The sequence below is a fragment of the Alexandromys fortis genome, unplaced genomic scaffold (assembly GCF_014885135.2).
Source record: "Alexandromys fortis isolate MF-2015 unplaced genomic scaffold, M_Fortis_MF-2015_v1.1 scaffold_51, whole genome shotgun sequence".
NCBI lineage: Eukaryota > Metazoa > Chordata > Mammalia > Rodentia > Cricetidae > Alexandromys > Alexandromys fortis.
In genome coordinates this window covers 9,937,939-10,010,027 of record NW_026067925.1, presented here as the reverse complement: position 1 = coordinate 10,010,027, position 72,089 = coordinate 9,937,939, and positions in this window count along the sequence as shown.

The following is a 72,089-nucleotide window of genomic DNA, read 5'->3' as shown; positions in this document are numbered from 1 at the left end:
TAGGGATGGCACCACCCACAGGGGGCGGGGCCCACCTGCATTAATTATCAGTCCAGAAAATGTCCCACATACGTGTCCACAGGTCAACCCATGGCGATTCCTCGACTGAGGTTCTCTTTTCCTATGTCTGTCAAGTTGTCCACAAAATTAACCAGGACAGGGAAGAACCACAGGATTCAAAAAGCTGTTCATAGGCTCAGAGGGGAGCACGTGAGACTTGAGGGAAGCAGGTAAGGTCACAGAGGCAGCAGTAACGCGAGATTCCATGGACGTTTCTTTATTAAGGGATGGAATGGAGATAACATGCGAATACAGAATAAAGCGGCGCTGCTGCCTCTTCGTCTACCAGGAAAGATGGAAAAAGCTCTAGACCAGGTCAGGAAGCCTCCCACATCCAAGAGAGGGCACAATCCCTGTCCTCAGTTATTATCCGGTCACACACCCAAAGTAGATCATGCCCATCGTCCAGTTACCCAATACTACTGGCTGAATGGACCGAATCTCCACAACACAAAAGTGTAGTGGTATAAAGCCAGCAGCAAGGGCAGGAACAGAGCCTACTGAACAACCAAAATGCATGGTTGGAGGAGCCGGAGGAAGCCAGGCTGGGAGGTTGCAGGTCTGTGAGTGAGCCTGTCAGGGTAGGACATAGGGTTCCAGCCATGGCCACCTTGTCTCTAAGGGGTTAGACAGGAAAGGACAGAAGATTGCTAATCCACGGCCCCAATACACCTTCTAGCTCTCTGCCTCTCCACCCCCGTGGTTATGCTTTCCAGACAGCTCTGAGGGTGGCCTGCTTGTCTCAGGAAGACATAAGGATGCCCGTGTCCTCTTTCTGCGTATGTTTCAGGGATGCACATTTAATACTGACTGACTCTGGGGCTGGGAGATGGACCAGTCAGTAAAGTGCACATTTTTGTAACCAATCTCTGGAACCCATATTTAATAATAATAATAATAATAATAATAATAACAATAATAATAATAATAATAATAATAATAATAATATAGAAAAAGAGCCAGGCACAGTGGCACACACTTGCAATCCCAGTACTGGGTAGGGGAGACAGATTCCTGGGGCTCCCTGATACCCAGCATGGTGAGTCCTAAGCATACCCTGACCCTGTCTACAATGGCAGTCCCACCTCATTCCCTCCACAATTGTCTCAAGTGTTGATTTAGAAGTAGGGTGAAGTCACCTGGCCAAAGACTCATATCGTCTCTTTCCCTTTGCTATATTAGGAGCAAAGAGTAGGAGTCTGTCATGTCACATGTGGTAAAGTGCCACACACACACACACCACACACACACATATACACACTCATAGACACACACAGACACACACAGACACACACATATGCATACACATACACACACACATAGGCACACACATACACACACACATAGGCACACACAGACACACACACATGCACACAGAGACACACCTCACATTCTCATATTATCTTAGGTCTCATGAAGCACGCAGTCTCCCTTACCGGAAGCCTCTGAACGCCTGTAATTCACCATTATCTCCGCGTGGCCAGGTGTCTCTGCAGGAGCAGAAGATTCATTTTCCTGTGGGAAACAATGAATGGGGTTGAGATTCTGATTTATATGGGAGCTGCTGTAGGCTGCCAACTCTGCGTTTTTCTCTCTGATCCAGGACGGTATCTAAACAAAACCAGCCAGGAGCACACAAAGAGAAAAGCACAAACCAAGTAGCAACTTTGGCCCAAGAGAGAAAAACCTTATCTATCCAAATGTGCTCTTGAGATCAAAGAGGAAGGCTGGAGGTCATGCAGGCTTTTCATCTGGGTTCTTTAAAAGGACCCAGGAGATCTACAGTTGGGGGATGTCTGCAGAACACAGGGAGGCGGGAGAACTAGCAGGCGGTTGCTGGGGTGCTGTTTGCAGAGAGGAGTGAGTGGCAGGCTCCTGGAGAAGTGCTGCTTCCGGGGCTGGGGCGGGCAGGGGTGAAGCTTGGGCAGGAAGAGTCTTGGATGTCTGCACTGTCCTAAGAAGGGTTCATTGAGGGTGAGAGGGGACTCGAGAATCCAAGGTGCTCTTCAAAAGAGTCAGCGCATCCTTCAGGAATGAGGCTGAGCTCCTGCCTCCACCTTGCTGGTGACTGATTCGCTCTCTGGAGGCCTGGCTCTGAGACAATAGATAATGGGGGCGGGTGCTACTAGAGGTACTGCTGTTTGGTTCTCTGCAGTGAAGATCTGAGAGGGGCACATAGCCTTGGTGGCCCCGGTCCTTAGAAAGCCACAGCTGGCAATTCTGCTAATGGTCCTCATGCAATGCATTCTACTCAAACCATCAGCAGTGACTCCAGGATGGTCCTGAAGGTCAAGGACAAAAATGCAGTGGGATTGAGCCGGGCCCGGGCTCGCTGTTGGTCTGAAGCCATGAATGGTTTTGATCCCATCACCCCTGACATTAAAAGTGTGTGCAGGGGGTGGGGTGGGGGTGGATTTTCACATCTGATAATTCTCTACGCTCAGACACTAACAAGGTGTCTTATGTTTTAATTTCCTTCTGACACTAATGACCTAGAGTCTGGGCATACCCAACAGATAGGTTTCATTTTACAACACTGCCCCAACTCTACACACCAGCCATGGAGGCTCAGACCGCACATACATCTGACTTGCTGGCCACAGAATTAGAGTCAGGCTACGAATCCTGCAATCCTGTTCTCAAGTTCAATAATTTGCTTCAACAGCTGGAAGGACTTGGGGAAACCCTTTCAGTTACCCCTTTAAAATGATCAAGGTTTGAATGTGGAATGTCCCCCACGGGCTCGTGTGTTTGAACGCTCGGTCTACAACTGAAGATATTATTTGGGGCAGCTGTGGAACCTTCAGCAGGTGGGCCTAGCTGGGGGTACTGTGTCTTGTGGGAGCAGAGACCGTAAGGGTTATAGAGCCATTTCTGTTTGAACTCTGTTTCCTGGTTCACTGAGCAGTGAGTAAGCTCTCGCCCACACTGCCCCTGCTCCACTGACTTTACTAATAATAATCATGGAAACCTTTGCAAAGAGTGTAACTGGGTTCTCACACTAAGGGCAGGACAGTTGGCAAGCCAGAGTGGGCTGTAGGAGAAAAAGCAGGCAACAGTTTTAAGTCTAATTGCATGGATATTGATAGCCTCCAGCCCGAGAGTCTTGCATAGCCATCCTCCCCTTAGTCTCAGAGGAGGGATAATTTCAGATGGAGAAAACAGGTACCCAATGTCATCGTGCAAGTGGCAGAACCCAAATCAGTTTGAGACCTGTCTCACTCCAAATCCCACATTTTGTTTGTATCCCCTGAAAAATGTAATGCCCAAACCTGAGATTCAAGGACTGACATGTTTTGCCCATCCTTCAACTTGCTCTCCCTGGGGCCTTCCTTCTCCATGATTTTAGTCAGGGCCCCTCCCACTGTCTCTTGTCCCAGGCCCAGCTCCACTCTGGCTTGTTTTTATGAATGAGATTCTGGCAAGGGGAGAAAGACCCAGGGCTGATAGGATCTCTAAACTATCCATCCAACCGAGGACTTGCAATCTGTTGTTTGTTCGTTTATGTATTTCTGTCTTTACAGCACTGTCATTGAACCCTGGCATCGTGCACCATAGGCAAACACGTCACCACTGAACTCCATCCACAGCCCTTCCATTTTTATTTTCAGACAAGGTCTTGTTAAGTTGCCCAGGCTGGCCTTGAACTCACTTTGTAAACCAGGTAGCCCTTGAACTTTCAAACCCCCTTGTTTCAGATTTCTGAGCGGCTTCTGATCCTGCCATGCATGACCTAGATGTTCAACATGTTTGTACTGGCCAGGATTGATTTTTATGAATGAACACCTCACGAGAGTGTTAAATCCATCTCAAGGGCAAGCATACCAAAATCAAGCCCTAGCCAGACATGACCACACACTAGAATGTTTCCCTTATTTAAACAGCATCATCCCACTGAACTGGAAGAAACTAGAAGGGCAGGAAGAAAGGCTGAATGGGCCATGATCATTTAACTGCAATGTAGAACCCTGTGTCTCTAACAAGAGAAGTAGCTTTTCCCCAAGGTTGAAGCCAAGTTCCCTTGGTGGCAAAACTTGACCTATTTATAGTCTTTGTTTATCCTCCAAGTATGAATATTTATATATTGCACTGTAGAAATATTAACAAGTTGATTGCAGACTGTTGCCCTGCACTCTACCTGGGATGTTACGTAATGTACAGTTGGGAACCGAATTAACTTTCTCAAATCAGAAAGATTGTGAATCAGAACCACACCTCACTGCAGGGATTTTGTATAAGTATGGGATTATCTTCCTGAATTCTGCATCATTCAGTAGATTTTCAGATAGACATAATCAGCCAACTCAAACTGCTTTAAATAATAAAAATAAACTCTTGCATACATGTCTCAATACAGACAGATATTAAAGCCTGCTTTTCTCTGTCCTTTTCCTTGCCTCTACTCTCCTTTGTCTGTTGGATTTGTGTAAGGTTATCTTTATTCATTGCAGAAAAGGAAGGGGCCTGTTCCAAGCCTCATTTTGACACCTGCATAACTCAGAGCAAGAGGAGACACTGCAGTCTGAACATTCCGGGAAGAAGTGCCCACCGCACCCTTGAATGGCCACACCGCACATGCTGAAGGGGGTGGGAATGGGAGTTGCACTGATTGGCTTTGTCTAGAGCAAGTTTGTTCCATTTAGGGTTGGGAGAAAATGAATTGATCTGAACCCACATAGACCCCCAAAAATATCAGAAGTAATTGAGAGGAAGAAGGGGAAAGTGATTATCCTAAAGTTGTCAGGATAGCTGGCTATTTATGTCACACTCTCGAGAAATCTACTTCATTTAAACTTTATTTCCAGCAGTAACAAAGCTCCACTTTCCTTAGCTCATTAGCGTTCCACCCTTCATGATCCCAGTTTCCAACAGGCTTACCTAATGACATTTGTCTTATTTATTCCTTTCTACTTCGTACCAATCATTTGTGAAAATATCACTAACAGGCCTGGGGATATGGTTCAGTTGGTAAAAGTGTAAAAGTGCTTGCTATACAAGCATGAATCTCTGAGATTGATCTCCAGCCCTCACAAAAACAGTCAGGTGTAGTGGTATGTATCTGTGACCCCAGCACTGGGCAGATGGAGACAGGAGGACTCACTAGCCAGCTGGCCACGCCCCGTCAGTGTGTCTTAGGTACCAGTGAAAGATCCTGTCTCAAAAGCCATGAGAAACACTTGAAGCTGACTTATATGTGTTTGGATGCACACACACACACACACACACACACACACACACACACACAGAGAGAGAGAGAGAGAGAGAGAGAGAGAGAGAGAAGGAATCTTTTTTTTAAAGTTTTTGTTTTGTTTTGTTTTTTGAGACAGGGTTTCTCTGTAGCTTTGGAGTCTGTCCTGGAACTAGCTTTTGTAGACCAGGCTGGCCTCAAACTCACAAGAGATTCACCTGCCTCTGCCTCCCGAATGCTGGGATTAAAGGCGTGCGCCACCACAGCCTGGTTGAGAAAGAGAATCTTATGCCTTACTGAATTCTCAGTGCCGGTACAACAGGTTTGGTTTGGCTCTGCATCCCCCCTTGGTGTTCATTATGTCCCAACATAGTAAGAACTCAGTAAGCAATCATAGAGCCCAGTCATCCCCCTGCATCAGATCAAAGTGGTGGCAATGGAGAGAAGTCTGAAGGAGCAGGGAGTGGGGAGGAGATGGATGCCAGAGAACTATGTTCTCAGTTCATGCTTTTCATTGGAACGTTGTACCGAAAGCATCATGGTTGGCACACTAGGGTCAGGTGGTTTCAATATCAAGAAATAAAAATTCCAAACTTAATTTCCTGACAGTGCAGATGATATTTTTTCACAAACACACACACACACACACACACACAGGTGTGTGTGTGCATGTGCTTGCCAGGCTTGAGTTTGGAAGTCAAAGGAAAGCTTGTGGGAGCTGGTTTCTCTCCGACCATGTGAGTCCAGGGAAGCAAACGCAGGTTTTCAGGCACAGCTTCAGCATCTTTACCTGATGCCGTCTCAACAGCAAACACAGGGGAAATGCTTGAGCTGGGGAAGGCTTCCCAATGGCATAAAGGACCTAGTAACTCGAGAGTGTCGACATTGGTGTCCTTCTTTCTTCCATTTCTGTGTTCCCCAAGATGGCCTTCCTCTGGTTAGCTGAAGGACTGCAGCAGGCTCAGGCATTTTGCTTACACACCACGCTGCAATACTCATACCACTTGAAGTGGAAGAGGTCAGGCAGGGGACAGGGAGGGTGCTTAGCAACAGCCTGACAAGACCCTTCATGGGATCAGGGCTCAGTATCTCTACATAGGGCACCCTGTTCCTTTCTAGGGTTACTATAACAAAAGAAGGAGAGCTGGTAGCTTAGGCAACAAATCCTATGTCTCAGCTGTAAAACCTAGATATTAAAAAATCAGAGTCTCCAGCCCCGGATCCTTCTGAGGACTGTAAGGCAGGGTCTCCTCCATGTTTCCCCTATGGTCTGAAGGCAGCTGTGTTTCCCTTACAGATCTTCCCACCTTCTCCTCTTTGTACCTATTCCTTGTCTGCATCCCCCTTTTTGTAAGGACATACTGGGTTAAGGACCCTCGTTACTCCTCTATCCTCATTGTAACTTAATTCACTACATCTGCCCTGACCTTATTTCCAAATAAGGCCACATTCTGGGGTAATGGAGCTTAAGATGTCAGCACATGAACTGAAAGAGGGGATATAATTCAGCCCACAGCATGGGAGGTCTTTTTCCCTGTGAATAAAAAGCACAGTTGAGGCTTTTAGGAGCAGCTTCTGAAAAAAAAGATCAGGCTTCCTCCAGCTACAGCAGTGACAGACAGGAGCACAATAAGCCCCAGAGAGATTTTCTCATCACGCTGCCGTTTCTGTCCGTGGTTCCCCTGGATGGGCTCTCTTTGGAAATTATGTGCTAATTGGCTCTTAAGATCCTTCTTCTCTCTTTTGGACCTTGTCTAGTTAACCCTCCTGGCACCCACTGGAAGACAGGAATTGACTTAGAGTAGAAAAATCTCAAGGGGTTTAGGATAGACATGCCCAGAGGTGAGGCTCCTGAAGTTTCCCAGCTCTCCAGAATATTCAGTATTAGATGTCATGGATGATGTGTCCAGTGCCATGGTGACTGAATGCCCTAGTAGGGAACACCTTCTCTGCAAGCATCCATTGGGTTATAGATGCAACACCACCCCTCCGCATGAGGACAGACATTCATCACATCTCAGAGAAGACTCTATAGGAGGCAAAGGCGAAGATGACGTGAAGGTCGTGGGGACTTGGGGCATCTAGTGGTGCCTAAGGCACGCAGAGGAAGTCCTTCATCCTAACAAGAAACAAACATTACCAATTGAAGCCCAAATTGCCTGCAGCATCTGGTGTGCCATCTTGCTTCTTCCTACCGAAAAGGTCAATATCTACGCTAAAGGGAGGTTAAATGGGACTCATAGTTGGTTTTGTTTTGCTTTGCTTTGTAACAGCCTCCTGAGGTGTGAGATTAGTAAGCAGTAAATTGTTCTTATTTGAAGTGCACTATTTGATCATCTTTTATATAAGCACATAGCTGACACTACCACCATGATCAGGTTAATGAGTCTGCTTGCCGCCCCTCAGGAGTCTCCCCCTTTCCCTTCCATCATGCCACGTTGTCCTCGGCACCCACTGGTTGGCTTCATGCCACTGCGGGTTGATTTGCATTTCTAAACTTTTTTATAAATGAATCTGGACAGTACATACTCTTTTCTTCGGGGGGGGGGAGCTGGTTTTGTCCACTGAGTATAACAGATTTACTTGTGATGTCGCAGACATCAGCAATTCATTTCTTTTTACTGTCGCATGGCTCCCCATTGCCTGCCATGTCTGTTGGGTTAGTGCTTTTCTTGTTGGAGTCATGTTGCTTCAGCTTGATTTAGAGCATTAGCCTCCATAGACATTTCTACTCTTACAGGGCCCCGCAGACGTCAGACATTGGCCTGGCCACCCATCCTCCTCCTGCTGCTTCCCTGTGCTCTTGCGGTACGTGCTCGCCTTTGATGCTTCCTTTTCCCTTTCAGGGCCATCCTTGATGTTAATTTTAATCTTTTTCCAACAGCATGCATATTGAGAGACAGAAGTGGGTGCTGGGGGTGTGGGTGAAGGAGGGAACAGGCATATGACAAGATCTGCTCCCGCCAGTACATCTGGAGGCCAGGCTGCTAGGACTCTGGAGGACTGAGTTGGTGTTTCTCTGAGATTATGGAAATGAGGGTGGGATGCTTTGAAGTCAGGCAGCTTGGTTTCCCAGTAAAAAAACTGTGCTAAGCACTGCTGGGCAAGGCCGATTGCTGAAATGGCTCCAATTTTAACTCCTCCCTATCACAATGACTTGTGGCTCCTCCCACTAAGAGTGGGCTCCTCCCACTTCTCCTGGATCAGATTAGAGATGTCCTTTTGATTTCCTGTGATTGGTAGAATGTGACAGAAGCAGCAAGTTTAGGCCTCAAGAGGCTTCCCCCTCCCTATTTTCCTCCCCCCTCTTTAATGCTGCCATGGAAATGAGACAGAACTGGACTGTCCTGGACCATCCTGGACCACCCTGGACCACCCTGGACCGCCCTGGACCGCCCTGGACCACCCTATTCCAGGCAGTGAAGCAGTGGTTGATTCCTGCTTCATACAGGTGAGCTCAGCTCAAACGAGGAGCATGTATCTCAGACCAGCAGAACTCCCCCCCTCCCGCGCACGCGCGCGCACACACACACACACACACACACAAATGAATATTTATAAGAAGGCGTGATTCAGACACATGCTCCAATATAAATGCAAATTGAGGGCATTGTGCTAAGTGAAACAAGCCAGGCAAGCATGTGATTTTACTAATAGAAGATCCCTGGAGTTGTCAAAACCACTAAGACAGAAAGTAGAGTGATGGGCACAGGAGGTCAGAGGAGACTGGAAGTTGTTTCATGGGCACCGAGTTCCAATTTGGGATGTTGAGAAGGTTCCAGTAGCAGTTACATGACATGGTGAACATGCACAACATTGCTGAAGGATGGGTACCATCAGAGAAGTTAAAATGATAGTTTTATGTTACATCGACTTTAAGACAGTTACAGAGCAAAGAAAGCAGCTATGTCAAGCAAACCAGGAAAATGCATTATCTCAAAGCATCCATCTTAGTCACCAAAATAACAATAACAACAACAACAACAATGTTCTGTATATCTTAGTTCAACATTATCCAATCAAACAGAAGGGGCCATTGCTCTGAACATTGGCCAAGAACATCACCATCTTAATAAGATCTTAACAAGAGCAGCTGTGATTACCAACTTGAGACTCTCATTGGATTAGCCCTGTTAGCATTCCCTCATAGAGAGAGTTGGGCAAGAGTCATCCAAACTTCACCTGCCACTAAAGCCACTGACTTCCCCTTACCAGCTATAGATAACCCTACCCCAGATGCATGTGGTTTTGGGAGGTGCTAAGCACATAGGAGATGAGAGGTTAATGATGATGGAACTCCATCTGTCTTGGTCAGGGTTTCTATTGCTGCAATGAAACACCATGACCATAAAGCAGGTTGAGGAGGAAAGGATTTATTCAGCTTACACTTCCACATTGCTGTTCACCACTAAAGAAAGTCAGGACAAGAACTCAAACAGGGCAGGATCCTGGAGGCAGGAGCTCAGACAGAGGCCAAAGATAGGTGCTACTTACAGGCTTGCTTCCCATGGCTTGCTCAGCCTATTTTCTTATAGACCCCAGGACTACCACCTCAGTGATGTCATCACCCTCGGTGGGCTGGGCCCTCCCCTTTTGATCACTAATTGAAAAAAATGCCTTATAGCAAGATATCATGGAGGCGGTTTCTCAGTGGAGGCTCCTTCCTTTCTGATGAATTATGTTAGTAGCTTACGAAGAAAAGGGCTAGAGATTGTTTTGTAAAGTGTTCACACTCTTTAGACAGTCTCAGGACCAGCTAGTAACTTTAAAATGATTTAGCATTGTTTAAGAGCATAAGATTGAAATTAATTAAAACGTACTGGATCTGCAGGAAACATATACATTGTATGGAAAGAGTATATGTACTCAAAATGAAAATTTAACTTTGGACAAGTGGAGCTAATAAGATTTGCCAGTAATATTAATTAGAATAACACATGCATCTTACAAACGATTAAATGCTGACGGGAACAGCTGCGTAGGCTTGAGAAAGCATGCTTCGTCGTTTAAAGGAGCGCAGTAAGGGCCAGTTTGATTGCATTCCAGAATCGTATGCATTACCAGAAGATGATATAGTCACCAAAGGAAATATAGGAAAGGCATTGCTGTAGGATTCAAAGAATCCCCTCACCCTTAAAATACAATTTCAAGAAGTCAGACAATCTAAATTCTGACTGACTGTGAGAAAGTCTTGGCCAGTTGAGGACTATGATATACAACCCTGCTTTATGCTAACACATGTGTACACAGATAACACAGGTGTACACAGATAAACATTACTTTTGAAGCTGATCACTAAGATCATGGTTAAGATTCCTGTGCAGCGACTTGGTACAAAACTGTGGTATGTAAAGAGGTTTGCAAACGCAAGCATGCTTCTCAACACCAACTATTTTTGAAAAGCAAGACTTCTGTGTTTTATTTTCTAAGTATATAATGGAAAGAGAGGGTAATATATGCACATGTCAACCCCTCTCCCGTGGACTGCAATGAGCTGTAGAAACACAGCAGCGCCGTTTTCTACGTGCACAACAGAGCTGAAAATGCTGGGGAATGGAGCTTTATTCTAGTACAAGCCAAGTGCACATCCAGAAGGGCAGACAATCTGCTGCTTTCCCCAAACCCACTTAGTCACAGGATATTTCTTGTGATAACATTGGTTAATGTCCTGCGAAACACTGGTGCTTCATGGCTAACAGTTGGGAGGAATTTATGCAAGCTAAGTTCTACACACAGATGAGGAACCCGGCTCTAGAGAGGGAAAGGGAATTCATTCAAGGCCACAAGAAGCTTGTGCCTCTGCTTCCTAGTCTGGTGCCTTCTCACACAGCTTCTCCGAGGAGGAAGCCAGGGTAGAATTTAGACAAACCCATAAGCAAGTCTTCACTCTTTCTCTAAGTCGTGAGCTTTCGTCGTTTCAACTTTCGCTTCCTGCCACTTCTTTGGGGATGTCTGTATTCACTTTTTATTGTTAAACTCATCATTGGCTTAGAGAAACCCTGTTTCAAAAAAAAATGTTTTCCTACTCCAAGATTCTGAAAATATTCTGTTGTCCTTCTCAAGAAGACTGTATTAGTTTATCATTCATATCTATGTCTATGACCTTTCTCAAATTACTTTTGTGTATTTTGTGAGGTGGAGGGTCAAAATATTTATTTATATGTATTTATCACATGTGACCATCCCCTTGACCTAGTATCATTATGGAAAAGCCCATCAGAATCTCCATAGTGTTTTGACTTCCATCGGGCAATATATAAATATAGTTATAGATGGATACAGATGCAAGTCTGCCTTCTAATTCTCACTTCTGTACCATTGGTCTGACTTTCATCTGCTCTCTCGGACACCGTGGAAGAAATCTCAGTATCTAGTATAGCAAATCCTCTAGGCTTGTTCTTTTTCTCCTAAGACATACCTTGGCTAGGCTGGATTTCTTTTAATTTAATTTGATCCTGTAACTTCTAGAATGCATGTCCATTTCCCATAATAAAGCCTCCTACAATTCTTCGCCTTATTCTTAGTGTCTAATCCTTCCTTCCGAAGGTAGCTCTTCCAGGGCATCTGCTGGAAGCTTGCAGTGTGTACCAAAGTTTTAAAGCTGTGAACCCCAGCCGTTGTTGTCCCAGCACCCACAGGAACTGAAATCTCTGCTTAGCTCTTGATCCTCCCAGTTAGTATTTCTGCCTGTGTTCCTCACAGTGCAGAAGTCACCAGGGGCTTGAGAAGAATTAGGCTGCGGGCCCTGGGGGCTTTTTCTTCACAGGTCTCCTCTTCCTGGGTGTTTTACTCTCAAATGTCCAGTGTGTTCAGCACCCTGACCTCTCCCCCATGGCCTTGGCCAGGCAGCATACCCTGTGCGGGCTCTGTTCTTTAGAAAGAGACTGGAGTGGCTGGATTTTGGGCCCACAGAGGTGGAAGCAGATGGGTCACAAGTTCAGGACCAGCTTGGGGAACATAGTGGGACCTGTCTCAAGGTTAAAAAAATTGGTTTGATAAAAAAAATAAAATTGCTGAACTGTGGAGCTGAGCTCACCTCAAGGATCATGGTAACTCAAATCTGATTCATATCCTGTCCAGGGTCATTAATCAGTTATATTCTGTCCAGCTTCTTTAGTCATTTGGATCAATAGACGTTAGTCTGATATAACCTACTGTGTCATGATTAGCAACAAGAATCTACGGTACTTTTATTGCTTGCTTCATACATTGGCCCTTGAAAGACACATCATACGTACCTTCATAAGCTTGGTCAACAACTCTCTCCTGTAGACTGTAAAGTCTTAGCTTCCTGTGAGGCTCTGGAAACTGCTCCTAACACTGCACAGACACCCGCCCCCACACCTCCCTGACTTCTTCCTTCTGCCCGGCCAAGATGGAGGCATCTCCATGACCTCCGTTTTACCCCATCTCTCTTCTGTCTCATCAGCTGTCTGGGGTTTCGAGTATCTTTTCTCCCACGTTGCACCTTTCCATACAACTGTCATAGCAAAGACCCAGAAATCCCCTGCTTCTCACCTTCCCTGAGTGTGCAGCCACAAATCTCAGCCTTGGGTGCACACTTGCGGCGAAGGAATTCAAGGTCCTGCCTCCCTGTTGCCACCTGACAAGAGCTGGTTCTTCAGAGGGAGTTCAAGGCCCAGAGGAGCCTGGTTGCATTGCTCTCTGCCCACCACACATACCCCAAATGGACGGGTCTCCACTTTCTTAGTATACCGCACCTCTCTCTGCCTTTCATCTATGATGTGCCCTCCTAGACTCTAACTTCCTCGTCTCCTCGTTCTCCCTTTGGCCACTTAGTTTTAGAAATTCTTCCCTCAGTTCATTTAAATGTATTGCAATTTTTTTTTCCATACCATGAAACCACTGTAACTCTGTGCATGTATTCCTAAGGGAACACAAGAGTCTGCCCCGCATTATATGGGTAAGCATGACGGTTCAGCTAGTGAAAGCAATTGCCCCAAAGCCCGATAACCTGAATTTGATCCTCAGAACCCACATGAAGATGGAAGGAGAGAAACGCCTTCAGATTGTCGTCTGACTTCCGAAATTTACTGTGTGTACCCCTTCGTACTTACATGATAATGAAGTAAGACATTTTAAATAAGCGTTGTATTATGGGCTGCGGCCATGTCACCTGTACCACATTGTGCACACCCAGCATACCGTAGTCTTAGACATGCTGTGTTTTCAAAGAGCATCAGTTGACTGGATTAGTGGAGGAGACACAGGGGTGCGTGTGTGTACCCCAGGTCTCCACCTTCTTGGCATCATTGCCCATCATCTGAGGGACCCTAGAGTTCATAAAGGGGGGGGACATCTTATGAGACATGTGTAATCAATCGCTGGGAGTCTTCAGAATTTTGCTGGGGAAAGAAGAACTTATCAGAATAAGTATAAATATGTAATATATAAATATGAAGAGAATAAAACTCCTCAAGCCACTGCCCATCAGCACTACAACATATATCATTCTAGATGGCTCCTTAGTTGTTTTTCAGCAGCCCTGGTGGATGCTGTCCCTGGGTCACTCACGACTGCCCTTATTTGATAGGGAGAGCCTGGGAGGGTCTGAGCAGATCTTGCTGTACCTGGCCACACTCAGGACTCATGTAAACTGCTAGCACAGCCGCCTTCCACACGCGGTTCCACAAGCTCCTGTCGTCCTGCCCCGCTGCACGTGAATATACCTGTCGTTTTGTCACCCCGAGGCTGTCATTTCCAGACTCTGCCCTAATTATTTTAAGCACCACCAAGCCCTCTTCAACAAAACAGCACAGCAATTAATTTTCCCTTATCGGAGAGGGGGTCATGATGGATGCTCTAGCAAAGAGAGGCTCCGGGTTAAGGGAAAGAAAAGGGATTTAGGACTCTGTTGTCATGGCTAATCCTTCTTCTCCAAAGAAACTGGTTTTCCTGTCCACAGACAGGTATTTCCTTGGAGTGTAGAGACCTTTGAGCCCAGCATCCTCAGGCAGAGTTACAATGGTGGCAATTATTCGGCCACACGTCGGTGTAATTTTCCTCTCCTCAGACATCTGTATGCAGGCAGGCCCAGAATGCAAATGATATGATTGCTTTCATTAAATCATCTTTTTATGACTGTATAATTTCAGTAATTAAAACCTTTACTAATATATTCTACTAAGCGGGCAGAATGTTACACTAATGTATGGCCCTTATTAATTTTTGAAAAACAGGGGTGAAATTTGAATAACCTGCTTCTGTACACTTATGAGCTCTGAAAAGAAAAGAGGGAGAAAAAAAAGCAACAAAAGGAGCCTAATACAATTCTGATTAATGCAAGCTAATTAGCATTCATTGTTTCTTATTCCCTCTTCCCCACCTGAAAAGTCACAGCAAGCATTAGCCTTGCCTAGTTCATTAGTATTAGAGATAGCGTTCCTGGAATATATTCAAATCCTATCATCTTCTGGGTTCCTATCAGATTTCTTATGACAGATAGGAGAAAGGAGAGAGAGAGAGAGAGAGAGAGAGAGAGAGAGAGAGAGAGAGAGAGGAGAGAGAGAGAGAGAGAGAGAGAGAGAGAGAGAGAAAGGAAAGAGAGAGAGAGAGGAGAGAGAGAGAAAGGAAAGAGAGAGAGGAGAGAGAGAGAGAGAGAGAGAGAGAGAGAGAGAGAGAGAGAGTCTGTAGCTCTTTAATCATCATAATTACACAGCAATCTAAACATTAGCCTTCTCTCCATAGTTCAAAGGGTTTGTTCAAGATCCAGGTCAGTTCTCCTACTCGGTTTAGCAGTTCCAGAAAGTTCTAGAACTCTTGTTCCTCACTCCCCAGCAGAACCTAGCTATTGCTTAAAGAACACTGACTGTACTCGATTCTTTAGCCGACCTGTCAAGTGCATGTGTACCCACCCAAAGACTCCTGCAGGCTGAATCACTGGGAACTCAGATTTAGAATACAAATGGTTTCCATTAGATCTGAAAGCGAGCATGGTGCACCGTGCTCATCTTCCCACTGCCAGAGAGGTCAGAGGCTCCCACTTTAAAGTGACAGCTTCAAACAGCACACTGGGGTATATAGTGACTGAAAAAAATAGTTTCTGTATGTGCAATACACACACCAGCACTCCAATTGAAAGGGGAAACTTCCCAGTACGGAACTAAAAACCCATCTGAAGACTTCCAAAAGGGGCGGGACTGTGCTTCCATCAAACTAGTGACTAGTGAGAATCTGTTTATGTATTTTCGACATGCAGATTTTCTTCTACTTATATCTGCTAGAACTCAATACCTATCAAATTTAATAGCAGCTTTAATTAAATATAAATTTATTATTACTAAATACAAATTTAATATCTGTTTTCTTTAACAACTACTTCTGAATGCTTGACAGGTGTCAAGCTCCATGCTATAAACTCAGGGTCCAGGGCCATCTATTGCTCCTCATTGGACAAAAGAATGCCCATTTATTTACATTCTGCAAGACCTAGCTCCAAAACTCTGTCCCAATACCACTTTTCAACATTGTCTTTGGGTCTACTTGCTAAGCTAATCCATGTGTCAATCTCAGCTCATGCCAACACCATGCCCTCTGCTAGTCGATCTTGCCCCTGGACTCTGCTTGTCTAGCACCTTTCCCCTTTAGGGCTCAGCACTGACACTATCTCCTCTTGACATCTTGTCAGTGTAAGAGGCTTCTTCGTTGGCTACATATTAACATCTGTGCTTCAGAGATACTTGCTGCACTTGACAAGGAACATTGTCTTAAGGGAGCATTGGATCAGACCATGATAAACCCGATCCCATCTGGCCTGGGTCTAGCTCTGCTCAATCTTTGCCCATCACTATGACCATGATAAGAGGCCATTTCAAGTGCCCATGGTACAGTTGACTGTAAAGTTACATGAGGGTTCTTGAGAGAGATAAGAAATTTTATAAACTTGATAAAAATGACATTGGGTTTCATGCCAAATCATTGATCTCCCAATACCAAAAAAGAGGAGATCAAAAGAAGAAGATAACTCCAAAGGGGATTTAATCCATCAATGATCTAGATACCAGGCAACTAACTAGGAGAGGCCCCTGAAAATTAAGAAAACCCCTGTGGTAATTTGGAAGAAAATGGCCTCCATAGAGAGTGGCACTATTAGCAGGTGTGGCTTTGTTGGAGGAAGTATGTCATTGTGTATATGGGGGGAAGGGGGTTGAGGTCTCCCATGCTCAAGCTACACCCAGTGCAATACACAATTTACTTCCTTTTGCCTACAGATCAAGATGCTGAACTCTCAGCCCCTTCTCCAGCACCATGTCTGCTTGCATGCTGCCATGCTTCCTGCCATGGTGATAATGGACTAAACCTCTGAAACCATCAGCCAGCCCAATTAAATGTTTTTCTTTGTAAGAGTTTACATGGCCATGGTGTCTCTTCACAGGAATGGAAACTCTGACTAAGACAGACCCCCAAAAATATGTGAAGAAAAGATAGCTTTTATGCCAAGCCCTTGAAAGACACAGGTGAAGTGAAGAAGAGAAACCTGCCATTTTCTAGAGATTTAAAAAAATTATGCGTGTGTGTGTGTGTGTGTGTGTGTGTGTGTGTGTGTGTACAGGTCTCTGCAGAGGTCAGAAGATGTCAAATCCCCAAGAACCTGAATCCTCTGTAAGAGCAGTAAGCAGTCTTAACTGCTGAGCCATCTCCCCAGCCTGAAACCTACGATTTGATCTGACAGGTAAGAATGAGCAGACACCTCTCTAATCAACCCAAAACTTGGTTTTCATTCATTTAAAAAAAAAAAAAAAACTAGAGAAAAGTTTTAATACATCTTAAACTGTGTTAAATCAAAATTAAATTAATCTGATTCACAATTTTTACTTTGATTTTTTTTTCAAGACCAATTTCCAATCATCCTGTCTCCCCACATCCCTCCCCACTGCTATTGGGTAGTAAATGCTCCCATTTCAAGGGCTTTTCTTAGACCCAATTATCCTAGTGTAACAAGGACTTCCTGGGTCACTGTTCTGGGGCCATCTCTTTCCTTTCTAAATGACTGTGATTTTTTTTATCTGCACTTTTTACCTTCCAACTTATATCCTGGCTACTTCTGAGCTAGGACTGTTTCCTCACTTTACTGAGGAAAACCTGTTTCAGTTATTGGAGGTTGAAAGGGGTCTTGGGGTCAGGCCACCTACAATAAAGTCTTAGTCCAATCTCCATTAAGTCAGGCGACCTTGGATGGACTCTGTGATGATGAGCTTCGTCAACTTGACCCAAACTAGACTCACCCAGAAAGAGAGTTTCAGTGAAGGGTTGTCTGCACTGGGTTGGCCCAAGGGCATTTTCTATGGAGGGCTATCTTAATTTAATTCATTCAAGTGGGGAGACTGGGTCCTCTCTGGGTGTCACATTCCCTAGCAGAGGGTTCTGAACTCTAGGAAGTCAAGCTGAGTGCAAGTGAACATGTAGGCATTCATTTCTCTGCTCTTGACTGCGGACGTGATGTAACTGGCTGTTTGAAATTCCTGCCTTGACTTTCCCGTGATGACATCTGGAAGTATAAGATGAAGCACAACCTTCTCCCACCTAGGTCGCTTTGGTCAGGGCAGTTTATCATAGCCACAGAAACGAAGTTAGGATCGCTCCTTACCCTTCCTGTGCTCACCAGTGAAGTGGGAGAAATGAAAGTGGAACCAGGACAACTATACCATTGGAGTCGTCTGTTTCTCTGCCAAACTAAGGATTGAGCCTGAGACCTCTTGTATGCTAGGCAACCGCCTCCACTCCTGAGATATATCCCAGAAAGAGTGCTTTCAAAGTCTACATCACATCAAAGACAAGGCTATTTCTATCTCTCCTTTTGCTTCTCACCCTCTATGAAGAAAGCAGCTTTGCTCCACAATATCCCCCAATGCATGCGTGTGTGAATACACACACACACACACACACACACACACACACACACACCATGATGCCCTGCATTGCCACTGGCCTCTAAACAATGACCTAACCAAGCATGGATTGAAACTTCCAAAATGGTGAGCCAAAACAAACCTTCTTTCCTTAAAAGTTGCTGGGCTTGGGTACCTTGTTACAGTAGCAGGAAGCTGACAAACACACTTAGCATGTGTTAACTTCACAATAGAGGTCAGTTACTTCTGCCCTGTGAAGAGCCTAAGGAGAAAGAGTGTTTATCTGTTATTGAGGGTTTCTGCCACATAGAGATGTAAGACACCTGTGCCGGGCCCTTCTCTTCTCTGTTTAATACACAGAAAAAGTGACTTTATTTGACAATGACTTGGAGAAATGGGTATGCTTCCTTTCTTCTTTTGACAGCAAGGACATTCATGATATAGTACCAGATAACCAGGACAGCCACAATACAGTACCAGACAGCCAGGACAGCCATGGTACAGTACCAGCCACAGCCAGGACAACCATGATATGGTACTAGACAGCCAGGAGAGCCATGCTATGGTATCAGACAGCAAGGACAGCCAGAATACGGTATCGGAAAGCCAGGGCAGCCATGATATAGCACCAGCCACAGCAAGGACAGACATGATATAGTGCCAGACATCCAGGGTAGCCATGATATAGTGCCAGCCACAGCAAGGACAGCCATGATATGCTACCAGACAGCCAGGACAGCCATGATATAGTGCCAGACATCCAGGGTAGCCATGACATGTTACCAGATGGCTAGAATAGCCATGCTATGGTATCAGACAGCCAGGACATCCATGATACAGTACCAGTCCTTCTTTTGTCAGGAGCCAGCCTGGGCAGCCAACACTGTCTCTGCCAGGGTGTTTAAAGCCCATTTGCCAAGCCTCTAAGCTGTGCATTTCAACCAAGTCTTAGGCTGATATTTCAGTACACTTGTCTTAATTTGTAGTTAGTTCAGAACTTGAATGAAATTTTATTTTGCATATTTTGTTTTGTTTTGCAGTTTTCTGGGGGCTGGTACTTCAGTACATGTTTCCTGGAAACATGATTACACAGGCATGACTTCCAAACCTCACTTTTACTTCTTGAAAACACCACGTTTCTGCTAAGAAAGACTAAAGGGCAGGGAGTCGAACCCTGGCTTCCTTTAGGTCCAGAGGGCTCTAATGGAGGATTAGCACGGTATCTGTGAAGTACATTCTGTGTTCAGCATAAGATAGAGCCTGAGAAAAAAATAACAACACTAACAACACAGGAAATACTTTAACAGGCCCCAGTGTCCCTTCCCTCACTGCCACTCCAGCTCAAAGACCTGAAGACATGAATCCTCACACGTTGTTCCAAGGATGCCAGCTCAGAGAACACACAGGCTTCATCTCTGGCCTTTCCTGGCCAGCAGCTTGCATAATGGAAAGAGACAGGTGAAATGGCCATGCCCAGATCGGCTTTGAGAGCTACTGACATTTGTGTCTGGGAAGTTTCCTTCTTGTTGCTGGTTCTTACCTTTGTTCTAAATTTAAACTTAGTTTATCTCAGACTTTGGGCAGTTGTTCACACACAAGTCCTACCTGGCTGAATAATCCTCTCCACCCACTGTCCTTGTGCCAGGTTCCTGATGTGCCAAAACCAAGACTGAAGAGAGCCACATCTTCTCCTGATGTGGGGTTCCCCTCTGTATGCTGTGAACATCATTGGTTAAAAAAGAAGCTATTTTGGGCCTTTGATAGGGTAGAGCAGAGCTAGGCGGGGGAAAACTAAACTGAATACTAGGAAAAAAGAAGGTGGAGTCAGTGAGAAGCCATATAACCCTGCAGGAGACAGATGCCGGAACTTTACCCGGTAAGCCACAATCTATAAATGGAGATGGGTTAATTTAAGATATGAGTTAGCCAGAAATATGCTTAAGTTATTGGCCAAACAGTATTACAAATAATATAGTTTCTGTGTGATTGTTTTGGGGCTGAGCAGCCAGGAACAAACAAGCGGGCTCTGGTACAATACGCTCCTCTCTTCTCCTGGGGCTGCTGTATCTTCCTAGGCCTTGGCTCCAAGTCTCTTGTTTGCCTTACATTGATTCCTTCTGGTCATCTGGGCCCTGCTATGCTGACTTTAGAAATCCCTATTTACAAAATGGTTCCCTTGGTGTCTGAGCACCATGCCTGACCTGTGTGTACCGCCGCTGACACCTGTCATTCAACTTCCTGATGTCTCTTCTTGCTCTGCTTTGGCCATCTCTTCTGGCTGAGAGACTTAATGTACTTTTGGCATTACTAGTGGCCTTTACTACCTAGGAGCTCCCATACCCGCCAGGGGCTTTCTCTTTAGGTCAGATGGTCCCCATGTCCAGTGGGCCTTTCATTAGGACTTTTGTGTCCTGTTCATCACTCCCAGCCTCCTCCTGTCTTTGTCTTTAGGCATTTAAGAGAACAATACATTTTAGCTTTTCCGCTCCCCTACACTCACTGGTTATCTGGATTATCCTTGTCTGGCACCTACCATGAGCAAGAAAAAAGGTTTATTAGCAACACTGTCCTTGTCTCCAGTGGAATACAGCATTAACCCCACTTCCTCAGATCCCAGGTCTGAGCCATAAGAGCTCTCCAAGGCATGGCTTCTTGCTCCCTACTCTTACTCTAGGAATGAGAGGTAAGTACCTTCGTTTTTTTTTATTTCAGCTATCTGCTAGAAGTAGTTAAATTGTAGTGTTGAGCTCTTCCAGGATGAACAGAGAAACTATGATTAATTAGTGACGGTTGCCATGAGAATATCAATGGGATGCTGTTCGCCATATATTTGACAGAGCCACTTCAGCGTGGTGGCTTGAATGAGAATGGCCTTCATGGGCTCAAATGTTTGAATACTTGGTCCCTAGTTAGTGGAACTGTTTGGGAAGGATAAGGAGGTGTGGTCTTGTTAGAGGAGGCGTGTCCCTGGGGTGGGCTTTGAGGTTTCAAAAGACTCAAGCTATTCCCAGTGTGCTCTCTGCCTCGTCCTTGCAGTTAGAGATGTGAGCTCCCAGCGTTTCTACTGTCATGCCTGTGCTCTGTCATCATGGACCCCAACCCTCTGAAACCATAAGCCTAGTTAAATGCTCTCTTTTGTAAGCCACTTTGGTTATAGTATTTTATCACAGTGATAGATAATACAGCATTTGGTACTAGGGAGTGAGCTATTATTGACATACTTGACCATGTGGTATTTGGGAGATGTGAAAGATGCATTGGAGTGGGAAAGTCGTTGAATGCGGTAAGCAGGGCTTAATGGGCCATCCTAGGACCCTGAATTCAGTAGCAATGAGAACTCTTTAGAATGTGGAGACCCAGCTCAAAAGATTTCAGAGGAGAACAATATTAGTAGCTAGCTGGAAACCATTTTTGTGATATTTTGGGAAAGAGTTTAGCTGCCCTCTGCCCTTATTGTAAGAATTCACCCGGGGCTAAATTGAAAAGTAATGGGTTAATTTCTCTGGCTGGCTGAGCAGACTTGAAGACAGCGTCGTATCTATCGACTCTTTGGTTATTAGTAATCACTGTTATGAAGGTCTACAAACGAGAAAGAGCAAGTATGGCAAAAAAAAAAAAATACCATTTAAAGGCCAAAAAACCATGGTAATATTAAAGGCTTATCTGCCCTAAAAGAACACATTTAGTCTTCTGAGCGGTAGCATTGGGGCTGTTAGGAATGTAGAATGAGACAGAAGAAACACTGAAGCTTGGGACACTTGTAGGAACCATGGGTCCCTAATCTATGGTATTTAATTTATACAAGGTGGACATGGGAATCTTCATATCCCAAATACTCCACAAAGGGTTTGTTCGGCACAGGCAGGACATGGTATTTGCTTCTGAGACATCCAGGGGGCCAGTGGGTCATCCTGTCCAACATCACTGCTAGGAATCTGTCGTCATTACCAAGTGGACAGAAAGGTGTCTTGAAGGAGAAATATGGCCGTGACTAGACCACTGACTGATTCTTGGTAATGTTCCCCTCACTGTGCGTGGGTCACTCAGACACTGCTCAGCCTCTGGCAGCCTTTCCTCGTTCTCAGGCCTGGGGGTCTCACTGTTATCCTGTATTCAATTCACACTCAGGGCCTGGAGAGTCAATGGCTCTGACACAGCAGGGCCCTGGCCCATGGCTGAGTTGGGCCAGCTGCCCAGTCTTCCTGCTAATGATGAATGTGTTGTATAACGTTCACACTGTCTTCATGTCTAGCGCCCATGTCTTCTTCTGAGATTCCTAGAGAACAGCCCAGGCCCATCCTGGATCATTCTGCACAAGGTCTCTGCAGCACTGTCTTTCTGTGGAGGTTGACATCTGGTAACTGTGATGTCCCCATCATTCTCTTCCTGCTCGCTCTTATTCTTGGTTTCAGTATAGACTCTGGAAGCAACCTCCCCCCATAGTTACCCTAGATCCACCGGTTCCATCCCCCAGTCATTCACAGCCTTTCTGACATGCAGGGTCAGAAACTCTGATGTTAAGACTGGCACTTGCTCCTTCCTCCAAGCGACTGTCCCTCCAAGATGTGACCTGTTCCTCACTCTTGTCACATGTCTCCATATACATGGTGTCCTATGGTGTTCTTATTTGCTCTTATTCCTCCCGGGCAACATTCTTTCAAAGAGGCCACAGATCCTGTAGGTTTGCACAGAATGCGAGCAAATTGTCCTCTAAGTCCAAATGCAACAAGATAGTGAGAGATACCCAGGAAAACCTGGCCTGCATGATTCTTCAACCTTCAGTTCAGGGAACCAGATATCAACATGGTATTTTGAGCTTTGAGGAATACTCAGGCAAAGATTGGTCTAGCAGCCCAGGCATGTCCAGCCTTTCCCGGGGAAGCCATGAATGTGACCCAAAACATTTGTAGATGACAATATCACGTCATATTGTCAAAAGCTTGGATCCCCCCAGTATCCAGTCAGTCTTGAGGTGGAAAGATCAGACATCTCCCAGCTGGGGTTTGGGGCCTTCTTGTCTTTGGAGAGGGATTAGATACTTTACAATCCATTCCCAGGAGCTAGCAAGGTTGAGGGGAGGGGCTTGGCCGAGGCATGAAGGTAGTAACTTCAGAATTGAGTCACAGTGATTGATAGCCCCGGCCTATCAAATGGTATGACCAGTGCCCCATGGGTGAGTCAGAGTCGTAAGTTACCTTACTTTCCCTGGAGAGGAATGATGAATGTGTGCAGTAAGATCTCATCAAGAGGATCGCTGGAGCCGGGACTCAAAGGCCTGGTTGGAGACCCACTCATGAACTTCATACCTGACAGTGTCATTTTGTTAGTCCTGACCCCGCTGTCCCCATTTCTCCTCCTGCGTCACTTTTCCCTGCGCATTGCCATATCCCCTGCCACTGCCTGGGAACACAGCTTTCCTCTGTTCGGTCTCCACGATGGCTCACGGACATCTCACAGGGACTCTCTAACCAACAGAATCCCCTTCTCAGGAATGAGCCCCCAGGAGCGATGTCCACCCTTGAGATTTTCCCACTGACCAAGCTGATTGTCCCGAGGGTAGATGCCCGCTTAAGCTAAGCTGTGAGCCAGTTTCTCCAACATAACTTATAAAATGCAGGGCTACAGAAATTGGGGTAAAATCACATGTGTAAAAGCCCAGGAGACCCCATCATTTAATGTCTGATACTGTTCCATTCACTCCATGGTACCCGGAGTCACATGATCATTCCCTGATCGAGTGGCCAGAGTTCGACTCTACTGGCTGCAGCCAACACACTCAGCCATTTTCTCCACATCTCCACTCCAGGCTACCTAGAGATTCTCATTGGGTTTTACTAGCCTCTGGGCTGCATTTTCCTAGGCCAGTGTATGCTAAAAGGATCAGGCTCAAGGCTTCTTTGAACCTGAGCTGTAACTGCTCACCTGTAGGAGCATAACACTCAGTACTGAGAAGGAAAGACACCTTTCCAGGTGCCTGGGAAGACAAGGTCTCCCATTGTAAGCTTTGCAGGGCAGCCCCCATGGATCAGAGAAGTAAGGAATCTTGTCTGATGAGGTAAATGGCCTGTGAAAGGAGAAGACAAAAGTCAGGCTCAAGTAGGCCTTAAACAGTGCCCTGAGACTGGAGTCGTGACAGTTCAATATGCTCACACTCAACTTGGCACACTGTGGGCCTCAGTGGCATGTGGTTTGAGGTAAAGGATAATAGTGCCAACTTGTGGGATTCCCCTCTGTCTGCTATGAATATGCTTTATTACCGTTGGTTATTAAAGAAGCTATCTCTGCCGATGGCTTAGTAAAGTAAATCCAGATGGGAAATCCAAACAGAGATATAGAAAGAAAGTAGGCAGAGTCAAGGAGATGCCATGTAGTTGTAAAAGAAAAAAGATGCCAGCCACCAGCCAGAGCCTTAACTGTAGGCCACAGCCTCATGGCGATACATAGAATAATATAAATGGGTTAATTTAAGATGTGAGAGTTAGCTATTGGCCAAACAGTTTTGTAATTAATATAGTTTCTGTGTGATTATTCGGGTCTGGGTGGCCAGGAAACGAACGAGCAGTCTCCGCCTACACCAACTAGTATGTTTCCAAGAAGCAACTTACAGGTTATACCATTATCTATCCAAAACTGTGAATCTAATTAGCTCTAATATCCTCTTTGCAACAAAAACTAATATGACAACACAGACACAGTAAAAGGAAACACATTTGTTTAATTAGCTGGTGAAAACAACATTCCACACTCCACCCCAGCTTCTGCACCCCTTCACTAGGTAGCCAGAGACTCAGCTTCCTGGACAAGGCCCTTTGCTCTGATAAGAAAGGAGAGTGAGATCCCTGCAGCAATGCCCTTTACTCTAGGACACGAGAGTGTGGCACTATCAAAGGGGTGGATGGGTCACTGGGAGGCATCTAGTACAGCTGCCTTGTTGATGTGATTTTATCTAGCCACCATCCATCGATCATATCTATCTACCTTATCTATCTATCTATCTATCTATCTATCTATCTATCTATCTATCTATCATCTATCTGTCTGTCTATCTATCTATCTACTATCTTTCTAATTATCGTCTATGTATTATCTATCTGTCTGTCTGTCTATCTATCTAATTATCATCTATTTGTCAATCATCATCGTCTTTGTGATCTATCTAAATCTATCGTTTATTTATCTATCACCTATCTTGCTATCATCTATCTTTATGATGGTAGTATATATGTCCACACACACACACACACATCCCAAGTCAAATTCACCACTTCCCCACTTTGGAAGCAGTGGGAAGGTGCTGAGGATCTAACATGGGGCTGTGCACACTAGCAGACCTCTACCACTGAGCTGCTCTCCCAGCCCAGGGTTACGCTTTGGGTCAACAGCATTAAAGACATTCACATTGCTCTCCAGCTGTCACCAACAGCATCTACAGAGCCCTTCCACCACCCCAAATGGAGACTCAGTGCCCTCTGAGTAAATCCCCTGATCCCCACTCTCCACACTCCAGCCCCTTTGTCGCCTCAGCCCTCTGGTTACCATTCTACGTTCTGACTCTGAAGTGTCCTGGCCCCACACAGTTGAAGTCACACCATATTTGCTCTTTTGTGACTGGCATATCTGTTTTAGAATCAAGCCTCCCACATTCTAGGTGATAGTGTGTCTTATTAGCATTCCCTTCCCTCCTTGGGCACTTGGTTTTTCCGGTCACCTGCAGATGGGCATTCTGATTGCTCTGTCTTCGGTCATTGTAAATGATGCTGTAAGTAGGGACAGAAAGACAGCTCAGTGTTTAAGAGCACTGGCTCCTCTTTCAGAAGACCCGAGTTCAGTACCCAGTACAAACGACCTGGGTTTGGTTCCCAGTACATACATCAAACAGCTCACAAACACCTGTAACTCCAGTGCCAGAAGAACCCAACACCTCCAACCTCTGCGGGCACCTGTTCTTATCTGAACATACTGCCACACAGACACAGACCAATATACAATATATAAATATAAATTATTTATTTATATAAAGTTATATAAAATATAAAGAAATATTTAAATAAAATATAAATTTTATTTAAACTTATATATATCTTAAATAATCTTAAAATGTCAAGTTAAAATGGCACTAGGACAGTGGTTTGCAAGTTTATCATTTTTAGCTATAATGTTTTATTGTACAGATAACTATGATCAATGTTGGAAATTTTAAAAATTGATATGTATTTGAAAGCAAATTAGAATAATACTCAACTCTTCTTTGAGAGATAGTCACTATGAATATTCAGTAATTATCCTTCCAAACATTCTCTCTGTAGGCTCTGTTTTCCTCTTGGATCTACACAGATGTAGCTGTTCTTTAAAGAAGCCGGAGACACACTCTGTGTTAGCTTATACACTACTTTGTAACTTACTTTATCGCATGTGACCTCCTGTCTTTCTCTCAGATAGACACATAGACAGGCAGACAGACGTCTAGTTACAGATGCTACCAACATGGTTTTAAGACTTCAATAAACCCTGTGACTGTGACACACCGCCATGGTTTTCCAGGGTCGCTGGACATTCAGGTCATTTCCAGTACTTTGTGCTGAAGCACACTGGCTGCTGAGTTTCCAAAGATCTTCCTCAGTTGTCTCTTAGGTAACTTTGCTAGGCAGAATAATGGAGGACTTCCTCCATTTCCTTGTTTTACAAACACTGAGATTGTGGCCCAAAGAAAGTAAGTAACTTGGCCAAATTTGGTCATTGACAAGGTAGCCTAAGTGGTGTGGGAAGGATTACAAAGTATTTTATGAGGAGCTAAAATCGTTCATATCTTACCGGCCGGAGCCACATACTCTTTGCGCTTTTTCCTCCTAAGCCTAAGCACTGGCTCCAGTCTTTCATGAGTCCCACACTGAGTCCCTGAAACTCCACAGCGTCTTGGGTTCATCAGATCTATCTATTCTAGTGCTGAGGGTTTCAGGGCTCACACAGGCTGCCTCTATCAGGGACAGCTCTGGCTAGAGCTTCCTGGATGGTGCATTCATACAAGGACAGCATGAACAAACTTAGATTTGGGTTTCTAAGATGTCAGGTATACTTATAGTGTCGTGGTATATTTGCTCAGGAAGTAATCACTAAAATAAGAAGAAAGGAATGGAGAAATAAGACAGGCAGCCAGTGGGAGGCAGATGGAAGATCTGGAAATCCGGATCTGTTTCTAGGGCTTCCTAGTTTTGTCTGACCTTCAACTCACCCCACCCTTCCCCAAGTTTGGGTAAACCGACCTTCTTCCCAACAGCCCACCAAGCTAAGGGAGCCTGGGAGTGGGTTCCTCTGCTCCTCAAGCTCCATCTTCATCAGGCCATGGAGGAGTGCTGGGTGATTTGTGGGGCTCGGTGCATCAGTCATGTAGAGCACTGTGATAAATTAGGGTGCTAATGCACTGAAGACAAAGTCCTAATGCAGTGTGATGTCACTGCCTGAAGATGCTATGGAGGTAAAACTGTGACTGTGGAAGGAAAGGGAGCGGCAAGAATTGTTCTGAACGTGAGCATCACTGGGAAGGGAGACGGGCTAAGGAGAGCCTGCTGCTGGCTTAGATGGCATAACTGCTCTTTGGGTCACACTGCCCAGAGTCCAAACAATGGCTGTCCCAGCAGTCTAGGGTCTGCCTCTGTCATTGTCCTGGAGAGTATCCTGGTCACCAACTCAATGGCCCCTTCACTAAATCATAAATTTCTTGGAGGCAAAGACCAATTTCTCCCAGGTTTGTGTCCTCCTGCCCATTGACACTATGATAAAGCACAATCCTTGCTCCCTTGGCCTTTGCTAAATAAGTAAGGCATCCTAATTAAATCCATTCACTCAGTAAATAATAGGCTCAACTCAATTACACAATGGCTTGAACCCAAAGCTGAATGTGATTTCCCACAGGAAGGTTCAAAGAGTCGCACACATTCGGAAGATGAGGATAAGATCAGATTGCACAAGGGATTTATGGGCCCTTTAAGAAGGGGATATCCTCTAAGTCGGGTCCTGGAGGGCGGATAGGATGTCATTTGGTGGTTGTGTGGCTGGGGAACATTCTAAGAATGAGGTAATGAATCTAAGTATAATTGATATAGAGATTGAAGACAAGTAACTTGGGGCCGGAGAATGCACAGGATCACCTGTACATGAAAACAAGTGGGGCAGAAAGTTTGAAGTTGAGGATCATTCACTGTTATCCATCGTATACCACATGATGAGACCATCAGGCCCCAAAGCTTAGCTCCAAACCCGGGGACACATGGGTGGCTCTGATTAAAACCCGCTGGACCACAAAACAAAACAAAACAGTATGAATATGAGAAAAGAACCCATGAAAAGGAAGACAGGAGTAAGAGAGAGAGAAACAAAAGAGGGTGACGGTGAGAGTAAACAGAATGTACTGCACATGCATGCACACATGCACGCATGACATCAAAGAACACCAAACCCTGAGAGCAGAAAGGAAATGAAAGGTAAATGTCACCACCTCTGTGAGGCACATTCCCACATTCCTAGGCCCAGCAGGGTTTTCCTTTTTCCCTCTGATGGGCTCCTTACCCATTAACCAACTGGCAATCACATAGTCTCCTCTTTCTTAATAGAGCACCCGAGAGTGGCTCCCTGCAGTGGGCACCACTTAAGCCTAACCTAGGACTTCTGGGGGCCGGCAATGTACATTACAAATGGACATTAATACACCCCACTACAGTTCCAATTAAAAGTGTTTTTTGAAGCTGGCTGTTGGTTACCTGGGATACAGTTTCCCTTAAGAGCAAAGCTATAATTACTAGCCAGGCTTTCAGAGACCCATTTAATCCATAATACTGAAATACAGTTTAATATTGACTTAGTATTTATTAGTATTGACTCCTGGGATGAGTGAAATAACAAAAGAAAAGGAAAGAGAAGGAGAAAGGGGGGACAGGACAGGGAGTTCGTGCCTGGAACTACATCCCCCAACAGCATTGCCTTTTGTCTCTCAGGCTCTCACAGTGAACTTGAGCCTGGTTTGTGCTCACTGCACTTCTCAGTTCCCACCTCTGTTCAACCTAGCTCCTGAGTCTTCACTCCAGGGTCCCAGGGCCTCCCTGCTCCAACTTGGTAACAGTTTTGAGATTGAAACCTCCTAGCCTATGGGAAGCTTTGTAAGCAAAAAGGTAAACAATTTTAAACAGCTCCGGAAAGTCCCTGAAACTGACCAGGTTTGCTAGGCCCCTCTCTGCAAGAGTCAACAGTAAAAACTGAGATCCCCCGAAGATGGAAGGAAGCTGGGCTGCAAAGAAATCTCTGAAAGGAGCCAACCGGCCAAGGGGATTGAGACCAGAGCAGCGGCCTGGAAAAAGCAGAAATGGACTGACACTCCTGGGAGATGTTTAGGCCAACTGAGTCACTTGGCAGGGACATTCTCCATCTGCTAAGCCTATGCAGGCTGTGCAGTGTGCTCCAAGTTCCCAGCTTTGTGAGCTATCAGCCATGCTGGTGTGGGCTTTGGTGATGCAGCTGCCTTTGAGTCTTTTCTGCTCCTGTAAGTAATCCCTCACCCATATTCTTGTTTTAAAACCAATAAAACTCATTGGTTCACCAAATTGGACTTGGGTGCTATCCGTACTTTATCTGCAGTGGCCTTTCTATTTGGGGTGAGTAGATATGTGTGCTGTGTCTCCCCAGGAAAAATTTTATCACACAACCTGCTTTTTTATTTATTTATTTATTTATTTATTTATTTATTTATTTATGATTTCTGGCTCTTCCCCGCCACCGCCTCCCATTTCCCTCCCCCTCCCCCAATCAAGTCCCCCTCCCTCGTCAGCCCAAAGAACAATCAGGGTTCCCTGCCCTGTGGGAAGTCCAAGGACCACCCACCTCCATCCAGGTCTAGTAAGGTGAGCATCCAAACTGCCTAGGCTCCCACAAAGCCAGTACTGCTTTTAATGTCTCTACTGGCCACCAGCCCAGCCCAACAGTCAAGTTCCCGTGTTCCTCTTCCTTGACCTCTGGGGTACTTCTCATGGCCAGCCCTGCCTTCTTTCTGGAAGCAGTATCTTCTCTGGCCTCTGGGCTATGCTTGCAGCTGTGAGTCTGCATTTTCCTGTGTATTTCCCCCTTTGGGCACGTGACTTTGCAGCTCCTTTCACCATAAAGAGGAGTCTATTCTCTTGCTCTTGACTTTAATGATTGAATTGTGACTTGCTTTGGTATACAGGTTCCCTACTGTGACGTAACCAATGGCTTAGAAGTGCTACATAATTGTGCTTAATACCTTGTATACCCAATCACCAAGAGGAACTCCAACTGGTTTGATAGATGTATGCAGTGGGTCAGGACTGCATGAGTTGATGCAACTCTCACAGATGAGCTGATTCTTAACTGACCTGCAATGCTACGCAAATAAATGCTTATTGTTATATCTCCAAAGTTTTTGGACTGTTTGTTACGTATGTACAACTGACTATTACACCTCCCAGGAATCATGCTACCCTGGTTTGTTTTCTGTTGCTATGATAAACATTATTACCAAATGCAGTTTGGCGAAGAGAGAGTTTATTTGGCTTACACTTCTGTGTCACAGTCCTGAGGGAATCAGGGAAGAAACCTGAGTCAAGACCCGAAGCAGAAGCCATGAAGAAATTCTGCTGGCTCACTCTTTCGTGGCCTCCCCAGCTACCTTTCTTATGCAGCCCAGGCCCACCTGCCCAGGAATTAGACTGCCAACTATGGTCGGGACCCTTCCAAATCAATCATTAACCGAGAAAATGCCCCCACAGACATGCCCACAGGCTACTCTGATGGAGACAGTTCCTCGGTGGTGACTCCATCTCCTGAGATCTGCTTAGGACTGTGCCAAATTGACAGAAACGAACCAGCACTCACACTTAGATCCTCTTTCACAAGTTGCTTGCCTAAGCATCCTTTCTCATCACCATCATGTCCCACCCAGGCCTCTAACCTAATCTCGGGGCTCTCGCCTTCTGGTCACCTTATTCACTGAGTTCAACTAAAGCCACGACTTTAAACTCTTCGCCAGTGACTCCTAAACTTACAAGCTGACGTCACACCTGAACCCCACATCGGCATAGACAAGTGTCTTCCCCGTGTCTCTACTTGCCTCTGTTAGGGGTAGGAGGGTAAGGATAGGGAGGCAGAGGAGCAGGACCGTGTTCCAGATAGGAGTAAAGGGTCAGCAGCCACACGCTACATGCTCCCGTAGACCTTTGGAGCGTTGGCCCAGTAGGAATCAATGCGAGCAGGTCAGCCCTTCTGCTGGAGTACACTATAATGAAGAGGGGTGAGCATGGAACCCCAGGCCTGCTTGGCTCTGGACAAGAGAGGGCCCCACTCCCACGGCCGCCCTACAGGATTGCTTTCCTGGTAATTGGCTCTCAGCTGGCCTGTTGCCCTCAGCTCCCCATCCTCTGTGCAAAGGCCGGTACAGTTTGCAAGACAAAGGCTTGCCACTATTCAGCTTGGGGTTCAGCGTACTAATGCTAATGCATAGTATCTACTTATTATCCCCTCCCGGATGAGGATGAAATAGAACTTGTAAGTTACTCCCCTCATATTGAGGAACCTAGAGTTCAGAACTGAACTCCATCTAGAACTCCTGGGGGTGGGGTTGTGAGGCTGGAAAAGATTTCATTTTGGTGCTGACACCTTGTGGGACTCCGAACTTCACTCCCACCCCTGAGAGAAGCCGGGGGTCGTTAGTCGCCTTCTAGGGTAAGTATTAGCTAATGGGAAAAACCCAAGTCACACAAAACTACTGAGAAGATGCTGACCACCTAACTTCCCTATCAGCTGAGTAACAAGGGACCCATCAGGTAAGTTTCCAAGCAGCCCCTGAGGTTAGCACAGGGTCAGCAGATGTCCCGAGGATGTGATAGCTTCTATGGATGAACAACCCTCCAGGCAATGACAGCCTGCCGGAGAATAACAGCTAAGCTTTACCTAACCTTTAACCAATTATGATAGAGGATAAGTAATTCTGTATTTTGAGTCTGTAACCTTGCGACTGCTTTGTGGTTTTTGTCTTTATAAACCCCTTACTATAGTAGGCGGGTCCATCTCCCTTCATCTGGTGCGGCAGACTGTGAGGCAGAGGACCCGTGCTAGCCTGTACTTAAAAAGCGAAACCTTGCTTTTGCATTCAGAAGTGTGTGGCTCTGTGGTGGTCTCCGCGGGGGTCTCAGGACTTAGGCACAACACTCTGTTTCTGATCTGCCATGGTGAAGGCTCCGTATTTTCCTGACAACTCACTGTACAGGAGCAACCGCCTCAGGTGTCTTTCAGGATATGTGTGTGTGTGTGTGTGTGTGTGTGTGTGTGTGTGTGTGTGGTGTGTTGGGGTGTCTAGATGCATAATAGTCCATGTGCCACATGCGTGAAATACTATGACTATGTGGTCTGGGTGTCTGTTTCCATACCAGTGTGGCATAGCTGTGGCTCTCTGCACGTGTTGAGATGCGGGGTGTAAGTGGGAGCCGATGTGTGTGCCCTGTGTGTTCAAATGTGTGTTGAAGCAGAGGCACAACTGTGAGGTGGTTGTTCAGGTGCTCACAGCAGCTCTGTGACGTTTTGAATGAGCGAATCATTTGCAATTGGTCAGGTGTGATGAGGAGGCAACTGCTAGGAGAGGAAGGAGGAAAATTAATGATGCAAATAAGTTGCCTTATGTGGTTGTTTGTTTTGCTCATTTGTACATTGTTTGGTTCTTAAGAGCTCTGAAAAATAAAGCCCAAGTGCAGAACCAGGCCCAATTAGTTGCTCAGTAAGTGTGTTCTGATGATGACAAATGGCAGAGATTCTGGAGCTGGCTCCCTTGCACCTCCCCAAGCCTGGAGCGCCCTAGGCTATTCAGACTTTAACCTTAGCCTCCGCACAAGGGGCACCCTGCAGGCAGGCCCCCTGGGTCTTTTCCTCTCTGGATACTGCCTTTCACAGCTGTTGAGGTGCTAGCTCCTAGCAGGCCCTCACTGAGTGTTTCTGACTGGAAGAGGTCAGGACGCTCCATGAAGGCACATGTACAGTCATGTTCACCCTTCACCAGGTCCCAGGAGCACCGCCTCCTCTTCGGTGGACCTCAGGCTTACACCTAAGGGCCTTGTGGTGATGCAGCCCTGTGGTTGCAGCCCTCAGGCCAGAGGCAGGAGCTTGGTCACAGGTTAGAGACCAACTTGGCCTGCATAATGAGTTCCCGAAGAGCCAAGGCTTAAATCATGAGACCCTGTCTCAAATAGATAAAACGTCTCTCTGTTCAGGGGGTGATGGGGGAGGGCTTAAATCCCACTACCCTAATACCCAGGGGTACCTGACATACACACCTTGGACAAAACAGTCCTCGGCTGACTGTCTCTGGACCCCTCATTCCTCCTCAGTTTGCCCTGTATATCCTCACCCCTCAGCAGGTGAGTCTTCACTCCCAGAACCGAGGGGTCTCCGGGGTTAGGCTCCTGGCGCCAGGTGCTTTCTTTCCTATTCACCTTTAAACAGGCTCGAATAGCCCTTGACACACAGCGAAGGTTCAAAAACCACACGCCGGGAAGAAATAAAGGACATACACCTTCAACAACACGTAAAGCCTCTCTCCTAAGAGCAGGACTCTCTTTCCCTGAAAGGCAGTGAGGCCCTGTTGGAACTGCAGGGACTGGAGTTCATCACAGGACCCCAGGCCACAGGAGCCCCTCCCCTCCCTCTCTACCAGGTGCTAATTGATCCAGCCCACCAGCTGATATGCCTGAACAAGCTGGGACTTTTCATTTGCATTTCAAGTATGATGAAGATTATTAATTACACGGCTGTAGTTCTCCATCACTGTCTTTGGGAAAGGGTTGTCAGCCCCCAGGATGTTAGATGCTCCAGGAAAGTGTAGTTATTCATTATGACTGAGGCCCCTGGAACCCTTCTCCCTGGAACCCACCACACCTGTTTTGTGCCCCTGCAGAGATCTTTGTTCTGCTTTTGCAGGCAGCTGCTCAGCAGGGTCTCCCACCCTGCCAGGTGTCATCCCCCCCTCCACCCCCCTGGTTCAGCCGACATCAAAGGCAAATCCCCAAAGCCTCTCAGGGGAGGGTCTTGCCAGATCAGTAAGAAGTAAAGCCTACAGCTGCCTGAGTCAGGGCATGAGTTTCTCACCCACTTTCCCCATGGTGGCAGCCCCCACCCCAGCTCTGTGTGCCTGCTGGGCCCAGCCTCAGGGCTTTCTCCTCAGACCACCCTTCCATCCTACCCACCCACTTCTTCATCTGTCAGCAGCACCTCTGGTGGCCTCTGGCTTCCCTGTGTCCCTCCAGCTTTTCCTGGAACCTGCTGGCTGTGGGTGCCTGCATCTCTTACCCGGTCCTACACATCCCTTTAACCAGGTTGTGCAGTGGTACTTATCAGGGTTCTGTAATGCTGTAAGAAGCCACGAACCTACATCAGTTACTCTTCTTGTTGTTATGACAAATGCCTGATAAGAAGCGACTTAAGGGGGAGCAGGGTGTCGTTGTGTCTTTCAGCCCCTTGTAGTGGTGAGACATGGTAGCATTGCATCCAGAGTCAGGAGCTCATCATAGTGGTGAGACATGGTAGCACTGTATCCACAGTCAGGAGCCCATTGTAGTGGAAAGACGTGGTAGCATTGCCTCCACAGTGAGGAAGCAGAGAGGAACAAACGCTGATGCTCACTCAGCTCACATTCTCTTTAGGACACAGTCATGGAACGGTGCCACTCATGTTTAGGGTGATTCTTTTCATCTTAATTAGCCCAATCTAGAAGCTTCCTCACAGACCTGTCCAGAGTTTTGTTTCCTAGGCGATTCCAGATCCTGTCAGGTTGACCACAGTAACTATCACGGGGCCTGAGCTGCAGGCATTTACTGTCTCTGTTCTGGAAGCCAAAGTTGTCCCCTGTGTGTGCATGTCTGCCTTCAGATTTGATCTGTCTAGTCACTAGTGGTGTTGGACTTTCCCACTGTAACAAATGCCCGAGGAAAACTATTCCTAAAGGAGGGAAGATGAACTTTGGCTCCTGGTGTCTGTGGTTTTAGTCTGTGGCCAGATGGCTCTGACACTGGACCTAAGATGAGGAAGAACATCATGGCAGCAGGACTGTGTGGATAAGGAGGCTTCTCATCTCAGGTAGAGAAAGAAGGGGAAAGGCCCTTGACTGACACGCTCCTGGGGACTACCTGACTTCCAGCAATATGATGTCTTCTGTAATTCTAGTTCCTCTACCTCCTGACAGTTTATTCAGACTATGAAATTATCAATGGATCAATCAGTTGATGGAGGCAGAATCCTCATGATCTAATATCTTCCCCCAAAGACCCACCTCTGAGCATAGAGACCAAGTCTTCAATGAATGAGCCTTGGGGGACACTTTATACACAGACCACGACACCAGTCATATTGGATTAGGTCCATCCTATCTGTATCTAACTGCATCTATAACCACCAAGTCCAAATCCAGCCACATCCAGAGCCCCTGGGGGTAGGAGTTCAACATGCAGCTGCTAAGGGGACACTATTCAGACCTTAACTGTAGCTGCCACAGTAACGGTGCCAAGTCCAAGTTCCTGTGACATGGACGTTTTCGCTAATCTGGTCCAGATCCATGTTTCCAGAGTGTTCTTTTCCTCCTTCTTCCTGCATGCACGTGTGGGGTACTCTTTCAAGTAGAGGGGACAGTCAGGAGGGAGAGTGATATTTCACCTGGAAGATGGTCCTTTGGGCAAGTTTCTGGGGGTGAGGAATTATCTTGATTGTCTTCACCGAGGCAAGGAGACCTCCTTGTGCCCACTGTGGGTGGTATCATTCCCTGGGAGGGATCCTGGGCTCTATAAATGGAGAAAAGCAACAGAGACAGAATGATCCCTGGAGCTCGCTGACCATGTAGTCTAGCTGGATTGGTGACCTCCAATTTTGACCCTCTCTCAAAATTAAGGTGGAGGGCAACTGTAGAAGACAACCCAAAATCAACCTCTGGCCCCCACATGTGGACGTACATACATGTGAAAACACACACAAGATGTTTGCAAACAGCCCCAAGGTCAGCCAAGACGCAGATGCGTTAACATTTAGGAGATTCTCTTTCTCTCTTCTCCGGGAGGAACCTTGCTCGTCTGTGAGCTGTGAAGACAGACACATCATCCACGGCGTGCAAGCCAGCTGGCTGGCAGCGTGGCATCTAGAGAGCTTGGACCGGGGCCAGGCTGTGCTGTCCTGCCCGCACCTCTGGCTTGGGGACCTTCAAGCACATTGCTTCACTTCTCTGGGCCGTCACGGGGTAATCAGCGCACCTGTCCCGCGCGGAGGTGCAGTGAGAACGGCACGGCACGAGAGAAGCCTGTGCAGAAGGCTTTCCGTGAGGAAAAGCCTTCACTAAATATTAGTTAATGTTATAAGCTTTCGAATCAGCCGGGGCGAATAATCCCTGCTCTACTCCATCAGCCGTGGCAGAGGAAACAAAGATTTTTGTCAGCTGGCGCCTGCTTTCAGGACTTGACAACCTATGGCTTCACAGCTGTGAGTGACCTGAGAGAAACAGGAACCAAATGGTGTGGGATGGAGATCAGAACCGACAGGGTTAAGAGTTAGAAAAAGGCCGAAAGGTGCTCAAGACTTGGGTGACATCCTTGAGATGCCAAGCCTCAGAGGGGTTAGACCCACCTCCAGGGTCATCAATAGAGCTTTGGAAACTCAGTCCTCTCCATATTCATACCAGAAAGCAAGAGCGCTTTGCAAACTTCATTTCATGTAAGAGCTCCCATATCCTGATAAGTCGGGTTATTTATTATTAGTGTTGGGGTTTTACTGATCTGAAAAACGGAAAAGTAAATGTGATGATGAATACATGAATAAAAGACAATGTGATTTTCCTCCTCCTCTCCATCACGCAAAGATGCCTTACTTTCCAGAATTAGCAAACCTCTTTCAGAAAGTCGCAGGACAAAATATATATATAGTAAAAGCAGATTAAAGCAGTATGACTATTGAACCATTCAGTAAAAAATGAAAATAGCTTTGTTATCTGGAAGATGTCTCCAAAGTCATTGTTATGATGAGTTAAAACCTTCCTTCGCTCAGAAATTAAAATAACAGCCTGTGCACAGCAATTTCTAGAGGCGTAGTCACTGGTTTTCATAACACCTGTTATTCTAAACTTCAGTTGGCTGTGGTGGGTGTTTTACAGTGAGAAGATCTGATCTAACTGTCCTGCTTCACAGAGAAAAAGTCATAAAAGGGAATGAATGATTGAGAAACTTCTTTTTATGTTAACGAGGCTCCTAAGTCTTCAGCACTGTCAGCATTTGTAGGCACATGTACGACACTCCCTAGGAGGATTTGCAGTCCCCAGTTTGAGGCCTCTCAGCAGACAAAGCTGTTTATAGACTTCTTTCTAGTTCATCCAAGCAGAAGCAGCTACATTTCAAAATCAAGTCTAAAGGCAACAATAAACCGTTTAAATAAAACACCCACTGTGATCTTGAGAAATACATGGATCTATTTTCTGAAAATTGATCCAAATTTACTTAGTTGTTGAATGGACTTTTCTGGGGGAGACATGAACAAAGTGAATTCACCCCAAATAGGGCATCAGTGACAGGCCAAAGTAATGATTCCACCAAGAGTGTAACTTGGTGAACCAATGAGTTTGTTGGGCTTACACGGGTGGGGTGTTACTTACAGGAACATGAATAACCCCGGAGCAGTGGCAACACCTGTAGGCAGGCGTTTCTTTTCTGCCCACCAGTTCCCAAATAACCAACACAGAGACTTAATCTGAATTATGAATGCTTGGTCAATAACTCAACCTTGTTAGTAGTTAACTCTTACATTTTAAATTAACCTATGTTTCTTATCTATGCTTTGCCATGTGGCTTAGTACCTTTTCTTAGCACACATCTGCCTATGACTCTTCTGACTCCACTCTTCTTCTTCCCAGCATCCTCTGTTGTAACATGAAGGCTGGCTTGTTGGGGTTTCTGTCCTCCCACCAGGTCCCACAGCCATTTAGCCCCAAAGAAAATCACAGAGATTCTGCATTAATTATAAACTGATTGGCCCATTAGCTCAGTCTTTTTATTAGCTCTTGTAGCTTATATTAACCCATTATTCTTATCTATGTTAGCTACATGGCTTGGTACCTTTCTCATCTGGGTAGATCACATCCTGCTTCTTCAGTGGTCTGGGCAGGAGTGCAGAGAGAGCTTCCTTCTTCCCAGAATACTTCTGTTCTAATCACCCCACCTCTACTTCTTGTCTGGTTGACCCCCCCCCACCTATACTTCCTGCCTGGCCAATCAGCATTTATTTAAAATATGATTGACAGAATACAGACAATTCTCCCGCACCACTCTGTGTCTGCTCTCCCACCTATATCTCCTGCCTAGCTACCAGCTAGACAGCTGTTTTGTTAGAGCAATCAGAGGTCACGTTGGCAAAGGCACATCTTCACAGTGTACTAAAAGACTATTCCATAACAATCACCAAAACGGTTCCCAGTGGCATAGGTGATGACTTCCTCATAGTTACACAAAGCCCCCTTCAGTTGTACACTCTGTAGAATGTGTCCCAAGATCACAAGATCATGGGTGGCTTGTGCAGAATCACATAGAGCTGAAAGGAAGACAGTAGAGGGAGTAGCTAGATGCTCAGATGAGGATCAAATGATGCTCCCCACTTCTTCTGAGGGAACATCAACCCTCAGCTTGATCTTGAGTGTCTCATGCAAGTGGCTGCAGCTGCTCTGATGAAGGTGGCAATGGCTGTTAACTCGGAGGACAATATTCTACAATATGATGGGGAGTCTGGCTACTGTGTTCCCTTATAGCAGAAGACCAGAGGGAATATTCCTAATTCTGCCCTCCACACTACACCATGCTCCAGGCTTGGGATTCTGACCTCTGACCCTGGGCAGTTCCCTGTGTTAGTCCCCCCACCCCCAAATGGACTTTTGAGGTGTGCTTGAGATTCAAGGACCCTGAGACAGCTGAACCCTCATCACTTAGCCCTTCTGGGTGTTAAAGCTACAGAAACAATACTTCCACTAAGTGAGAGAAGCTGATGGACAAACAAAATCAAGAGCCTTCTATGCGGCTGAAGATACCAGATCTGGTCTCACCGTGTGCACAGCACCTGTAATGGCAGGTGCCTGGTGGCTGAGAGCTGGAAGGAAAGGAGCAGGGAGACAGCAGGGAGGGAGGGAGAGCAGGCTGAGGGAAGAAAAGGAACCTCGAGAATAAAGAATCCCAAGTTGTGAGAAGAGAATTCGTTTTCTTTTCTTTTTTATTGGCATGTGTGTGTGTATGTATGTGCGTGCATATCTCTCTCTCTCTCTCTCTCTCTCTCTCTCTCTCTCTCTCTCTCTCTCTCTGTGTGTGTGTGTGTGTGTGTGTAAGTGCCAAGATAAGCATACAAGGTGTGCCTGTAACAGTCAAGTGGAAGAACAGCTTCTGGGAGCTGGTTCTCTCCTTCTCTTGTGGGTCTTGGGAGTCAAACTCAGGTTCCCAGGCTTCCACGGCAACTCACCTAGTTCCACTTATCATTTAAGACTCAAGGAAAAAAGAAACCCACTCATGCTAAAGCATCATGCATCAGCAAAAGAGATCAGGTTTGGGGTCTTCACCTGACAAGATTATGTGTTTCAGTTGATTCACGGGTGTAAGTGGATTGTTCTTCAGGACCGTCGGCTCCCCAGTAATGATTCGGAAAGTTCTTATTAATTATGAATGGTTGTCCTATAGCTCAGGCTTGCTTCTAACTAGCTCTTATAACTTAAATTAACCCATCTCTTTTTATCTGTGAGCTGCCACGTAACTCATGGCTTATTACCTCCTACATATCATGCTTGTTCTCCATCTCTTGGCGTCTCCCTTCTTCCCAGAGTCCTCTCTGCTCCCCAAATCCTGCCTAGCTATTGGCCGTTTAGCTTTTAGTTAAACCAAGCCAAGTGACACATCTACGCATCTCCCCCCAACCCCTTCCTCCAAATATACACCCAAGCATGGCATTTAATCGCCCTGCTGCCCATAGCAGGGGACAGTGCTCTGGCTAGGTGTGGCTCCGCTGTGACTCCTCCTTGCCACAAGCTGCCTCAGAGACACCTCTGCATGTTGCTTGCTTTCTACTGAAACTCTGAGCAGGAAACAAAATCAGAGGTGGTGATGACGGGCCACCAGCAGCCAGAGGTATGGTGGGAAGCCATATTCTCACGATGGTCTTTCTTCACCCCAGGTCATGTGCCATAAAGCCTTCACACTGGAGACGCTTGCATGGGAGCTGAATTTTGCCTCCTTAAGAAGCCTCTGGAATGTGTTTGGGGCCATCGGGTGATTAGAGTGTGAAGGAAAGAGGCCCTTCTCTTCCTGTTGACCAGCTGGCGCCCCTGTTATTTAGGTTTCTGTTGCATGACTGGGCCTCCGAGGCAACGGGAGGAGGACCGCTCTCACAGATTTGCAGGGGCTCCGGAATGTCAGCGTCCAGGTGCGCCTGGAAGATTAGCTGAAATGAGCGGTTGGCAAATTACAGCCTGCAGGCCGATGCAGCCCTCCACCTGTCTCTCTGTGTGCAGTAAACTGCCATTCGCCTTTGTACTTTTCGGGGATTGTGAGACAGACAAAAGCTGTGCTAGGGAGAGATCCACGAGCACGCAGCCTAAAATATTTAGCCTCCAGCCCTTTCCACAGTACACCTCCCAGTCTTTGGTAGATAGTCTCTGTAGGTCAGAGAGTGTACCAAGTTTGGCTATTGGGAAAAAATAAAGGATTAAAAATCCAGAATCTCTAACGAGAACAAAGGTCTGTTCGTGTTGAGGGCGAAACCCCCACACAGGCTCAAGGCTCCCCAGAGAAACATAGTCAACAGGACAATGGAAAGACCAGGAATTTATATATAAAGGAATTGGTTCATAAGATCATAGCAGCTGCTGGAAAGTCTAAAGTCTGTAGAGTAGGCTGAAAAGATGGGCCCAACCCTGCCTGCTTACCAGAGGGTATGTTACAGTCTTGGGGATGAAAGTTTCCACTGATGGCGGCCTTAAAACTCGGTAGTCCTGGCTAGGACCCAATCCTCTTCCTGCCTATGCGCTTACCCTAGCTGCCTTGACTTGCTTGCCTGTGAAATGGAGACACACTCCAGTATGAACTTGGACTTGGACTGTAGCGATGCTGAGAAGCAGTTGTGCACTAGAAACTATAGCAGCCAAGGGTCTGTTTTCTGGGCCCTGATCCAACAGCTACAGCTGTGCAGCACACTGTCATCCTGTGTCCCTCGGCCTCGGCCTGTGCCTCCTCGACAGAGGCAAGGTCATACTTGGGAATCTCCAGGGCATCTGTCTGTGCATGCACCCCCAGATGAGACTCTGAAATACCACAGCAGGGGTGGAGGGCAAATTTAGGTTTTAAAAAGAGTTTCCTATACAGTCCTGTCATGGACATTTCCCTCAAGGCTCAGTTCTCCCTTTCCCCCAAAGGAATGCAAAGAGATTCAAAGGCCTAGAAGTTTCTATCACCTTTAACCAGAGCTTTGACTGCACCCAGAGAGCGTGCATTACGCCGTCCTGAGCAGTAAATGTCAGGCCAGGCACACGCTTTCCTCCCCAAGTGACATCATGTCCATTCCTCACACACAGACTCCCGATAAAAGGCTGATGGCCCATCTGGAGCCGGCCACTGCTGCAGAGTCCTGCGGTGCAGCAAATGGCTTCTAAAGGTCCCTTCCAGACCCGCGAGGTAATGAAGTGCATCTTTCCCGAAGCTGTTCTGCAAAGTGAGAGCAACTTCCAGTAGGAGGTAAAAAGACTCCCTAGAAGACATTAACCTTTCTAGATTGTGTGGGGTGCGGAGGAAGCAGCTTGGAAAGAGGCCAAAGTCAAATTGGGAGCCCAGTGAGCTTTGGAGTAAGCTGGGAGCTCACATTCCAAGACAGACACCTTAGCTGGGCTGTATTTTTTCTCCTTGTCACTTTTCTCCTTGTAACAAAATATCTAGCAAAAGTCAGTTAAGGAAGGGTGTAAGCTGATACTGCTCTTTCATTTCCCTGCTGCCCAGACCCAAATAATCACACAGAAACTATAGAATTGCAACACTGTTTGATCAATAGCTTGGGTGTATTCCTGCTAGCTCTTACAACTTAAATTAACCCATTTCTAGCCATCAGAGAAATACAAATCAAAATAACTCTGAGATTCCATCTTACACCTGTAAGAATGGCCAGGATCAAAAACACTGATGACAACTTATGCCGGAGAGGTTGTGGGGTAAAGGGAACACTCCTGCATTGATGGTGGGAGTGCAAGCTGGTACAGCCCCTTTGGATATCAGTGTGGCGATTTCTCAGAAAATTAGGAAACAACCTACCTCAAGACCCAGCAATACCACTTTTGGGTATATACGCAAAGGATGCTCAATCATATCACAAGGACACGTGCTCAACTGTGTTCATAGCAGCATTGTTTGTCATAGCCAGAACCTGGAAACAACCTAATTGCCCCTCAACTGAAGAATGGATAAGGAAAATGTGGTACATGTACCACAACAACTCTTGTAAAGGGAAAGGTTTAGCTGGGGCTGGCTTACAAGCCAAAGAATTAGTCTATTATCATCATGGCGGGTGGCATGTAGGTCAACACAGTGCTGCAGAAGGAGTTGAGAGTTCTACATCTTGACCCTCAGACAGCAGGAGGAGTCTTTGTCCTGCACTGGGCATAACTTGAACATAGGAGACCTCAAAGCCTGCCCCCCACAGTGACACATTTCCTCCATCAAGGACACATCTACTCCAACAAAACCACACTTCCGAATTGTGCCACTTCCTATGGGGGATTTTTCTTTTTCAAATTACCACTCCATGGCCCCCATAGACTTGTCGTACCATAATGCAAAATACATTCAGTCCAACTTCAAAAGTCCCCGTAGTCTATAACAGTCTTAAACTTATTTAAATGTCTGAAGTTCAATATCTCTTCTGAGATTCAAGCAATCTCTCAACTGTAATCCCCTGTGAAATCAAAATCAAAAAATAGATCACATACTTCCAACATATCAGTGGCACAGGATATACATCACTGTTCCAAAATGGAGGAAAGGGAGGAAATGCTGTACCAAAACAAGACAGAAAACCAACCATCTGGGCAAACGCCAAATTCTGCATCTCCATGTCTGATGTCAAAATGCTCCTCAGATCTCCAACTCTGTTCAGCCATGTTGAATTTAAAATGGTTTGGAGAGAGCACCTCCACAGGGCCGGGGACAGCTGAATGGCCTAGCAGACAGATGCTAGAATGGGCCTTTCTTTGAGCCTTGGCACCGGCTGTGTAAGTGGCTTCATGAGTTGGGACACAGGAGGAGGGGCACATCTTCCCAATACGCAAAGCTTTGCATCAGACCAGACTTTCTTTTTATTTATTTATCTATCTATTTATTTATTTATTAAAGATTTGTCTCTTCCTCGCCACTGCCTCCCATTTCCCTCCCCCTCCCACAATCCAGTTCCCCTCCCTCATCAGCCCAAAGAGCAATCAGGGTTCCCTGCCCTGTGGGAAGTCCAAGGACCACCCACCTCCATCCAGGTCTAGTGAGGTGAGCATCCAGACTGCCTAGGTTGCCACAAAGCCAGTTCATGCAGTAGGATCAAAAACCCATTGCCATTGTTCTTGAGTTCTCAGTAGTCCTCATTGTCCGCTATGTTCAGCTAGTCTTGTTTTATCCCATGCTTTTTCAGACCCAGGCCAGCTGGCCTTGGTGAGTTCCCTATAGAACATCCCCATTGTCTCAGTGTGTGGGTGCACCCCTCGCAGTCCTGAGTTCCTTGCTTGTGCTCTCTCTCCTTCTGCTCCTGATTTGGACCTTGAGATTTCTGTCCGGTGCTCCAATGTGGGTCTCTGTCTCTGTCTCCTTTCATCGCCTGATGAAGGTTATTATTCAGGAGGATGCCTATATGTTTTTCTTTGGGTTCACCTTCTTATTTAGCTTCTCTAGGATCACTAATTATAGGCTCAATCAGACCAGACTTTCATTGAGTGGTAAAATCTCCTCCTCTCTGGTATAACTCATGCCCACTTTTGTCCTCAGGGGAGCAGCCTGGGCTACTGTTTCTGACAGCAGAGTTGTCTGTCCTGTCTTGCTGATAATTCAGGAGTTGAATGTTTTCATGTGAGCGGGAAGCAGCTTGGCTATCTGTGCTGTTCAGGCATCTTCTGCAGGCCTGGTCTCTGAGTTGAGGCCTGCTGTGTGATGGTGGGAGCATAGCCTAGCCCTGCCATTCCTCCACTTACTGGCCTGTTTGGGATAAGCAGTGTTTTCTCAACCACTTATGGTCCATAATAGCTGCCTTTCCTGAGTGTTTACTCTTGTTGTTAGCAGTTCTTGTAGCTCACAGGAAGAAGCTCCGCAGATCTATGCAAACAGACACTTCCCAAAGGCAACAGAAGGTACAACCCAAGGGAATGTAAAGACAAAGCGCCTGCAACCCCAGAGCCTTGGATGAGCCCAGGACAGTTCTCCACACAGCCAGAAACCACTGATTCGTGAGCTGACAAGCTACGATGGCCCACAAAGGCTATAGAGGATACTAGAGGAAGACAGTGTCACCTCCCTTCCTTAAAGACCCCATGAGATTGGCCTGCAGCAGCAGCACAGGTCCAACTGTGCATGGTTCAGGGAGGCTTTAGCAGTCCAGAGGGTTCTTGGAGAGAACGGAGGACAGAGGTGATGGGGAGGACAGATCTGATGGCTTAGAAGTTGCTATGGGGCTGGTTAGCTGGCTGGCCCCTCCTGTGACTCCTCCTCCTGGAATTAACTCCCTCTGTAGTCTGTGCTTTTCAGACACACACACTGGTTTCTTTTGAGGGGCACACTCCTCTGGCAGAAGGCAGGTGGTGGCATCTTGCAGGTGAGCAAACAGAAGGTCTGGAAACTTAGTGGCTCACCTAAAAACAGTTACTTGACTACAGAGAGCTGTTGAGAGTGGAAGCCAGACCTGTCCGTGCACACATGGTCTTCCAAAGCACTGCACAGCCCCAGAATCCAGAACCAAGTTTCTCTCTATAAAGGGCCCCATTTTCCAGTTTCCACGAGCCCGAGGCCTGTAGGAGACTGGCCCTACCTCGTCATCCTGTCACTGTTACCACTAATTAAATCTCACATGACCCAAAAGAGGTACCTAGTGAGTCAATTCTCGTAGATTTGGGGATTTGAATATGCAGTATAGAAAGGTGGAGGCAGGCAGACAGAACACACACATGGCCAAAAGTAGGAACTTGTGGCCTTCAGCTACCTCTGCCAGAGTTTTGTGGAGGTGAGTGCTCCTTGACGAGGAATGAAGGGAGCAAAAGCCTCACATCTAAGCAAGACAGCTCTTATGTCAATCACCCTGCTTCCAGGGTGGGAAGGATTAAAAGGAAAGAAAGCCCTGCTCAGCCTCCTGCCCTGCTCTTCCCCACTTCTCTCAGTGATGCTAAGGCTCCTGTTGCCTTCACTCAGTTAGCCCTTTGTAGAAAGATTGCTCCGGGTCTGCTTCCAGCAAACCTGAGACACTGTTGCAACTCAGAGGGGATTCAGCATGCAGAACAGTGCCTGGTGTATGTTAGGTGTGTGGTTCAAGCAAGCCCTTGTGATCACCGTTCCTGCAAGAGCCAGTGCCTTGCTGGGTCTGCTGTGGATGGACATGTAAAATGCTCACACATTTGCCCACTATGCCTGGCCCTGAGTAGTTCACTCAAGCAGGGAAGCCCCATCCACGGTAGCTCTGCTTGAGGCCACTGCCCTGATGGCTCTGAGGAACCTGTCTTTATGGTCAATGCTGGGCCTGAAACCATGTGTCTGCAAATAAAATTGATCACGAGAGTAAGCAATCAAACATGACTGAGGGATTCCCAAACTGCCAACTCTCCCAACCTCTCACTATCCCTGTCCCTTCCCTCACAAAGCTCCTGAGATGGCCCCATTTAAGTTTCATTCCTCAGCCCCTAGAACGCAGGCTGAGAGTCCGGTGGGCTTGAATTCAGCTTTTGGTTCTACCATCCCCAACAGCAGAAACATCCACAGTAGATCTGTTGCACCTGAGCAGAGCACAGGTTGGTAGTGGAAGCCCGGGGTTGTCCTATTTTCTGTCGCTGTGGCAAAACTCTCCTAGCAACTCGGAGAGGAGGAGAGCATTTGTTTTGTTTACAGGTTATAGTCCCTAATCAGGGGAAGCCGGGGCAGAAACCTGGAGGCAGGAACTGAAGCAGAGGTTGTGGAGCAGCTCTGTTTCCTGGGTTGCTCACCATGGCTTACTCAGCCTGCTTCCCTTATACAACCCAGGACCACCTATGCAGGGCTGGTACTGCCCACAGTAGGCATCATTCATTATTTGAGAAAATGCTCCTCCAGGCCTGCCCACAGGCCAATCTGATGGAGGCATTTTCTCAAGTAAGGTTCCGTTTTCCCAGCTGACACCAATTTGGATCAAGTTGCCAAAAAAAAAAAAAAAAAAAAAAAAAAAAAAAAAAAAAAAAAAAAAAAAAAAAAAAAAAAAAAAAGTAGCCAGCAAGGGGTGGTACAAGGATTCTCTGTGCACCCTGAACTTAGCTTGTTCTGCATCTAAGTACTTTTTTTGCCATTGATATAGTTGGCTATACACTGGGCTGAGCTCCTGGAGTTTCACTGAAGAGAGAATGGAGAGATCATATGGACAAGGGGGTCGAGAGCTTGACCAGGAAAACCACAGTGACAGCTGACCCGAGCTAGTGGGAGCTCACAGACTATGGACTGACCGCTGGGGAACCTGCATGGGACTGAACTGGACCCTCTAAATGTGGGTGACAGTTATGTGGCTTGGTCTGTTGGGGGTGTGGGTCCCTGAAAGTGGCACCAGGACCTATCCCAGGTGAATGAAATGGCTTTTTGGAGCCCATTCCCAAGGTAGGATACCTTGCCCAGACTTGATGGCAGGAGGGCCTTGGTCCTGCCTCAAGTTGCTATGCCAGACCTTGTTGACTCCCCAAGGAAGGCCTTACCCTCTCTGAGAAGTAAATGTGGGATGGGAAGAGAGGAGGTGGGGACGGGAGAAGTGGAGGAAATGGGAACTGGGGTTGATATGTAAAATGAAAAGCAAATTTTTTTAATAAAAAATGAAACAAATGAACAACCAAAAAAAAAGAAATAACTGGCTATAGATTCATAAAGACAGAACGCAGGATGCTGGTGGTTGGGGTGGAGAATTAGTGCGTCATGGGATAAGACGTGAGAGGTGCTGGACAAATATGGTGATATGGGGTGGGCAGTGAGGAGAGCACATTAATGTCACAGAACTTGATACTCTCAAATGGATAATAGACAATAAGAAGAGAAAGGAAAATAGTAATAAGCCAATGACAGGGTTACTTTGACATCATAGGCCTGGTCAAAAGATTCCCAGCATCCTACCCCAGTGCCCTAAAGGCAGCATCAGAAGCGGGTACCAATATCTGGTCTGCTCACTTCCATAGCAGGAAGGGGAGACACAGTGAATGGGAAGGACCAGCCTTGAATATCGGGTGATTCTACCACCCCCTCCCCACACTCCACATTCCAGAGGAAATGAAACTTCCCATAGGAGGCTCTGTGGGGATGGGGGGAGGTGGAAAGGGAAAAATCTAGGGCTCCAATTCCTGCTTTTCTCAAGGGCTGTTGAATACACATGCCTGCGGGCTTGGCCTGGATCTGCCTGGCTTCTGCAGTCCCCAGGCGGGATCACACATTCCCAACAGATCCTGGGGTACAAAAATGACACACTAGGGAGGTATTATGGGCAGGGTGACAGTTTCCAGGGAAAGCTGCGTGGAGGGGGCAACCTCCTCCGAGTGTCCAGGCGGGACGTCAGCAGAAGGCTACAAAGACCTCTCCCAGGCTGTCAATAATGTCCCCTTCCCTCTCTTTTTGGGAGTCTGACTGACAGCTGGCAGATGGCAAGAAAAGACTCCTCCCACAAAACCTACTCACTTAAGAAATCACCAAAGATGTGGTCATAAGACCTGTAACATGAGGGCCTGCTTGTTGGGGTTTCTGTTCTTCCTAGTTTCCACAGCCAGTTAGCCCCAAAGAAAATCACACAGAGGTCTCCATAAGTTATAAACTGATTGGCCCATTAGCTCAGGCTTCGTATTAATTCTTATAACTTATATTAGCCCATTATCCTTACATATGTTAACCACATGACTCAGTACTTTTTCAATGGGGCAGGTCACATCCTGCTTCTTCAGTGTCTGGACAGGACTGAGGGAAGAGCTTCCTTCTTTCCAGAATACTCCTGTTCTCATTATCCCGCCTCTACTTCCTGTCTGGTTGTCCCGCCCATACTTCCTGTCTAACTACTGGCCAATCAGTGTTTATTTAAAACATAATTGACAGAATATAGACAATTGTCCTGCACCAAAGACCAACTGAGAGAAAATGAGCTATCTCCTGGGGAAAAGCCAAGTCGTTTGTGCAGTGGAGACTGTGCCCTTCACCTCCTCTGTGAGCAGAGCCACCGATGCAGAAACGCACAAGAACACACCATGGCCATGACCAACCATGGGCACCTTTGTTACTCAGACAAGCAGGTTCTAGAGAGGCCAGGACATGCTGCCTTCAGTAAACAGTAACCCTCAACCCCATGCTGTCACCACTGCTACTCCCTCAAGGGACGCAGGTACTGCTGCCAAGTCATCCAGGGTGTATGGCCAGAGGGAGGGCCGTGTTCCAGGTTAGAAGCTGGCTTCTTGGTGGATGAACTTGGGCAAGGAAGCCCAGCATGTCTCTTCCCATTCCCTGCTCCCATTCATTGGCATTGATTTAGTTTCTCCAGGAGTGGGTTTTATAGTCAGAAACTAACCAGTTCAAAAGCAACCACTCAGAGGACACAGTCCAAAACCCAAACAAGAGAATCCAAAATCAGTCGGAGGGATGCAGGGAGGCCAAAGAGACAGACGCTCGGGGGCAGGGAGAGGGGGAACAGATAAAAGAATAGGTGATACCAGATAGACCTCTCCTCTTGGCAGCAATTAATAGGGAAATTCATATGCCCCCTCCCCCGACTTTTCTTTTTTCTTTCTTTCTTTTTTTTTTTTTTTTTTTGGTTTTTCGAGACATGGTTTCTTTGTGTAGCTTTGGAGCCTGTCCTGGAACTCACTCTGTAGACCAAGCTGTCCTCGAACTCACAGAGATCCACCTCTCTCTGCTTCCTGAGTGTTGGTATTTAAACCGTGCACTATCACCTCCCGGTCATGTCCCCTCTCTTTTGCAAAGAAAATCTACTATGGTTTCTTTTTTGGTGAAAAGCAAGTTCCCTCTCCTCAGGACCTCAGAGTGCTTGGAAGCATCACACCTGACAAGGAACTGCTGAATAAATAACTGAACAAGACTTAGATTCCTCTCCTTCCCTTTTCCCAGAAGAGGTGGCCGTCATGTCTGGCCTCACAGCATCGGGGCTGGGGAAGGCAGGTGTCTGACATTTTTATAGTGAGCAACATGGCAATGGTCATAGTTACCCTTGACTGGAAACTAAAAGAAATGAAACGGCTCTGTCCTGGCCTGTGGCTTCCTTGTTGACAGTGTGGTAATGGTGATGCCTTCTGGTAAAAGTCAAGTTGACAATGGATGAGAGAAAGACCTGCAAATTGAAGGGCACACCTCACACTGGGAGGACAATTAATCATGATCTTGACTGGTACAGGACCCTGTTCATTTTTTTAGGATTGAAAAGAGAATTCTACAGATGCATCATCATCTGTCCTTTGCTTTAAGCTGCAATGCATGCCTCAGCCTAGCTCCAGCCAGCCCAGATCACGAAGGGCAGACTCCGAGCCTTTCATCTGGGTCCCTAGGGTTTTGCACAAGCATTAAACAGTCGTCACTGCCAGGCAAATGCTCCATTCACCTTAGATGCCTCATTTAGATTGTCCTCAAGCACCTGTGTGCTCGTCCAAGATGATAACTGAGGAAGAACAGGTTCAGTGGGATTAACGGTGACACCGATGTCAGCCATGGCTGGACCAGGTGCTACCTAAATAGTATAAACACTTCCCTCTTAACCCCTGGCTAACTGGGAGGTAGTGCTGGTAGGATTCCCTTTTAAAGATGAGCAGACTGAGAAATAGATAAGCCATGCACCAAGTCCACCCAGTAGAAGAGGATGAATGGACATAACGAAAGGACATGGAAGTCGCTGAGCACAGGGGTGGCTGCAGAGCCACGTGCATGGGCTGAGGACAACGGATAGTTCTGCCCCACCTCCCAGAAGGAATCTTGATTGTGTCCCGTGCCACATCCCCTGCTGTGGGCACACCCACCCTCCACGGAGAACTGCAGTTCTCTAGATGATGAAGGGCTCCAGGAAGGGGAGGAGAATTAATTAGTTCCCAGCAAATAGAACAGGGGCCTGATTCCTCCCACTGCAGGGAGCTGGTGGCTTGTGGTAGAGACTAAGCTGGCCCCAGAAAGTTACATCCTCCGTATCTCTACAGACAGGGATTGGAAGGGGTCCCCAAGGTGCTCCTTGCCAATCCTATCCTCCTCGTAGCTGAATTACAAGGTGACCCATAGGCATTCATGTAGGTCGCTAGCGTGGAGAGGACAGAGGCTAGGCTATCAGTCAAGGCACTGAGCTTCTGAGACCTGTGCCACTGACTGTACCCAGAGGACTCAGCTGACATTTCTTGGGTCTCAGGGCTGCCATCCTTAGAGGCGGGGAACAAGTGCCAAGTCCAGCAAACACCAGTTCAGATTCAGTCTTTCTCTTTTTATTCACTAGCTGTGTGTGACCTTGGCCGCACTTCCTAACCTCTCTTAACGCCTGTTTCCTTTACGTTATATTTATTTATTTTCATATATGCGTGTATCTGTATATATGAGAAGGAACCTATTGCCATGGCATGTGTGTGGTTGTCATAGGACAACTAATGAGAGTTGCTTCTCTCTTACTATCCTGTGAATCCCAGAATTGAACCCAAGGCAGCTTCCAGATGCCATGGTGGTAACATGAGCTGGGATCACACGGCCCTACAACAGACCCCCGGGTATGAGGACAGGGCCATGCTTGGAGTTATTGACAAGCTACGGGATGGGAAGGAGGCCAGTCTCCAAGCGCAGGAGAAGCCAGGGCAGACGGCTGCCAATGCAGCTCTCACAGCGCCTCTCACACAGCCTGCACTATGACCTTGGGCAAAGGCGTTCACCCGTCTCTCCCTCTGCCACCTCCTCATTAGAAAGCCTGAGAAAACTAGTAATTATCTGCTTCAGTCTCAGAAAGTCTTTAAATAATTAACATTTATAGGACAGCTTTGAATTTCTCAGATATGAACTGTGGTGAAAATATTATTATTGTTTTAAAAAATAATATGTCTCCGATCCCAGGCTACTGTGGACGGGCCTGTTATCTTCTCCCTGGGGGAGCTGTTTGCAAGCCGATTAATTAAAACTCACTTTTTCTGACTTTTTAATTTAGATGTTAATAAATTCAATAATTTGATCCATTTGTTGTTCTAGATAAGGTCCTTTGGGAATAACTTCTCATTTATGATAGTGACCCAGTGAGGAATCTCTTAGACTGTATTACAGATGTTTTAGATATGAAATAGCAAAGACGGCAGTCTGAAGTTGGCAGACTCACAGGCCCCCAAGCACCCAGACTCTACCCAGCCCAAACATCACCATCACCGATGAGACTCCCATAAGGGATGCTATGCGTGTTTCGTCTGATTTTTCTGTTCAACTTCTCAACCCAGCTATTCACATTCATTAACGTAGGCTTAATCTTTCTTATCCAAAGGAGAGAAGATGGAGAAGGAAGCTTCTGTTCTGTCGCTTCCCCCTTTCTCTGGTCTCTCTCGTCTTCTAGGAGCTAAAGGCAGTTGTGGGAAAGAGGAGCCAGCATGAGCCAGTCGAGGCCTGGACACCTGCACAGGTGACAGGGAAAAGTCACTGTTGCGTGGTGATGATGCCTGGGTTCCAGGAGAGGCTGGAGACTCGACGCAGGGGTGGGCTTCTGCTGTTTCCAGGAAACCTAGCATCTGTAGCCTCCGGCCCAGCAGCCAACTGAAGACTAGCTCAGTCTTGAGACCTGGAAGTCACCCAGATCCACATGGGACATTTTATTATGGCACATAAATTTTCTCAAAGACCTCAATTGCTAAGGCCTTCAGAGAAGACTCAACTCTCCTCTGTGTCTGTTGTTATAGGTTTTAATCTTAGCTTTTCCCTGAAAGTCCATGTATTAAAGCTTGGTCCCCCACTTGGTGTTGACCAAAGGCTGTTGAGGCAGGTCTCGTTGGGAGGTCTTTCAGTCATTAGTGTGTACTTGAAGGGGAGTGGAGGACTCTGGTCTCTTGTCCTTCCTCTGCTCTCAACAGTGAGGGCACCGGCTTGGTTCCCACCGTAGCATAACATACTGCTACATACAGGTCCAAAGCAGTTAATGTTGCACCAAAGCCTCCAAAACTCAAGAACCAAAATAAACCATTCTCTCTCCAAGTTGCTTATCCAAGGCATTTGTCATAAGAGAAAGCCAATCAACACAACTGTTCGGCTTCAAAACCATGTCAGAAGTTGAGAGCCCTAGCTTCTTTTCCAGAGGACCCAAGTTCGATTCACGTAACCCACATGGCAGCTCACTACTGTCTATAACTCCAGTCTCAAGGGATTTGGTGACCTCTTTTAGCCCTTGAGGGCACCAGGCGTGAATGTGGTACACTGACATGGGAGCAGGAAAAACACCCATACGTATAAACAAACAAACAAATAAACAAAGCCTTCCATAAGAAACCTTAGTCTAGACCTCATCCCCTTGCTTCAGCCTTTCTTTCTCCACAACAGCCTGCCTTTTCCTTCTTGGAGGCTGGATGTGGGTTCCTCTTCCTCCCTTAGCTCTCACTGACCTGCCGGCTCTCCTCAGTCAGGCTAACTTCATGTTTCCATGGTTGCATAACTGGCAGTAAGGATTTGGCTCTAGCTCTCCTCTACCTGCGTAGAGATGCCAATGGCTCAGATGCTACCATTGCAGTGTACTGGGTGGCTTTATAATCTCTACCCTTAAAGGACGCCTCTGCTGGCTCACTACTAAAATAAATGCCATTCTGTGAGCACAGTCCACCGGCGTGAAGCAGAGTGGAGATACACACCTGAGACCCTCTCTTACCTGACCAGCAGAGGAGGCATAAGTGGTCCCAGAGTCTGCTCTCTCTGGCTGGACTTTTCCTCAACTCTGGGTTTGCTGGGCATATACAAACAGCACACCAAGAGAGTCAGAGTCTGGGTGACCAGGGAGATTTACCTTAGCAGGGGAGCAAGATTATCAGAACATCTACTGAGAAGAGAGCTGAGAAAAATCCCTGTGGACTTGGACTCAGAAAGGACAGAGCCAAGCTTTGCACAACAGCGTCCCCCTGACCGTACATCTGCCTGCTGATGTCTTGCATTGACCCTGACCTCCTCCTCTCAGGCACATCCAGGCTTGCCACCACCACAAGCTCCCCAGCCTTCTGTTTCTGCAGACCCAACTGTGTCATGGGTATAGCTCTAGTTCCACTGGGTACAAAGCCAATGCCGTGACCAGGCAGGTGTGAGAGGGGCTTTTCTGCTTCCCTCTTCACATAGCTCTTGTCAGGGACCCAGGGGAGCTAAGTGTCACCTGAACATTCTCTATCGCTCTCTCATCTTCTCTGCTTGCCTTCTCTGGCTGTTTCCATGGGTCTTTCTGGTCTTTTCCTTCCCCTGTTTTGGTCTCCCCAGTGGCCTTGCCTGGGCTCAAATCCCTGCCTGGACCACTTTGTAGCTCTAAAGCTCTTGTCCTTTGCCTTGGCAACTCAGGCGACAGGTGGAAAGATCACGTATTTGAGCACATAGGTTCTAGAAACAGATTGTCTGGGCTCAAGGGCCAGCCCTGTCACCTTGTAGGCTCACAACTGTGGGCAAATTACCCCACTTTGCCCCTCAGTGATCTCTCTCTTAAATGCGACTGGTAATAGTTCCTACTACATGAACACACACCCATACACTCTCTCTCTCTCTCTCACATATATGAATGGACATATGTATATATAAATGAGCACATATATTTGCATGCATACATGTGTTGCATACATAGGTATGTTGCTTAGAACAGCAAGTGGCACACTGCAGGTGCTGTGCACACTTTTGTGATCTTTGTTAGCCGTGTGATCCCTGAAGACAGGGGCAGCACCCCATATCCTCAGATCGCCACATTAGTGTCTGGGACATCACAGCAGAATCATCTCATAGAAAGGTTTAGGAGTGATACAATGCTGGACTCAAATCCCATCTGTGTGACCATGGATGAGTTAACAATGAACTAACAATGAAGGTTGGTACCATTATCTGAAATTTTGATGTAAGATTTGGAATATCTTATTAGAGATAAGGAATTTGCTTATAAAGGTCTCATCTGTGTAGTGTCCAACCTCTGGTAGACACTGGATGAATGACAGCTGCAATTGTCATTATTATTGCTGAATGGGTGAAGAGTCTGTGAGCAATAGTTCCTCCAGAGCCCGGATGACATTGGTAAATGTTCAGGAAATCTGCCCGGTCCATGTCACAACCAGCCACACAAATTTCAGGGCCCGGTGTGAGATGAAAGTGTGAACCCATTGTTCAAAAACTTCTCTCAGTTTCAGGTCAGCAACAGTGGACTGTCCATGCAAGTATAGGCCTTCCTTAGTTCACACAGGGGAAGTGACCAGTGTGGATTTCAGACAATAGTTCTCATACTGGGAAGGCCTGTGCTTCCTGTTGCTTTCCTTCTGGATTACGCCACAGAGAAAGACCAAGAGCCCAGCACTTCTCATGCCAAGTCCAGTGTCCCTGATGACTCTCAGCCTCCAGCAGCAGTCCCATGCTAGCTCCTGCTCTTCTGAACGTAGCAGGAGACTGCTCTTTCATTCCTAGCCATCCAGACCTGAATAATCACACTGAAACTATATTAATTACAAAGCTGTTTGACCAATGATTCTAGCATATTCCTAGCTATCTCTTACATCTTAAATTAACCTATTTCTATCCATCTGTGTATCACTATGAGGCTGTGGTCTACTGGTAAGATTCCTAAGGTTCCAACATGTCTTTCTCCTTCAGCAGCTACATGGCATCTCTTTGACTCCGCCTACTTTCTCTCTATATCTCTGTTCAGATTTCCCACCTGGCTTTGCTCTGCTAAGCCATTGGCCAAAACAGCTTTATTCATTAACCAATGGTAATAAAACATATTCACAGCATACAGAGGGGAATCCCACATCTTCTCCCCTTTCCTGTCTAATTAAAAATCCCACATCATCTGAGAACCCATATGATAAGAAAGGAACAAGCTAAACCATCTTTACCTTCAAGTTTTGACCAAAGAACATTATGTGGCAACTCGTGGTTGACTGAACTCTTGATCTTAATTCTTAATCTTCACTTAACTGTTGCATCCTTACCCCTGGACTTAGGAGGTACTCACACTACTTGCCTTGGCAGAAGGAAACAGGTAGACGTGCCCTCTTGTATGCCTGCCCCTTGACATGAAGGATCACATCTTTGGTGTCCAGTGTCTGAAGGAGAATGAGAGGTGTATGGGGTAGAGATATACCCAACCCACAATCTGCAGTCAAGTGCAGCCTAAGTCAGCCATGTTCTGCAGAACTCAGGCTCGTGAGCAAGATAGAAATGCCACTACTTCTCAAGTCATTTGTCAAGCAGAATACCATAACAGAAGCTGACTATTATAATATCTTGAAACACTCCCTTCACCAAATTTATTAATGAACCATAACCATAAACCAGACACAGCTTTGGGTTTTTCCAAATGAAACATGCACACACACACACACTGTAGGTTAAACATCCAGAAGAAAAAGTAGGTCTTTGTATCTCTTACATAGAATAGATCTTTATCTTTGTCTCCAGCTTTTTAAAGCCCATCCTCTCTCAACTCTAAGCTCTGTTGCTCTAAAGAACCCTGAGTAATACCGTGACCAATCGCAGTTTGTCAGAAACCTGTGTTTCAGGAGACTCCGCCTCTGTCTGATGTGCCCACACCAGCACATGGAGCCCTACTGGCCTTTCCTTGTTGTCTATTCCATACCTTCTACCTGGACACAAGGATAAATCTTCTTGCCTTGTGTTGGGTAGGGTTCATATATGAGAACAGAATCATTTGTTATTTTACCAGAAGAGATAAAGGGGTTCGTGCCTCTGGCCAGCCCCGTGCCATGCACATTGTCACCTTGACACCAGAAGATGACTATGTGCTGAGCTTGGGTGAGGAGACTGGAGTTCCATGTTAGAATTCCTGGTCTCTTCCCTTGACTGATTTTAATCTTTCCCCCAGTAAACTACCACAACCATAATAACTATCAGGAAGTTCTGCAAGGCCATCTAGAGATTTCTAGAACCTAGCAAGTGGGTGTTTGAAAACCTTCTATACGTGCAGCTGGAGACAGAGAGAGGGTGACCTGGGTCTCTGCCACTCTAGACTCGGAGGTTGGCTCACTCACTCAGGCATTAGATCCTGGACAGGTTCCTAGACAGAGTAGAGGATAAGAGTCCAGTTTCCTACCCCAGACTTTCCTACCCCAGACTCTCATGTTTATTTTCATAGTAATTATTCCAAAGATCACTGACTGGTTGCCCTGAGATGAGACTGGCCAGGGAACAGAACTGTCTGGAAAAAAAAAAAGCCCATGTTGGCCAGAACATCCCTGCTGTTACCATGATGGAAGAAAAAGAAAGCTCTAACTTGCCCCGTGCCTCCGAATCTGGTTCCGGGAGATCTTGTTGACAAGTGTGAACTGTAGTCCGGAGCTCCGTAAATAAGAGGGTGGGAGGCAGATTCTAGGTTTCCTGAGCAAGAGAGAGCAGAGGTCATGGGCCAGGTCACCGATGCATCGTGAGGGGCAACTCCCAATATTCCTCTTTCTACTTTTCAATTACCACACGCCTACTATGGAGGAAGGCTTGAGACACACATGTGGCTGGGCTTAGAGGTGCGGTGTGATGGCACGGAACCTCCCTCCTTTGAGTGATGGAAGTATACAGCATGAGTCTCAGTCCCGGGGCAGTTTGAATGAGAAACGTCCCTCTTTGGGCTCAGGTATTTGGACACTTGGCTCCCGATTCATAAATCTATTTGGGGAGCTTTAGGTGGTACAGCCTTGATGGTACTGCAGAAGTATGTCACTGGGAGCGATCTTTGTACTTGCCAAGTATCTGTTTATATCGCATTAGATCTACAATAACCAAGGCAACAACAAACACCTGGAATAATGAAGAAATGATGGAATCTGAGTTTTACCCCCAATAAAGTGATTGCAGACCCCAATATTCAGGCAGGACCACAGGTGAGGCCTCCTTTTAATACTCTTACTTCCAAAATCTGAAATTACTAGAGCAATCAATGAAGAGATAACTATTCATTTGGTGAAAAGATACTTGGTTTACACAGTCAGTTAATGGTGGAGATTTCTTGATATTCACCACTTGTCAAAACAGAAGAAAGAAATTCCAAAGTTGTTAGAAGCAATTGTTAGTTGAATGCCAATTATGAATGCCTGGAGACTACCTCAGAAGCTTTTGGAGAAATCTCGGGAGAATTGTAATTTGCTCCACACACTGTTTCTACGACCGTCTTCCTTTTGTATAATAAGACTGAGTTGTAAATTATGGGTAAGGCATGGCTGTTGAATTCTCTCCAGGGGCCTGACAGGAACATCTCCTGTCTTCATTGGATGCTGATTTCCAGGGAAGATTCTGTTTCCTACGTGTATTGCTTTTCTCTGAGTATGGACTATCCCGACTGAATAGCCCTGAACAGTAGAGATATTGATCACCTGTTCCATCGAGAAGTCTGCAGACAGGAAATGCTCAGTGCTCAGCTTGCTTAACTCCATGTGATGAAGTCGCCAAGGGCCAGTTGCTTCCTGCTCTTCTATGTTCTCTGCAGTGTGAGCATGGATCCTGTGAACCCCCAGATGACTGCGAACCCCCAGATGACTGCGAACCTCCAGATGACTGCAAACCCCCAGATGACTGTGAACCCCAGGTGACTGCAAACCCCCAGATGACTGCAAACCCCCAGATGACTGCAAACCCCCAGATGACTGTGAACCCCAGATGACTGCAAACCCCCAGGCCCGTCATGATCGCCTCAGAAGGATAGACAATGTCTTTGCACCCCTCTTTTCATCAGGAAATCTTTCCCTGAAGGTTCACAGAAGGTTCTCCGTGATCGTTCTTTAATCAGGACTGGATCACATGCTCACTCAGCTGCAGGGAAGCCCGCTGGCATGTCAGGCTATCACATGCACACATTCAACCAGAGCTGAGGGAGCCTGGGACAGACTCCAGGCTCAGCTGTGTGTCTCCTACCACAGTTGTCTGTCTTCACACAGCATGGTCTGTGGTCTGCACACAGTGGGGACACAGCAAATGACAAGGTAAGAAATGAGGCACCCGAGCGCTAGCAGAGGCAGTGCTGACTCAGCCCTACGCATCTCGGTTTCCTGGGGAAGGGTCTGACTTTGTCATAGAAGCTTCCTCAGACGAAGAACCAGGCCTTATTTCCCTACCTCTAATCCAGAAAGTAACTGGGGATGCTGAACCAGAAGTATTTCTGCATCTGACATATAAAGGAAGGCAGCCCCCTCGGAGCTGGCACAGAACACACCAGACACCAAATCCTCAGTACAAAAGTGATTTCTTACCCCAGAGGGGCAGCAAGAGCAACGGTGGTGTGTGTGGGGGGAGCGAATGGGACTGCAAAATCAGACAGCAAGCAGCATGAGCAGCAAGCAAGAAATCAAGCAAACAGCAGTGACTGTGGTTTTGTTGTTGATGTTGTTTTTGTTTGTTAGTTTTGCAGAAGTGGGTTTTAAGGAGATAAGGAGCAGTCTGTGCTAGGATGAGTTAGAAGTAAGTCCCAATTGGACATATTAGCCAAATAATAAATTTTGGTTGTTGGACCTTGCTGTTTTGTCTCAGGAATGAGTCAGTGGCCAAATGACGAAATAGACTTTGGGGGGTCTGTCTAGCTTTAGTAATGTAGTCTAACGGTTTTTAGCAAGGCAGAGAGAAAGGAAGGAAAGGGCAAAACTTGTTGGTGCCATGTTAGCCATGCCCCTGCCATATTCTTGTTCTCGAGCCATTCGAGAGACTGACTAGCTCAGGCTGGAGAAGCCCAGAGATCCCTGCAGACAAGCTACCAACACAACCAAAGCTGACCCCTCAGAGTTAGGAGCCTTGACCTCAGATCTGGAAATAGAAGGGCTTTGTTGGCATTGCCGGGACATGAGGAACGCTCTGAAGTTAAAACAGGTGCTTCACATGGGCCCCTTTGGAGGAGCTAAATTGAAATGGCTTTCAAGAGGAGAGAACAGTAGTTCAGAGGCAAAGGAAGGCAAACTATCAGAGAGCCCCATGCCCCTGCAGAGACACAAAGAGGGGGACACTCCCTAGGACCTGCAGCTGTCAGTGGGAGCTCACTAAAACAGCTCAGCCTCTTCAACTTGCAGTGGTCAAGAATCTCATTTAACTGAGGGGCCCTGTGGCCTTTGACAAGCATTCTTCCTGAGGACTTCCAACCTCTTCCAAGAAGCCAGGAAGAAGTTGGGACTTCATCAAGGGACCTCATCAAACAAGCAGATCAGAAAGGAATTTTTGCCCTCTTACCCTGGGGTAAGTGCCCAGGGAGGAGTGTCCCCTAGGGGGCAGCAGGCCATTTGAGCTGATTAAAATGATAGTTGCTTTAAGCCTAGGAAACCAAAGGCTCAGAGAGATGCACACAGGTTCTGCGGCTCATTGGATAGGCGAACGAGCCCACTTTCCACTTTCCACCCTAATTAGTTACGTAATCTTGAGCAGGTTGATGAGCACTTGGAACTCCAGCCTCTCTGCATGTAAAAACGGAATTCAAAGTGTTGATTGTACAGGGCTGCCGAGAGAGTTAGACAAGAAGAGGTGTGTGTTGGGGGGGGGGGTTGCTACTTTCTGCAACAGGAAATCTCTGAAGCTGCTCCATTCACATCCCTCCCCACTCTGCCTTAAGTGTCCCTGAGGCAGCAGGGAGCTGGACACATTCATTCTGTGAGCTCTGTCTTCTTTCTCTAATGCAACTCAGGGAAAAGAGCTAGGCAGGGGTTCCACTCTCTGACCTTCGGAAAGTGACAGCAGTTAGGGTCTGTACGGTGTGGGGTATAGGTTTGTGTAGAGCCCTCTGAGCACCCACAACTGTACTGTTCCACCCTGCACTCCTACTTTCTTGGAGCTATCCATTCCTTGTCCCCACGGAGAGGTCAAGCCTCGGGGAAGATGGCAGTACCGGCTGCCAAGTCTGGCATTCATTTTTCCATCTTCTTTCCAACCACACGCTGGGCCTGCACTCAAGAGGTGGTGTGACTGCTGACAGATTCAGTCACTATCTGATCCGTTCTGGCCCTGGAGGGCAATGGCCATCATCCCTACCCCCTCCCACCTATCCTGAGAAGTATCTGAATATGCCACACTGTGGTTCCAAAGACATGGCTCGATTTCTCTTTGTTTCTAAATAGAACAATGGGTCTCTGTGGTAGAGACCCATTCCCAGCATGCATGAGACCCTAGGCTTAATCCAAAGCACATCCAAAAGTAAATGAATAAATAGTAAAGCAATAGCTCACACAGACCCTTCTGGAAGAAGCCATCATCCATAGAAAGGAATCTTTGTCCCGCACCTCGCGGGCTCCCTTCTACTTACTACTACCTGTCCTTGGGGCAAATGTCCCGGACATTTTGACCATTTGGCAAATTTTCTCTTTGGATTGGAAGTGTGTCCTGCAGAGGAAGCTTCAAGCACAAGTAGAGATATCCAGAGCCTGTGGGAAGCCCTGAGGTGGCAGCTTGGAGCCCTGTTTGTCCCGTGCGATCTCAGCGAGCAGCATTTTGCCTCCGTATCCTTGAGAACCTATAACGTGAAGATGCACCCACCTCACGGGGGGCTTGTGAGGAATAACTAGAGAGCAATTGTATTCCTAGAGTGCTTTGTAAAGTGCCACACATAAGTGACTGCCATAGCTATAAAACACTGTGGATGGTAGGGAACAAAGTCCATCGCGACAAGCACAGAGGCACGTCTCCAAAGTCCATCGTGACAAGCACAGAGGCACGTTTCCAAAGTCCATCGTGACAAGCAGAGACACGCGTCTTCATGCCAGGAAGGAAAGGCCCTAGAAGTGAGATGCTGAGAATTAAATGTCAGCCAAGACTTTTCCTGCTCCGCCTTTCCCATCATCACCACACACAGACAGCAAGGGATGCATCGATGAGCTCTGAAAGCCACCAGCAGGAAAATCCACTTAAAAATATTAAAACAGCCCTTGCGTGGGGTTTATGGGAATTTTGATTCCATTGACATCTGCCTTCAATAACCTAAAAAGTGAAGAGGATAAGACATGAACATTAGTTCAGTCTTATCTCTGGTTGTTAAGCCCTCATGCATTGATTGCCTGGAGAGATTTACGTGAAGAAGGAGTCTGCCTTCACCTTGTATCACAGTGTTTAGGTTAGCTAGATGTCATTTGCAGCCAGGCAGATGATACACATGTATGCTCCCAGCCCTTGAGAGACCAAGGCAGGAGGATCTCTAGTTCAATACCAGTGTGGTCATATAGTCAGAATCTTCAAACAAACATACACACACACACACACATACACAAAAAAACACAAAGCAAAAAGAGGTCATTTATAAAGATAGTCTGAAGCCAGCCCCCTACTCCTAACACACACACACACACACACACACATACACAAAAAACCACAAAGCAAAAAGAGGTCATTTATAAAGATGGTCTGAAGCCAGCCCCCTACTCCTAACACACACACACACACACACACACACCCCTCTATTTCATAGACTGATGCTGAGACAGTTTATTCTAGGTGTGGGGAGGGGGAAACAGTATGAGTATGTGAACCCACACTGTCTTTTAGTGTGACAACTTAAATGTTCTGTCTCTGAGCAGAAAGCAGAGTCAACACAAAGTGCCATTCTGGTGACCAGCCAAGCTCTTTCCAACTTGGGACATACAGACAGGCCAAACCTTTGAAACCACGGAGCAATTTGGCAAAAGAAAAGCACAAATAAAATAAAATGGGAACAAAACCCAATAGAACGTTAAATAAGCATCACAAGAAACTATATGGACAATCTTGTACCATAAAATTTAAAACTTAGATAAATTAAATAATTTCCTAATGATTTAATTCACTCTCAGAAACAAACAAACAAAAAAAAATCTTCTGGGTTAAGGCAGTGAGTGAAACATCCATGTCTACTGTTCTGCCTTCCATAAGCCTCATTAAAACTATCATCAAAGACAATTTTAAGTTTAAAAAAAAAAAGGATACAGAAGCTGGAAATGAGATAGACACATGATGACCAAGTCAAAGGTCCTGGGAGAATAGAATTTGGTGGTCCCTGAGCACAGCGTCACAATCACCCAGACACAGTTCTTTCCCGTCCTGCTGTCTGCCGGGAGAGAGCTGGATGTCCACCCCGCTTTCTCTGCTGGTGATCTCCATACCTAGAGCACCAGCAGAACAAAAGTGACAGGGTGCCCTTGTCCATTTTTACCAAGGCCCCGGCCAAGAGGCCTTCTGCTTCTTCTCTCCCATTCCCTGTGATGTTGGCATACTGCCCCTTCTCCAGGCAGAGAGGGTGTCAGAGTCTCGTACCACCGTACCTCCATTAGAGCAATGTCAAGCCCATTGCCCCCTGTTCCTTTCCTCCCTGGCTAGCCTTGGAGGAAATCTCAGGTCAACTGATGCTTAAAGCATCTACACATATCTGGACCCTCTTAAATGCACATACCAACACACACACACACACACACACACACACACACACACACACACACACTGGCTTAAACTCAGTCGCTCCAGGTCCTACTATGTGCCCCTGCTACTCCGGCAAGTCCCGACTTTTAAATCTCCTGTGGAAAATAGACGACATCTAATTTTGTTTGCACTTAATGGTGATCACGCTTGATAGCTTTGACGTAACTGCCTCCCTCCTCACACAACATCGAAAAGTGTAATCGAACCTACTCCAAAACATTTCAAATTCTCATTTCAATCAGAGCGATCACCCATTGAATCCCTTCAGCAACTTAGCACCCTTTTCCCGCTGGGTTGTGAGAAACTGAGCGAAAGTCCAGGCAGACGTCATCTCCATTTCCCACGACAAAGAAGATTGTCGTAGAGTGTTCTGGAATAAGAAGGCAGAGGAGGAGCATGGGGTTTACAGAATGAACACATTGCCTGGCTTTCTGTGTGTGTGCTACCTTGTAATACTGAGATGAGTGAATGCTTACAGAGTGTGTTCTCCAGTCCCGAGTCCTGGACTGAACGTTTACATACTCTTCCATCCAGTTCACAGCAAGCCAGGCCAGACACCCTGGGACACATTCTTCAGGTGATGAAAATTCTCTTTCTGCTTCCACTAATATTTCATTTTCCTCAAGCTTGACAGAGCTAGACTTCTGTTCAGCCTGAAAAGGAGTTTTCTATACCTTTCCTACACCTCTGCTCTTTATTCCTTGGGTCAAAGTGCAGACTTCCAGAAGGAAGATCCTCTGCCAGGGTAACCTGAATCCCAAAGACTCAAGGCTCATTGGCCAAGGGTATCAGGACAAACGACCAAGAGTCACTCTGGCCATGTCACCCACACCTTCCTGACAAGCTTATACTAACATTTTTGGTTTAGATAATGACACTGAAAAGAGCTTTCTGACCTTGATTGGGCTGGTCCCAGGACTCTGTCGAGAGAGAGGCCATTGCTGACCTACAGGATACAGATTGCTCTTCTATGTTTAGATAGTAGCTCAACCAAGCAAGACAGCCTTTTCTGGTCCTTCTGGGGCACAGAGCAACCTCTTAGATGTCTGTGTGCCATAGCGACAAATGCAGTCACAGCTGACTCACTGACCTCTTTTGGGTACCCACATGCTCCATAAAAAGCCACCTCCATCTTTAGTTCTATGGCTCAAAGTCTGCTGCAGGCTGTACCATTTACCCACCACCACCCACTTTGACTCCAGGGCTCTACTCATTCTATCTGACTCCATGGTGACCTACTTCTTGGACCATCCAGTTCAGTCTTTGCCTCTGTTTGCTTTTTAGCCATTGGCTAACATTCCCCTACTCCTCACAGTCTTCCCCTAACAATTCTCAGCCCTCCATGTGGACCTCCCAGACTGGCAATGGGAAGGCGACATGGGTTTCTATGCTCAAGAAAGAGAAGGAGCCTCCGTAAGGGACAGGACATTTGGCAACTGTCAATCTTTATAGTGTATGACTTATTAATCCCACATTTTATCCCAGAAATAGCTTAAAGAACCCCATGAGATTGCATAAAAGACCAACTTATCGTGGGTGAAGAGTAGGAGCTAGAAAAGAAAAAGAAGTGATAAGATACAGAAACTAAAATGCAAGTACAACGTGAGCTATAAAAATTCTTCATTAGATATAAGCCACGATGGTGTCTCTAACATCCTTGGCACATGGCAGGAAAAGAGAGCCTTAGAGCTTACAGGAGGTTAGTCTTGCCATTTTCAGTCGGGGTGAATAAATGACTAGAAGTTGACCAGTTCATCCAAAGCACTGCTAAGAAGTGGCAGAAAAGATTTGAATTTGATGCCTAATATTTACACTCTGGACTCATTTCAGTGTCAACTAGGACCACAGCCTCTTCCTGAATTCCTGGTCCATCAGCATCCCTCAGTTGTCATGGTCACTGTGGTCAAATGGAAAGGACAGAGCTCTTTATTAAAATGCAGATTTGGTGTTTAGGGTCAAAGTGGGTGCTTGTGGGTAAATGGATACAGTGGCAGCAGATCTTGGGCTGAGGATCTGGGGACAGTTTTGGCTTTTTATGGGGTATGTTGGTGCCTTGATAAGGAGCTACCATACCCCCAAAAAGCAAGAAGAGAACAGCTGGCTGGTGTGCCCCTGTGTCCCCTGAGATGAGGGAAGCAGGCTCTGACTGTCATTTTATCCTAGTAAAGAGGCAGAAGCCAATCCACCAGTGTCCCACTCAGGGCAGAACCAAAGGGTTGATGGGGGCAGAGAAAGTCCTCCAAGGTGCTCCTGACTCCTGTATAACTGCCCTGTTCCCTGCTTCACCTCAAAGGCAGTGTATACAGCTAATAGGCTCATCATCTGGGGAGATAACATTAGCCTCATCATTACATCTTACTAAATAAGTCATTTAAAATTAATTACCATGCACTCCAGAAAGAATTAGCTATGGTTGACTCTTCGTTCCTGCTGATTATCAAGTTGGCAGAATTCATTAGTCCTGTAGACAAACCAGTGGGTTTCTAAACACTGAGTAGAAATGAGCTCAGTCTCCCTCTCCTGGTGGGTGCTACTGGAAACATAGGTACTCTGGTGCAAGCACATCTCGGGGAGCTCCAGCCTTCAGTGAGCAACATAGCTGGGGGAACAAGGCTGACTGATGTGGGAAGTTCTCTGTATATGTGTTGCTTTTATTGGTTAATGAATAAAGAAGTTGCTTTTGCCTGTGATAGGGCAGAATAGAGCTAGGCAGAAAAACTAAACTGAATGGTGGGAGAACGTAGGTTGAGTCAGAGAGAAGCCATGTAGCTGCCATAGGAGAGAGATGCCAGATGCTGGATGGAACCTTATTAGAAGGCCACAACCACATGGTGATACACAGATTAATAGGAATAGAAATTGGTTAATTCAAGATATAAGAGCTATCTAGAAATATGCATAAACAGGCCAAGCAGTGTTTTAATTATACAGTTTCTGTGTGATTATTTTGGGTCTGGGTGGCCAGAAACAATGCAGCTACTAGAGAAAACTTGGACAGACCCAGTACAGTGAGGTAGGCAAAGGGGATCAGCTAGGAACCCAGAAAAGCACAGAATCCTCTCATTCCCATGTAGCTGTAGTGCTTGTATCTGTCCCCAGGCTTCTGGAACAAAGAAGTGCCATCATATCCATTCATGTAGCCAGTAAGACAGACCAACATCTTTCCCAGAGGTGGGTGTACATCAAAGAAGAAGGTGAAGTTGACATAGTAACTTCCCAATTTTCCAAAGTGAGTCTCCATGAACAGATTGGCATGCCAATGTGTGCCTGCTAAATATACATAAAATCTGAGAAAACTTAGAAAGGAATTCTAGACACAAAAGAACAGAGTTAAACACAGCTTCTTGGTAACTGGCAATTTTTTTCTGGCTGGGCTCTGTTTGCTGGTGGTGATCAGAAGCTCCCCAGCTCCTTTAAGACTAGCAGAAAAAAAAAAAAAACACAGTTTAGAAATGGTGGCTTCCTGGTTTGTGATGCCAGCATGAACTCTGACTCTTTCAGGAGGCCGAGCACTTAAATGGAGTTTGTGAGCAGCATGCTACTAGTTGCTTAATATTGACATAGACCCACTACAACCCTGGAGCTGGGACAGTGTGCATGGCTCTCAGAGACAGCAAACATGCCTCTGCCAAGTTGGACTGGGCAGTCAACTGGCAAGACTGCAGAGTTGGTCCTAGCCATGCCCACTTAGCAGGTTTAAAAAAAAAGTGCTTCTGGTCAGAAAATAAATACAGATATAAAGACAGATTCAGATTAAAAAAAAAAAAAAAGACCTCTAACTGGGTTACTGTGTTGGATAAATGTACACAAGCTTTGGAAAGAGAAGAAAAAGAGTATAGAGAGTTATAAAAAGAAGTAAAACTTTTTTTTTAAAGTGAAGTCTTTAAAGAGACACAGCACAGTCATAGATTAATAGAGTAAGAAAAATAAGCCACATAAAGATGGAATATACACAGAGTCTAGATTATGTATATTATTGTGTTTTCTTTGAAATTTTTGACTATGAATACGCTGATTACAGCAGAGAGACATTTCATTGTACAGGTTACTAAGATAAGCCAACATATAAATCTTAAAGGTGTTTTGATTTCAAAGTTTGGGTCCAAGGATATGTTGCTTTGGGAAAGAGGGTCTGCTTTTTTTTCCACAGAGGATGAGAATCTGTGGGTTCCTTCTAGACTAACATGGTTTGATGAACCAAGAACCCCTGAAAGGTCTTCATAAACCCCTAAAATTACTTTGCCCAACAAAAAGCAGGATGCAGTTTGGAAAGAACTATGCCCAAAAATTCCCAGATATTGTTTATAAATATTTGTTTATATTTAAAGGGGGATATGCTATAGAGATGAAATCTTTGTATTTTATGGATCTTGGTTTATTGATAGAAATTTAAGGTAAATTTTGTTTTATATATGTATATATATTTCTTCTCTTGATTAAGGTATTGTGTTTGTGCAGCTCATTTAAAAATGTAATATATACAAATTAATAGTCATTTATAATAGTCAAGCTTGTAGTCATGTTTGTTAGGCTTTCTAGATGTACAGATACAAGAATCTTCCTTCATGACTAAGGAAAGAGGCCAGGCATGTGTCAGGAGTATTACTGCATGGAGGCCCAGAGAGGCCATCCTGTGAAGCTGTGCAGGAGAAGCCTGGGTTGCCCTAGAGACCTTAAGACCTTGAAGAGGCCAGAGCCATGGGATACCTGCTTAGGAGAGATGCTAACAGGGAGTGGAACCAGTCCAAGAGAAAGAATTGTGTTCTAGTCAACAAAGCCGAAAGGAGCTGGAGACAGATAGTTTGGAGTTTGAAGCAGTTGTTTTTTTTGGTCTTGCATTGGTTCAGTATTTCCTCATCATGCTCCCTTTTCTCCATTGGAATGGTAATACGTATCCTATGTTACTGTATTTGGAAGTATGTAATCTGTTTTTGGCTTTGATTTTACAGGGCATTGCAGGTAAGAGATTGCCGTGAGTTTCAGGAGACTGAACTTTGGACTTTTAAACAATGTTGAGACTGTTAAAGACTATGGGGACTTTTGAAGTTGAACTGAAGGCATTTTCCATTATGATATGGCCACAAGCCTTTGGGGGGCAGGGAGTGGAATGTGGAGGTGTGAGTGAAAATGGCTCCCGTAGGCTCAGAGGGAACGGCATTATTAGGACATGTGGCTCTTCACAGTGATAGGACACTGACTAAGACAGAAAAGCCACATAGCTGGTGAGTGTCAAGACAGGCTGTGCAGCTAAATGGTTATCTCAGCAACCTTCGCCCTTCACCTGTGCCTCATGGGTTAGGTGGGAAGACTGGGAAGACACCTAAACCTTTCCGTAGACACTCTACCCTGAGAAGAATCTCAGCCACTGTCGTTCTGGTTGATGACGCAGGTTGCCAGGGTAGAGAGGCCAACTGAAAACAAAGCTTTTGTTAAGTGGGGCCCTGCTAGCCCTGCTCCCCACTTTCTGTGCTTCTTGCCCCGTAGCTTGTTTTATTACTGTTTATTCTTTGGGGAGCTCGCCATCCTGTCTCCAAATCATGACACAGATGTTGCAGGAATGCCGGCCCTTTGTTTGTCCCAGCTGCCCGGCTAGCTTACACCCGAAATAACCACACAGAAACTGTATTAATTTAAACACTACCTGGCCCATTAGCTCTAACTTCTTATTGGCTAATTCTTACATCTTAATTTAACCCATTTCTATTAGTCTGTGTATCGCCATGTGATTGTGGCTTACCGGAGATTCTAGCCGGCATCCGTCTCAGGCAGAAGATCCATGGCATCTCTCATTCTGCCCTTCTTCCCAGCATTCAGTTCTGTGTTCTTCGCCTACCTAAGTTCTGCCCTATCAGGCCCAAAGCAGTTTCTTTATTCATTAACCATGAACAGAAGAACCTCCTATACCACATAGAGGCTTATTATCTTTTATAAATGCCCATCCTTAGTGTGACTTGTTTCTTGCCAGCTTTTCTTAAATTATCCCATCTATCTTCTGTCTCTATACTTTTTCCTTTTCTTACCTCTGTAATCTTACTTTCACTCCTTCTTCATGGCTGGTTGGGTGGCTGGGTGGCTGGGTGGCTGGGTGGCTGGGTGGCTGGGTGGCTGGGTGGCTGGGTGGCTGGGTGGCTAGCCTCTAGTGTCCTCCTCTCCTGTTCTATCTTGCTCCTCCTCCTTTCTCTCTTTTTCCCTATCTATTTATCCTCTCTGCCTGCCAGCCCCACCTATCTTAACTCATGCTTTGCTATTGGCTGTTCAACTTTTTATTAGACCAACCAAGTGTTTTAGACAGGCAAAGTAGCACAGCTTCACAGAGTTAAACAAATGCAACATAAAAGATGCAATACATCTTTGCATCCTTAAAAGAAGTGTATGGATAAACAAATGTAACACATCTTGAAATAATATTCCACAACACTGCTCACCACCTCCCTGCCAAAAGTGGTCATCAGCATGGGCACCACTTCAGAAGTTGCACCTCCCATAGTCAGTAATGACTTCCTCAAATACAGAGTGTTTTGGAGTGCTGGAAGAGAAGCCGGGTCCTTATTGCAGTCTAAGTCTTTCACATTACAAATGAGGAAACTGAGGCTTGCAAAAGTCATGATTCAATGAGAACAGAGCCTGGCAGAAAGAATGACTCCCCTGATACCTCATGAATTTCCCTTCTGAGCAAACCCAATGTCCCATATTCTTGTTTGTAATGCTGGGAATCAAACCCAAGGCCTCTGTGTGCTGGACAAGGCTCCAGCCCCATACTCTCTCTGCATGTTGCATTCCATACATTTACATGTTGGTCTCTAACAATTCTGCAGGCAAAACAAAAGAATTTGTGGATTCCCGATTCAAACTGAATAACCAACACCCTGAAAGTGCATAAGCAAGTCCCAGGCTGCATGAAGGGTGCCAGGAGCCTGTGGAAGAAAGGCATGAGTTCAGAATGAGGTGGGGCTCTCCTACAGAGAACCAGAGACCATGAGTCACAGGTCCCAAGGACTGAGATAATTGGAGCTCTGTAAACAAATTTTGGGGAGTCCGCAGGGCACATCCCTGGGGCAGGTAAACCTAGTCTGACTGGGTTGGTGACACAGTTGGAGATAAAGCAGGGGAAACAGAAAGTGGATGAATATCCTGAGCTTGCCAAAAGGAGTGATACCAGGGCTGGGGACCCAGAAAGACCCCATTCTGTCCCTCAAGGCCCAAACAGGATCAGGGACAAGAGAAAAATGATCAAGGAAGCTGGACTGAACCCCACTGCTGAAAAGAGTGGCAAATGTTATTAGTCAGATGCAGTTAAAGGGAGGGTGGCCTGGAGATGCCTGGGCACACAGAATTCAGTGGAAAGAATTCAGTGGCTGAGATAAGACAGCCAAGGAGCTACTCCTTCAGTGTGCAGAGGGTTGACTTCCAGAAACCTTCATTTTAGTTCATTAGAGAAGAACTAATCTGAAGAATTCAGACATGATAATCTGAGGTATATAAATTATGTTTTAATAACTCAATTGGGGGGAGGGGTTGAGACACGGTTTCTCTGTAACTTTGGAGCCTGTCCTGGAACCTAGCTCTTGTAGACCAGGCTGGCCTCAAACTCACAGAGATCCGCCTGCCTCTGCCTCCCCAGACAAAATTCTCAGTTACTAACAGGTCATCCCTTCAGCTGCTCCAGTTGAAGGCATTGCCGTCCTATGATCCCTTTATATACTTATGGCAGGAGGCTTGACCAGGTCTCTTCTGTAAGCATGTCCAGAGTTTGACCCTGCCTCCACAGGGGTAATCTGACCCACACCTCTGCCCTCTGTTACCTGGGTTGTGACCACAGCCTCCTGGCAGTGCCCCTGCTCCTCAACTCACTTCTCAAGTCACCAGCCAGCCAACACTGATAGGGTGCAAGTGGAACCCCCTTGTCACTCTGGCTTGAACCTTGCAAAGGCGTCTGCCCTTGTCCGTTTATGCGGTAGCAAAGCAAGTGAAACAAAGCAATTTATCATAGGAACCTATGGTGAAGGCCAAGAAATCTAAGATCCTAGCATCAGGCAAGCTCGGTGTGTGGTGAGGGCTCTCTTGCAGCGTCCTCTCGTGGTGGGAGGCAGGAAGGCAAAATAAAAAAAGACCCTAAACAGAGAACCTGAAATGACCCTATCCTATAGCCATACTGATTAATATCTTGCATATCACCATAGAACCTTCATCTGGAGATGGATGGAGATAGAGACAGAGACCCACACTGGAGCACTGGACTGAGCTCCCAATGTCCCAAGGAGGAGCAGAAGGAGGGAAAATATGAGCAAAGAAGTCAGGACCACGAGGGGTGCACCCACCCACGGAGACAGTGGGGCTGATCTATTGTGAGCTCACCAAGGCCAGCTGGACTACGACTGAAAAACCATGGGATAAAACCGGACTCTCTGAATATGGCGGACAATGAGGGCTGCTGAGAAGCCAAGGACAATGCCACTGGGTTTTGATCCTACTTCATGTTCTGGCTTTGTGGGAGCCTAGCCAGTTTGGATGTCCACCTTCCTAGACCAGGATGGAGCGGGGAGGACTTTGGACTTTCCACAGGGCAGGGAACCCTGACTGCCCCTCAGACTGGAGAGGGAGGGGGAGAGGAGTGGGGGGAGGGGGAGAGGAGAGGGCGGAGGGGGGAAAAGGGAGACGGGGAGGGAAATGGGAGGCGGGGAGGAGGCAGAAATCTTTTTTTTTTTTCAATAAAAAAATTATATTAAAAAAAAAAGACCCTAAGTGGATTTCCCCCAATCTTTTTATAAGGCACAAATCCATTCACGAGGGCATGGCCCGATGACCTCATCACCCTCCCGAAGGTCCTCATCTCCATCAGTGCCACCATGGGGATTAGGTTTCCACGTGAATTCTGGCAGGACCCTGTCACTCAAACCTGAGCAACTTCCTATTTCCATCCAAAGTTCTGGTATGATCCTGCCCCACCCCCACCCTGCTCCTTGCTGTTCTTCAGATTTGCTGCATCCGTGTTTCTTGTGTTGACTCAGCCTGAAGCATTCATCTGAACAACCACACAGTAGGTTCATTGTGTTCTCTATGTCTTTGTTCAAATGCCATATCCTCAGAGTGGCCTTCCCAGGACAGTCTATGTGGAGTACACACGTACAC